The sequence below is a fragment of the Cupressus sempervirens genome, chromosome 7 (assembly GCF_028749045.1).
Source record: "Cupressus sempervirens isolate cs-2001-9-10 chromosome 7, ASM2874904v1, whole genome shotgun sequence".
NCBI lineage: Eukaryota > Viridiplantae > Streptophyta > Pinopsida > Cupressales > Cupressaceae > Cupressus > Cupressus sempervirens.
The window spans coordinates 52,811,625-52,883,713 of NC_143124.1; the positions used below are offsets into that span (position 1 = coordinate 52,811,625).

The 72,089-nt window shown below is 35.4% G+C and overlaps 1 pseudogene; it reads left to right on the top strand.

The window, feature by feature from the left end:
- Positions 1 to 4,054: 4,054 nt before the first annotated feature.
- On the top strand, positions 4,055 to 34,604 carry LOC149545442 (disease resistance protein Roq1-like; annotated as a pseudogene).
- The last annotated feature ends 37,485 nt before the right edge of the window (positions 34,605 to 72,089 follow it).

Here is a 72,089-nt window from a genome sequence, read left to right on the forward strand (position 1 = left end):
GCATTTCTTTTTATTTTATTGTATTATTTGAATAGGTTTCAATTAGAAATCATGGAGAAAGATGATGCAAATATACTCTCATGATGACAATATTACTATAAATTCTACATTTTATATTAAGCTAGACATTTATGTAATGGAGATTTCAAAACTTTTAAGGGCTCTTTAATGTACACAAACTAAACATTGGCTCAATTAAATTATCCAAATTAAAGGTGATACAATATACAATGAAACTATCATGAAATGAAACTTTCTTCTTACATTATTTTTTTCTCTTTAGTTCCTTAATGAGCACCATAAGATATGATTTTGATTCTTTAGAATCTTCTTGTTCCTTTCAAAGTAATTACTTGGGTTGAAGCAATGGTGCAACTAAAAAGTATAGGTCATTGTTTATCTATCCCAAGTGATTGAAGCCACATGCGATGGTTTGCAACACAAATAAATCTAGATAATATTTGAAAAAATGATGATAACTTTCCAAAGACAAAATAAATGAAGGAGTTTGGGGTCTCTTTGAAACCTTTGTTCCATAATAAAACAACAAATTAATATTCTGTATTCTATTCATGTTTATAGTGTCTATATGCAAAAATAAAGTATGGAATGGTCATAGAATACTATCATTCTAGTACTATCAACTTGCACTAAATTCCCACTAATACTCAACATTTTTTCTATTTATTGGTTCTTCTAGATACTCACCATAATTATATTTGTAGTTTTTATACTTCACCCTTTGCTACTCTTTTTATTTTTACATGAATCCCTTCTATTTTTAATTAGTATCTAACAATTTGACTCTTTTGATACCCAATTAGTATCTAACAATTTGACTCTTTTGATACCCATGCTTTGAATAAGTCCTCTCCTCCATCCTAATATGATCACTTTACTTCATACCAATATTCCATTCCAACACCAAAAAGGCTTAGTGCTTAAATATTGTGGGGCCTACATTATAAATATGTACTTTTAAAATATTATTTGGTTTGGATCCTAATAAGCCTCTAAAAGCAAGAGGTCGGTGGTGTTTAGCAACTAGTCATACCACTTTATCAAAAAAAATGGTTTAGATCCTAATAAACCTCTAAGAAGGAGGTTGATGTTGTTTGGTATTCTTTTTCATGAATTTATCAACCATTATTTCCCCTCATGTCAATTAATGAGAGTATAGAGTCATATAACCACTTCTAAAATACTCTAGGGGCAATACCGTCCTTAGAGTTGAGCCAAAAGAATATTTCTAGTGGAAATACCCCTATAGGGGATATTAGGGAAAGCTCCCCTAACATAGGGTTGAGGGAAATTTCCCAATAGAAAATAAAAATGCCCATTATTTGATAAAAGTGTCAACTATTATTTTCACATGTGGGATGACCTTTGTAAGTCACCAGAAAAGGCTAAAATACCTTATAAATAAGTTTATTTGTAATTTTAAATCATTATCTTTTAATTTTCTCTTTATTTGATAAGAAGGAAAGTGAATAACTATTTTCCCCATGGATTTAGCTTGTAGTGGGAAAACCACATTGCATTTATGTGTTATTGTAAATATTTTTTGCTACTTTAAATTTACATTTTATTTTAATATTTTTTGTTGTTCTAATCTAGCTAAACCCACCCATTATCATGATGTAATTTCAAGACATTATATTTAATATCCTTAAGATGACATTTTTCATAATATGTGATAATATACTCTCTTTCTACTTTGGTATTCACTTAGATTGTGTATTGGTACCTCATATGTGTTATCTTTCTACTACCTTCCCCCTAAGTTTCATATAGTTAGGGTGTTGATATATTTATATGCAAATCTTATTTTTTAAAATTGAATATTTTATTATACTTTACTTGTCTAAAACAAACATGTCTAATCTCCTTGTCTAATAAAATCATATTATTCCAATATATGTCATTCTCTCCTTGATTAATAATAGTTAAGGTACAACATCACCACATTAAACTAATACTTCGTACATTTCTTGTATATGTTGAGTTAGTCCACTAGTTCTTTATAGTGCTTACCAAACTTCTTTAAAACACTTGTATCTAATGTGGTGTCCAATACCCCAACCATGTAGTCAAACTCCTTAAATAATCATTATAATAAATATAATTATTGATAAATTAGATTATTTTATTAAATTTACATCAAAATTGTATTATCAATATTACATGTTCATACGATATAATCAATTGTTGATTGCAACATTTCAATGAATTTAAAAGCATTTTAGTCTTCTATGGCTTCAACAAATAGAAGCGACTTGACAAGAATAAATAACTCTACTATTCATAGAGCTTGTATTTTTCAATCCTTCAACCTTTTCCTCATAGCGATTCCTAGCCCATATAAAAAATGGATTCTTTTTCCTTCACAATAACATACACTTCCTTCTTCCATTTCTTTGAGTCTAGACCACTTTTGCATTAGGTCCAACAACATCCTCGATCCAACTATACTATCTACTACTTAGCTAGCGTAGAGTAAGAATATGACATTCCTAGAAAGAACAATAGATAATCAATTATATTAAGAAAATGAATGAGGATGAATGTGCCCACCAAAATAGGCATCTATATCAGTTTTTGCAAATAATTACCTAGTAGGGAACTTCTTATTAATGGACAAACTGAAGCAATCTTGTTAGCTAGAGACAAGTGCGCTACTATTGCACATGATAGCTATGTTAAAGAAGGAAAACAAATTGTCATAATATAGAATATCTACTATTGTAGAACCTCCTCTTTGTGCTAGATGAGAAGACATTGAGAACCTATTTGCATGAAAGAATTCAAATGTCAATCCTAACAAACTATCAAATGATGTTTAGAATAGCTAAATAACTCTCTTAATTGAATTACATACGTACAATCAATAAATCAGTAATTGCATTCTTATGTATATACGATCAATTCAATTTTGTATGGATAAGTAATATATCACTAACCATGTTCTTGTTTAGACATGATCAACAAAACTATTCTCATGTGCTTTCATGTCAAAAATAAGAACTATTTGATTGCAATATTAATGATTGAGATTTGAAAGAGATGCTAAAATTTAAACAAAAAAAATTAATAGAAAATTACATACCTACAATATCATTATAAAAAAATTCAGTATATTGAAAACCATTTTGCCTAACAAATATAATTCTAAATAAAACTCACTTCTATTTTGTCTTCTTATACAAAACTAAAAATTGTTACTTTTAACTATTTTCTTATCCAAAAATTCATCCGCGTACCAATTGGAGACAAATTAAGGTGCGATCCTAGTTTTATATAAACAAAACGAATCTGGTGCGTGCTTGTTCTTAATGCGTCATCTCTCTCAATACATGTTGAATATAGAAAATTTCAAATGAAATATAAAACACGGCCTCCCTCAATGGTGTGGAAAAATAAAACACGGCCTCGTTCAATGGTGAAACATATGAAGTGCGTAATTGAATTGCTCTTTTTTACAGGTGAAGATTAAAAAACTAAATAAGGTATATTTTTTGGTAAGGTAAGCTTCTTTGAAATAAACGAAGGACAAATTAATTGTATGACTTTGTGATTTGAGCAGAACATTTAAATCAATATGATAGGAACATAAGGAATCTGCCATATTTAAATATGTTATTTATAAATACATCATCATTAAATCATTTATTTGAAAGTAGATATTTAAAATTAAATATACAGTAAAAAGTTTTTATAATAGTTGGCACCAGAAGGGACCTAAACGAAGTTTCGGTGCTACGTGTCTTGCTTTTTGCTTTTCAACTGAATGGGACATTTTCATCCATGTAGTGGGGCGTCTAGTTGGAAAATAATCCCCTGCTCCCCGTCCCCCTCTCGCCTCTAGGATGTTCTAATAGATGGGCGTTTATCTAATTTCTAAGCGTTTTCCTTACTCTCAAAAAGTAATGGTTAAAGGAACGTATTGAATTCGCCCATGGAATAATCTGTTAAGTCACTCTATTTCTTTCCGCATACTGCAATCAAATCGCCCTGCTTTTCTTTCTTTCAATTTTTTACCAGCAGTCTGTTAACGATGGAATCAATGGCGTTTTCTTCATCATCTCAACAGAAAAACCTGGAGTCTAATGCTTTCTCCTGAATTGAACCTTGTGGCAAAAGTGTTGGAAAATTTAATACGGTGGTTGTCTTGCCCCTGGAGCCAAACGCCCACCTACCACATGAGGACCAACAGAATAGATAGAAAAATATGAATATAGTAGGTGAGATTTTCAAATTTGGAAATGAGAGGGAAAAATATTTTAGGTCAGAAGACAAAAGGAATGTTTCTACATTCATTCATTAAGAGAGTTTGTAGATCAAGCAGATCAGAGAGAAGTTGCAGAGCTGAGCAGAGAAGGAAGAAAGAAAGAAGTTTGTGCCTGCAGTTGCACGTGTTTCCCCTCCTCACTCAGTAAGTTTGTTGTTGTTTGAATTTGTCTTGTTGAAGCAGTGATTGCTTCAGGCATTCATGTATGCAGCCATTAGAGCAGCAAGTTATTAAAGTTGTTTGAAATATTATCAATTTAGGGTTATTTTAGGATTTTCTGTTGAAGCCGAATGCTCCCAGATTTTGTATTAGTTTAATGAAAGATTGAATAGAAAGCAAGCAAGCATACAAATTTGGTTGAAAGCTTAAAGCTTTGGCTCTCTGGTTTTAATGATGAATGCATTCATGTTGGAATTTTCTAAGTTATAAACTTTAGTTGGCGCCGAGCCCACTCGGCATCCATTGTCTTCTTTGTGTGCCGAGCTAACTCGGCACCTACTGTATCCTCCTTCAAGTGCCGAGCTTTGTCCTTTGTGTGACAAGCTCACTCGGCACCTGTTGCCTGTCACTCAGCACCATCAAGTGCCAAGCAAGTGCCAAGTATAACTGGCACGGCGCCTTCATGTGCTGAGTAATATTGGCACTCGGCACCTTATGTGCTGAGCACTTTTTAAGTGCCGAGCAGATTTTTTAAGTTTAAAGTTGTGAGTATTGAGTTTAAATTTAAATTTATATTTCTCACAAAAAGAAGGAGGGTTTCTGAATCTTCGAGATTGTTCGATGTTTTCATCAACCACAGAGGCCCTGATGTCAAACAAACTTTGGCCACTCAGCTTTACAACTCTCTTCACCAGTCGGGAATCCGGGCGTTTCTTGATTTGCAAGAGAAGGAACTTGGAAATTCATTTCCATCTATTATACAGATAGCGATCCTCTCTGCTAAGGTACACATTGTCATTTTTAACAAAGGATATGCAGAGTCGCCTGGCTGCCTGGCTGAGCTGGTTCTCATGTTGGAAAGTAAGGCCAAAATCATTCCTATGTTTTATCAAGTGAGTCCTAGCGACCTCTGCCACATTGAGAAGGGAGTGTACGCTGCTGCATTCAAGAGATATGCAGAAAAGGGTAGGTACCTCGAGAAGCTTACCCAGTGGAAGGAAGCCCTGCAGTCTCTCTCATTTATAGCCGGGGAAGAATTTGACAGGTAATCTTTCTCTAAAATTATTAGATTTCTACAATCCATTTGGTTTGAGTTTTATTTATGATTCAACATTATCAGACTTCCATAATTTATTTCATGTGAATTTTTTATTTCTGAATTCAATTGTATATTTTTTTAACATCAACATTATCATATTCCCACAATCTATTTGATGTGAGTTTTTTGTTTTTGAATTCAATTGTATGTATTTTTTTAACATCTGATTTTGATAGTCCTTCAAATCTGGTTAACAATTTTCTCATGGGGATCTACGTTTTATTTTATATAGCTCCAGTGACTATGAAAATATTGTAGCAGCAGTGCAAGAAGAAGTAAAAACGAAGACATGTTTACATGTTGCTGAATATCCAGTGGGGCTAAAGACTGTGACTAATTATAAGGTTGTGGTAGCTGGAATTTTCAGCATAGGCAGATCCTGCAAGACAACTCTTGCCAAAGAATTATTTAACCGAAAGATGTCTAATTATTTTAAAACAAGTTTTCTATTTGATGTGTGAGAAGCATCTCTCAGAGGAGACTTACATTCTTTACAAATTAGGCTTCTCAAAGATCTATTTGACTTTCGTCATCTGAGTTTTACAAGCACAGAAGAAGGAAGATGCTATCTCAAAGATAGCCTACAAAGGAGCCCTCGGCATTTAAGCTTCCTGATTGTTGTAGACGATATTGATCATGTGCAGCAGTTAAATGATCTACTGGTCATGGATATCTTAAATAAATCTACCATAAATAAAGCTCTGGTGATTGTCACGACCCGAGATGTCAGGGTGGTTGTAACCACGGGGATCACTGTTGGTTATCATTTAAGGAGAATGGATAAAACCCATGGGAGGAAACTCTTTAGTTGGCATGCCTTTGGCCAATCCCATCCACCTGCTGGGTACAGGACACTGGTTGATGAATTCGTAGAGGTATGTGGAGGGCTATCTCTATCTCTTCAAGTTCTCAGCCGACATGTTCATGGTAGAGCTTACAGTTACTGGAAGCCACCATTGATTAAAGCTAGAATGATGCTGCCTCGAGATGTAAAGCAAAGATTGAGAATAAGCTTTGACGCATTAGATGATGAACAAAAACAGGTTTTCATGGATATTGCCGATTTTTTTGTGGGCAAATTGAAGAGTACAGCGGAAAAAGTATGGGAGGCATACGATGGAATGCTCAACATGCACTGGAGACACTCAAAGATAAATGTCTTGTCGAAGAAATCAGCGAAATTCGGGGAGATATAATTCTTTTGAGAATGAATGACCACCTGAGAGACTTGGGAAGAGAGATGGCACTTGAGCTCAGCTCTTCTCATCGTCTATGGCGTCCTCAAGATCTAAATTTTTTGGTATGTTAGTAAACCTCTCAGATTTCTTCGTATTACTCGCATGTCACAAATCTTTAACTCATGCCTGACTAAAGTAATGGAGGTTTTAGATGCATCTATGGCTGCAGGCTTCAACGAGATTCAAAAATGTCCTCACCAAAACCAATATTAGGTGTTTCCACACCATTTATGACAAGGCCATGGATTCTCAAGTTACATTCTTTTTAACCCAATCACATAATTGTGATGAGATGTTAGCTTCCTTGCTATGGCTCAAGCTTGAGGGCAATTCCAAAGAACACTCAAGTATTCCTTCGTGGATTCCTCTTCAAAATTTGCATTATTTAGAAATCCGCTCTGGCCAGCTCAAAACATTGTGGGGGAATAACAAAGAGGTATTTTCATATTCTAACTTCGAAGTCCAATTCCCTCAAAACTTTATTGCGGGTCCTTACGTTATGGTTGCCTGGGATTTTTTCTTTTCATTCATTGAAATCTTTATATAAATTTTATTCTTATCTAGAATTTCAGGCACCATCCTGCTTGAAAGAGCTGCAGATTCTTGAAAACTCTTTCAGAGAGTTTCACGATTTAACAGAAATATAAGATGATCCAGAAAATGGATTTTTAGAAAGCCTTGAAAATCTAGTCATCAGTGGTGAGCATTTTGTATCTAGGATATCAATTAGTGGAGCTTACTATCCCAGCCTTGAGTCGATTACACTTGAGTACATGGGAAGTCTTATGGCAGTGAATTTGAGAGGTGTAAAGAGCTTAAATTCACTTACCATGACCTATTGTAATAAACTCACAAGATTGATAAATAGTTTCCATCTTACAAATTTTGTGCTTTTTGTTGAAATATTAAAGGCATATAGTCATTTGCTCTTGGATCCAAATGCCCACTTACCATCTTTGACGACCTACACAATAGATAGAAAATTGAATGCAGTAGGTCAGTTTTCAAATTTAGAAATGAGGGGGAAAAATATTTGGAAGAGAGACAAAAGGAATGACTCACTCTTTCATTTACGCAAGTTCAACATATCAAAGAGAGAAGAAGAGCAGAAGAGTTGCATAGTAGAGCTGTGGAAGAAGTTGATCAGTAGAGCAAGTCAGGTTCATAAGATAGAAGCAATTGTTGTCGTGTCTACAGTTGTAAGTGTTTTCCTTGTTGGTTATTTTGTAAGTTTGTCATTGTTTGATTCAACCTGTGAAACAGTGATTGCTCCAGGTGTTATTGTATGGCCATTAGAGTTGCAAGTTTGAAGTTTAAAGGTTGAAGTTTCATTAGCTTGAAATTTTAGAGTTATTTTAGGATTTTCTAGTTGTAGCCAAATGCTCTTAGATTTTGTAATAGTTTAAATCAAAGTTGAATAGAAAGCAAGCAGGCATAGATGAATCCATTGCTCTTCCTAATTCATTACATTTGTGAAGTTTATTGTTGAATATTTTAAGCTTTGGCTCTCTAGTTTTAATGGTGGTAACATTTGTGTTATAATCTTGTTTACTCGGCTTGGTCTTTGTTTGAGTTGAAACTTTGCACTTTAAGCTGAGCTCACTCAGCATCTTCTTCTATCGAGCTCCACCCTACAGTGGTGATCGAGCTCACTTGGCATCCACACTGCCGAGCTCACTTGACATCCATTGGTGCTGAGTTGCCCTTCACGTGCCGAGTTCACTCGGCTCATACATGTGCTGAGCTCACTCGACACCCTCCTGCAACTCAGCTCCTTAACATGTTGAGCAAAACTGACACTCAACAATAGTTAGTGCCGAGTGAAAAAATTTTAAGTTGTGATTTTATGTTTCACATGGTATCAAAGCTCTGAGGCCCCACATCCATAGTGAGTTAGGGCATTTTTTCTAAGATATTTGACATGGTAGGAGATGTAGGAAAAATATGGCAGCAACCACTATCCTTTAATAGACAAAATTATGATACATGGGCAAAGAAAATGAAAACTATAATGGTTGTAAATGATTTATGAAATTTTTTGATTAATGGGTTCAATGATGTGACAAAACCAACTCAGTATGCTACCCTCACAAATCCACAAAAGACTCAGTTGAAAGAGTCAAGGAGAAAAGATACTAAGGCATTAAGTTTGATTGAGGCAACAATGATAGAGATAGTTTTTCCAAATATTGCAATAGAAAATTATGCAAAGGAAGCATGGGATATCTTTTAGATGAACTTCAAGGGAACTTATAAAGTCAAAGTAGTGAAGCTATAGATGATCAGAAAAGAGATTGAGAACCTTCAGATGAGGGACCATGAACCTATTGCAGAGTTCAGCTCACGAATCTCCACTTTGATAAACCAGCTCAAATCAAATAGAGAAGAATATGATGAGTAGAGAATAGTAGAGAAAATATTGAGGAGTTTACCTCAGAAATATGACAATCTTGTCATGGCCATAAAGGAAGCAAAGGACCTCACCATATTGACCATGGATGAGTTAATGGGAACTCTTCAAACCCATGAACACCGGATAAATAGGTTAGCTACTACTTCTCAAGAGCAATCTTTCAAGGCTCAAGAGAATTCAAGAGGTAGGGGGAGAGGTAGAAATGGCTCTGGTAGAGGCTCAAGAAGTAGAGATTGTGGAAGGAATGGTCAAAGGAATGCTGGTGCAGAAAGCTCAAGAAGAGCAAGCAACCAAGAGGGAGCAAGCACCTCTCAAAAAAACTCTAGAGGAGGTAAGAAGAATTACAACTCTAATAAGAATAATATTGAATGCTACTACTGTCATAAGTATAGACATTATGCAAGTGAATGCTAGGAGAAACAGAGTGATTAGTCAAAGCAAAATGCTAATGTGGCAGATGTGAACATGAGAAATGCAATCAATCCCATTGTCTTCATCATGTGTAACATTAGTGAAGAAGGAAGCCTCGAGGTATGGTACTTGGACAACGGATGTAGCAACCACATGAGTGGTAATGAAAGTTTATTCTCTTTCATTGATAAGACTTTTAAGTTTAAAATTAAAATGGGAAATAATGGAACCATTCCCATAGAGGGCAAAGGATCTATTATGGTCCACACCAAGCAAGGTGAGAAGAGGGAAATACAAAATGTAGATATTGCCCCTGGTATGAAGCACAATTTGATAAGTGTTGGACAACTCATTCAAAATGGATACAAGGTGCTGATGAAAATGACAAGTGTGTCATTCATGAGAAGGATGGGAGTAATAGATTACTTACAGCAGTCCAAATGACAAAGAACCAGATGTTTCCATTGAGAATAGAGACATGTTTCTCTTCTCAAGTCACTGTTGCATCTCCCAAGCATGCCTGTACAATAGTACACCAGCAATCAGCTCTTAGGAGTGTGATTGAGGACCCCTCCAAGCTTTGGCATCTCAGTTATGGACATCTTGGCTTTGCTGGTTTAAATTTGTTGTCCAAGAAGAGAATGGTAGAAGGTTTGTCAAATATTGTAAATTCATATGACAAGTGTGAGGCTTGCATATTGGGTAATATATATAGGCTTCCCTTTAATTCTGAAAATTCTAGAAGGGCTAGAGCACCATTAAAATTGGTGCATTCAGATTTAGTAGGCCCTATGCAAACTTCTTCTATTGGGAGGAGTACTTATTTTATGACATTCATAGATGATTTCAGTCATAGGACATGTGTGTATATCTTGAAGAATAAATTTGAAGCATTTGATAAATTTGTTGAATTTAAAGCCCTGGCTCAAAAGGAATGTGTACACTATATTAAAGTCCTTAGATCAAATAGAGGAGGGTAATATACCTCCAATATATTTGTAAATTTTTGCAGAAAAAATGACATCAAGAAAGAACTTACAACCGATTATACCCTATAGCAAAATGGAGTGGTTGAGAGAAAGGATAGGACCATTGTTGAAATGGAAAGGAGCATGATGAAAGTAAAAGGGCTCTCAACTGAATATTGGGGAGAAGCTGTAGCAATAGCAGTATACTTGATCAACAAGTGTCCTACAAAATTAGTTTGTGATAAGATACCTCTTGCATCTTGGTTAAGGGGCAAATGGATAGTTGAGCACTTGAGAGTGTTTGGATGTGTAGCATATGTATATGTGCATAAGGAACAAAGGCAAAAGCTGGATGACAAAGGTGTGAAGTGCATCTTCATAGGGTACAACTCAGAATCAAAGGCTTGTAGGCTATATGATCCAATTGACAAGAAGATCATCATTTCAAGAGATGTGGAGTTTCTTGAAAATCAATCACAGGATGGCTTGGTAGATGAATCCTCAAGCACTTCAAGTAAAGTGCCTACCATTGAAGAAGAAGAAGATGCCATTGGTGATCATTAAGAAGATGGAGTAGCAAATGTAGATTGTAGACAAAGGCAAAAAGGCAAGCAACCCTTAATATGCCGAGCAATAGCTCCAAGCACTTCAAGATAGCCCCGAGCTAGTATGCAAACCAATAGCAGCAACAATACTAAAAATTTAGATCCCACTCTCGCCTCACTATTTCCTAGAAAGACCAAGAGTCTAAGGGAGATATACTAAGATGAAAGATATGAAGAAGATTATGATAAGAGTGTAAATTTTGCACTATTTTCTCATAGTGACCCAATATATTTTGAGGAAGCTGTGAAAGAGGAGAAATGGTGTAATGCCATGGATGAGGAAATAGATGCCATTGAAAGGAATGAGATATGGGAGTTAACTACATTGCCTCCCAAGAAATAAGTAATTGGAGTGAAAAGGGTTTATAAGACCAAGTGCAATGCTTAAGGAAAAATAGATAGGCATAAGGCATGTTTGGTGGTCAAGGGGTACAAGTAGCAGTATGATAGAGATTATGATGAGACATATGCCCCAGTTGCAAGAATGGAAATCATGTGTGGTATCATGGCAATTGTAGCCCAACACAAATGGAAGGTATATCAAATGGATGTGATGTCCACCTTCCTAAATAGTGTATTGAAGGAAGAAGTGTATGTGGAGCAACCACCTAGTTATGAAATTTCAGGAAAAGAGAACAAGATATATAGACTAAAAAGAGCTCTATATGGGCTCAATCATGCTCCATGGGCATGGTACATTAGGATTGACTCATATTTGATGAGAAATGGCTTTAGAAAAAGTGATGGTGAGCCCACACTATACATCAAGGAAACAAATAGTAATGTGTTGATTGTTTTCTTCTATGTTGATAATCTAATTTTTACTAAAAATGATAATTTCCTAATTGGTGAGTTCAAAGAGGCCATGAAAAATGAGTTTGAAATGATAGACCTAGGTCTCTTGAAGTATTTTTTAGGCATAGAAGTAAAACAAATGCATGATGGCATTTTCATCTCTCAACAAAAGTATGCAAGGTAGTTCTTGGAGAGATTCAAAATGTAGAACAGTAAGGCAGCCCCAACACCAATAGCCGTAGGCCTGAAGTTGAGCAACGAAGATTGCAGCAAAAGTTTCAATCCAACACTTTACAAGAGTGTAATATCCCCGACAGGATATTTGCCTCTTAAACACCAAAATACTTAAAAACTTCAATGGTTAGGCATTTTGTCAAACAGTTCACTCGCAGACTTTGATAACACTATGATGACCCTCACAAAGAGTTATTAAAATATCAATAAAAATACTAACAGCCTTGCCTATACGTGGTCTCTCTTTAACTTTTGCAAGAATATGTGATACAACTCCCAACATACAGACCACTAAAGTATGCATACATGAACGACTGTAATACTGATCATAAACAACAATATGGCACATTAGATTGGCTTGACATGAAGCCACCAATTTAAGCACAATTGAGTCTTCACAAATTCTTAGGGAAATTATCAGCGAAGTGATCGGTGAAGGCTTTCAGACCTGCTCACGATATTTCCACATCGCATTCCTGTCTTTCTCTGCGCCACGAGTCTTGGATTTGTAAATGCTCTCCATCTAGACTCTCACATTACCCTTGACTTTCATGTACATATCATGGTACATATGCTTGTCAATTTTCTTTGACTCCCTGTACTTGCGAAGTAATCGACGCAGAACTCGCATACGCCTCATCCACAAAATCTTTGTGGGCAATCTTGCCTCTCGTGTACCCTTCTGTTTACCATAACCAGAATGACGCCCTTTCTCTCTGCTTCCAAAGCTCGAGCTCGAGCACGAGAGTAAATTTTCATAGTCCTCCCGATAACAAAGCCATCCTTGACAAGTTTGCGGATATTCTGCCCTCACATTTTTAATCTGCAGAATGGCGCTCGCCTAATATCCGGGTCATGTCAAATCGCGCAGTCGTCTCCCTTCCTGATCGGGATCTTCATTAAATTGCTACCGAAAAATAGAGGGTTTCCGGACTGCCAATCTTCTTAATAATTCGATGGGTGTAATGAACTAGCCATCGGACAAAACAAATGATGCAATTTCCCAAATGCGTGAGGAGAAAGGATATGAAACCTTGGCGCCCGTTAATCACTACTGAGCCCGCCCAAATGTTATAGTTCCCCGCTGTGATCCAGGTGAAAACGCGTTGCCGAATATGGGAGTGGAAGTAGAGTGCGTTGTGTGCAGAGCGCTTGACTGGAAATGTGCTGTCTATGCTATCCTTCGGCAGTCCAAGATGAATGTGGGTGGTCTAGAGTGATTCTACTCCAGCTCGAGTTCCACCTTTAACCTCTGCCCGGAATAATACAACCACCCGCCGAACTTCCAACTTGTGGTACCATGCTGGTCTCAATGTTATAATGAGGGAGGCCGCCTTGCCGGATGTCAAAGCTCTTACATGCTTTGCAACTGAATTGGATTATTAATCACCTTCGAATCTTCCTCCATGTATACGGAAATGCTGGCTGGGAGGATTGTCTAGGAAACTTGCCTTCTTCCCTATTCTGTCCAAAACTGCCACTGATCCTGTGAACCTTGTAAATAGATTATATCTTCGAATCTCAATACTCAAAGTGATCCTCAAAACTCAATCTTTCCAAATTTGGTCCTAAGCCACAAATAGTCGCCCTGATGAAATGACTGAATGTCACCTCCAATCTGCAATAATTCAAATGATATTTCACACCCTCAAAATTGCGTACCAATTGAGAGTTTTCGTTCTCAATGGCCAACTGTGACAATTGTAGAAACCCTAGGTTTCACAATGCACCCATGATTGAATCACAATCTGAAAACAAGAGAGATAACACAACTGCTTGATTCGAATGGAGCCCCGGGGTGCCTATTTATTCTTTTCTCTCCATCCTCTCCAGAGACTTCTAGAACTTTTTTGATCTTATCTCTTAAGTGACTTTATTAAATACTCCAAGTCACTTTATTAAATATAAAGTTATTTATTTATTTAATTAAAATAATTAATTAGTCGTCCTTGGACAACCAGTATTAATTAAATTAATTAAATCGAACTGTCACCAAAAATTGGGGACATGACAGTCCGCCCTTCCTGAAATTGCTTGTCCCCAAGCAATGGCTGAACCATGACCCAATCAGTCTGCCTGGATCCCAAATGTAAATCTGTGTATCATCCCAATCCGCATCATACTCCCGTGGAGAAATCATCAATACCAGTAACTGAGAAACTGTACTCATCATCCAAGCAACTGACACTTCTGATGAAATCATCTGAAAACCAACTGTAGATGCCGGTAGAAGAAAACATTCTGCGGAACTCAGGCCAACTGAAACATCAACTCTATCAAAACTCAAGCCCCTGTCAAAAAGACACCTGCACCCAACTGCATTGTAGATATGACAACAGCCATAGGTACCTGAATCACTGCCATCAAATCCGATCTCTGAAAAATTGCTCTGGGTGTGTCGATGCTGCAGGCTGAGTAACTTGCTACTACCAACTTTATTTTCAAAAGATGGTGCCAAGCTATCCCCAATTGGATGGTAAGAAACTGGAGCCAATCTACATCTGCGTGAAATAAAATCTTCTATCTCTGTGTCAAAAGAAAAATGATGAGCGTACCCTACCATATAATGCCGGTAAGAACCTCCAAACTCTGTTGCTGGCTCATCATCACTGAACTGGGAATCAATAGATGGCTCCATTTTCTGACTCCAAGTGACTGTAGGCTGGCTAGGATCCCGTGCATTCTGCTCAACAAACCCCTCCTCAAGATCCCTGTGAGGTAGCATAGTAGAAAGGACCCTTATAATCTTCTCAACCAATCTGCAAATAACACTAGTATCTTGGATGAGAACACCTTCTGTCACTTTATGCGAGTCTGAATGAACACATGCATTATTCAGCAAATACTTCATGAACGGTTCAGTGCAGTAAAAATTATATGAGGAAACATTAACATACTCCCCATTACACCACAACTGGTCCTCCTGTAAGGGTGGCATACTCAATTGTACCATACTATCAACTATCTGAGAAGAATCAACCTGGAGACTTGACTCTACCGGTATCCCAAACTCATTAAGACCAACTTCTTCCAAACCCTGAACATGTGTGTCAGTCTCAACAATATGCTCCTTAGTAGCAACTGCGAAAGTGTACTTACCATCATCCACCTCAATAGTCAAATGAACTGGGTCTGGAGCTGGTTTTGACCGCAAATGCTCCAACTCCACGGTCACCTCCTTCAACTGAAACTGCGACTTCTGTAGATCCTGCCGTGTGTCCTCTAAAGCCTTAGTAGTCGCTATGAGCTCCTGGGAAAGCTCACTCACCTCCTCTTCACGATCCAAGAGTGCCTCATATGCTGTACTCCCCCACTCAACCAAGTGATCACGGTCGGCTAGCAATCGTAAATAATCCTACTTCAAAATCCGAATAGCTTCATGCAAGGCATGAATCTCTGCCAAAGAAAAGTAACCACCACTGGACTCATCTGTCATAGAAGAACCCCAACCAGTAACAGCCAACAACTGGCGAGCAGTATCAAAATGCTCACAAGCGATAGCAATGTCTCGCTCACTAACTTTCAACTGGCTAGTCACACGATGGCTCTGGCTGAACTGTCTCCTACAAGCTTCTTCTGGAGTTCTTAAAGGAGTATCCTCAATATTAACATCCATATCTCACGAATCATCTCCAAGGTCCATATCAATATCCAAATTGTCAAAAATTGTAGTACTGCTGTCAAGCTCTTCTGTACCTAAAGAATCTATCAAGGAAGTTGAATCTTCAAAACTGTTCACTTCATTCTCCCGGATGTCATCAAGGTCAAAACGATCCTGGGACTCATCTGTACATGCTTCCAAATATGAAAAATCTTCAACACCCTTCAGCAAGAATGGTCATCTACATATATAAACCAGACCCAATACCGGTGTATAAAAACTAATACCAACATCGGATGTTCTGCTGGCACAAGGAAAGACAACACCGTATACTCTGCTGATCAAATCCATGATAGCATCCAAATAATCACGGCTACCATAAAGTTCTTTCCAGTCAACTAAATCCCAAATGCCCCTGAAACATTCTCGAGTCCATATCCGTAAACAAGGAACAGCTGGTAACTCAAGCAAACTCCTTACCTGAGTAATGCGACCAATACCAACTAACTCCACATAACTGTCTGCCATTGTCCTTGTATCCTGGATGTGAAAGCAAGATGAACTCGTAGCATTATCAGCAACCTCACATGATCCCTCTTCCGTCAAAAACTGAGTGCAAGATGAACTTAAGCTCAGCTCCATGTCGTGCTCATTCCCATGTCTCTCCCAGTCCTGTAATGCCAAAGTTGCTCGAGTGTCCTCAAGCTCGCAAGAAAGCTTGACAACTTCCTCCTCCTTCCTCCTCAAGGCATCTGAATAGTCTTTGGCAAGGCTTAGAAGATGGTCACGATCTGATAGAAGATGTAAATAACTCAACTTCGTCGTTCCCATTCCTTCACCAATTGCATGTAAGTCACAACAAGGAGAATTTGCCTGAACTCCCTTATGTCTTCCTTGTAACTGAATCATCTGGATGTGCTCTTCTAACATCTCCCGCATCCTGTCATGATGAGATAAAGAAGCCACAATACTATCTTTGCTTACCTTCAGCTGGCTGGACAAATCATGTGAAGTACTGCCATTCTCATCCTCATGTGACGAAGCATCTAACTGAGCCTGGTACTCTCTGTCAGCAAAATCATAAATGCTCGATGTCTGCTCATTTCCACTAGGTATCTCATCATCATGCACAATGACATCTTCATCGTCATCTGAACTCACTTCACTAAAATCATTGCTTGTCGAAACCAAACTACCCTGAGTACATGAGACATCACCTTTGGGAAACTCATATTCAACTGTCTCAACTTGAGTGTCAAGTTGACAGTTACTATCCATCAGCGTAATATCCTTCACCACTTCTTCCTGTGACCGAACTGAAGCCTCTGACTGGTTGTACACTTGTTTCTCAAACTCCTCATTAAGGTTCCTAGTAGCATCTCTCATTGTATCAGTCAACGCTTTGTGAGAAGATTTGTCAAAACGAAATCTAGTTGATTTATTCACCTTAGCTGGGACGGACAGCCTGTCAAGCATACGGTGGTGTTTAACCAACAGTTCAGACATGTTATGTTTGATTTTTCTGAGCTCATCCTGAATACCTGAATAGTCCTCCTTTCCACAATTCCGACTTTGAATACTCTGTCTATTACTTGTCCGAGATTGTGTCCTTGGAGACTTTGTGCTGTACCTGTCCATCTTGTTTGAAGTAAAGCACTGATCACTCATGTAAGTCGGTTCTCACCCCACAGGATGGCAAGAAAACCGCTCTGATACCACTGTAATATCCCCGACAGGATATTTGCCTCTTAAACACCAAAATACTTAAAAACTTCAATGGTTAGGCATTTTGTCAAACAGTTCACTGGCAGACTTTGATAACACTATGATGACCCTCACAAAGAGTTATTAAAATATCAATAAAAATACTAACAGCCTTGCCTATACGTGGTCTCTCTTTAACTTTTGCAAGAATATGTGATACAACTCCCAACATACAGACCACTACAGTATGCATACATGAACGACTGTAATACTGATCATAAACAACAATATGGCACATTAGATTGGCTTGACATGAAGCCACCAATTTAAGCACAATTGAGTCTTCACAAATTCTTAGGGAAATTATCAGCGAAGTGATCGGTGAAGGCTTTCAGACCTGCTCACGATATTTCCACATCGCATTCCTGTCTTTCTCTGCGCCACGAGTCTTGGATTTGTAAATGCTCTCCATCTAGACTCTCACATTACCCTTGACTTTCATGTACATATCATGGTACATATGCTTGTCAATTTTCTTTGACTCCCTGTACTTGCGAAGTAATCGACGCAGAACTCGCATACGCCTCATCCACAAAATCTTTGTGGGCAATCTTGCCTCTCGTGTACCCTTCTGTTTACCATAACCAGAATGACGCCCTTTCTCTCTGCTTCCAAAGCTCGAGCTCGAGCACGAGAGTAAATTTTCATAGTCCTCCCGATAACAAAGCCATCCTTGACAAGTTTGCGGATATTCTGCCCTCACATTTTTAATCTGCAGAATGGGGCTCGCCTAATATCCGGGTCATGTCAAATCGTGCAGTCGTCTCCCTTCCTGATCGGGATCTTCATTAAATTGCTACCGAAAAACAGAGGGTTTTCGGACTGCCAATCTTCTTAATAATTCGATGGGTGTAATGAACTAGCCGTCGGACAAAACAAATGATGCAATTTCCCAAATGCGTGAGGAGAAAGGATATGAAACCTTGGCGCCCGTTAATCACTACTGAGCCCGCCCAAATGTTATAGTTCCCCGCTGTGATCCAGGTGAAAACGCGTTGCCGAATATGGGAGTGGAAGTAGAGTGCGTTGTGTGCAGAGCGCTTGACTGGAAATGTGCTGTCTATGCTATCCTTCGGCAGTCCAAGATGAATGTGGGTGGTCTAGAGTGATTCTACTCCAGCTCGAGTTCCACCTTTAACCTCTGCCCGGAATAATACAACCACCCGCCGAACTTCCAACTTGCGGTACCATGCTGGTCTCAATGTTATAATGAGGGAGGCCGCCTTGCCGGATGTCAAAGCTCTTACATGCTTTGCAACTGAATTGGATTATTAATCACCTTCGAATCTTCCTCCATGTATACGAAAATGCTGGCTGGGAGGATTGTCTAGGAAACTTGCCTTCTTCCCTATTCTGTCCAAAACTGCCACTGATCCTGTGAACCTTGTAAATAGATTATATCTTCGAATCTCAATACTCAAAGTGATCCTCAAAACTCAATCTTTCCAAATTTGGCCCTAAGCCACAAATAGTCGCCCTAATGAAATGACTGAATGTCACCTCCAATCTGCAATAATTCAGATGATATTTCACACCCTCAAAATTGCGTACCAATTGAGAGTTTTCGTTCTCAATGGCCAACTGTGACAATTGTAGAAACCCTAGGTTTCACAATGCACCCATGATTGAATCACAATCTGAAAACAAGAGAGATAACACAACTGCTTGATTCGAATGGAGCCCCGGGGTGCCTATTTATTCTTTTCTCTCCATCCTCTCCAGAGACTTCTAGAACTTTTTTGATCTTATCTCTTAAGTGACTTTATTAAATACTCCAAGTCACTTTATTAAATATAAAGTTATTTATTTATTTAATTAAAATAATTAATTAGTCGTCCTTGGACAACCAGTATTAATTAAATTAATTAAATCGAACTGTCACCAAAAATTGGGGACATGACAAAGAGCATGGTTGGAAGTTTGATGTATTTGACTACAACTCAGCTAGACATAATGATGCAGGGGCATCCAGAGATTCCAATTATTTCCTAGCTCCAGGATTCTATATGCCTTTAATTTGAGTATTTTAATAATATAATGGTTGGGTTGAGTCTTGGTTTTAAATGGTTAATTTTAATAATTTAGGGTTGTGTCTTAGTGGAGTAGAATTATGTGTTTTTATTAAATGAATGTTATGTATCATTGTGAAGTTGACATTGTCAACTCCAAGATCTATTTCCTGGTTTGTTTAATGAGATTAAAGCTTACTCTAATTGGTGATGACAACCGTTAGAGAAGCTGAGATATTGTAGTTTTCAATTATGGGAAGTTATTGGGATTTAAGATCTTTATATTTACAATTCATGAACCCGAGAGGGAGGCAATAGAATGGTAGTAGTTGAGAGATGATTGGAAAAGAGAACAACAATGTAATTGAAGGAAGAGAATGAATGCAAGAGTTAAATTTTCTATTAAAAGAACTTTGGTTCTTCAATTCCTTATTGACACTTCTCTATTTGTAAATTATTGATTGTCTCTTTGTATTGTTTATTGAATTGGTTTTGATCTCTTTGAGGAAGAACATGACAGTTGTTTCTATTGGGTTTATTGAAGAAGTTTAATGTTATTTGTAATTGGCTTTGTGATGTTTGAATGGATTGGCGGAATGGTTGGATGTCGATGGAGGAATGTTAATGTTTTAATGTTCTATTTTTTTCAAAAAATTCTCCTATGATTCATGTTGATGGCAGATCAATCCACTCATAGATTTGGGATAGATCTATTTTTATTTTGGTTGAGTGCAATAATTGTGAACGGCTTTCATGACTGTTAATTAATATTATTTTGTTTTGGAGATTGTTAAGATCATTGGAATCGGGTTCAACTATTTTGAACCGATATGAAGAATATTCTATTTTGATGGATATAAAGTGCTAAGTTTTAATTAGGTTGTGGAACTATGCTTTACGAAATGTAAATGGTTTGATTGTTATACACCATTTTAAAGTTGAAAATGTATTGGTGTGGTAGAACCATGAGCACTGTATTTATCACAAGGAAGGGTTCAAGGATTAACAACAATGTTATGATTTCTATTCAGCATTTGCAATGTGAAAAAGGTGGTGAAAGCCGATAGTAGAGAAAGGATGCGTCCACTTCAAGATTGCAATGCAGGAAGTAATAAGGGCTCTCAAAGATCCTTATGAGTGAATTCGACATTTGAAATAATTGGAGGAAGGTGGCAGATGATTTGAGTATTAGGTATCAAGTTTCTTTTGAATTGAATAATGATTAAATCTTGATTGTGTTCGAATTCATTACATTTCTAAACAGCCAAAGGTGTTAAAACTGAAATAATTCCAAGAAAATGTTCTATGCATTGTTTGAATTAATTACGATAAACTTAATAAGATTGGTCATTAAATTTGTTCATACTACGAAGGAACCTTAAGATAGGGAACAATCATCAAATGTTGGTGACTTTGTATTGTGGGTATTATCATTATAGAGATATTGCAAAAGTATGAATTTCTTTGAATGAATAGAATTGTTTGCACAATGAATCATGTTTGGTTACTTGAGATCTGATAGAAGATATCAAATTATATTATTGATTTGGGTTCATTAACCATCTATGCTATGCGCTCTGCATTAGGTGGTATCAAAACAGGAAGCTCTTGAGTGTGTGACAATGGAATCACACTAGGACCTAACAAAGAAGAAATACATTTGATTTTTCAGTATGTTTTCATGATTTTACAAATATATTTTCAGACTTTCTTTGATGTTTGATTATTTTTGCAGCGAGTTTGTGTAGATGAATTAAAAGAATATTTTCTAGGTGCTATGTACCCATTTGTGAATGATTGTTGGGGGAGACCTAATTCAACTTGGCTAATTGGATTTGACTCCTTTGCAAGCATTTAGAAGTTCTAGAATAGAAACAAGTTATAATATGGAAGATAAAGAAAAGATTTCAAAATTGTTGTTGAAATGAGATGCCTAGATTGCCTATGAGGAAGCACAGGAGAAAAAGAGAAAAGAAGAAGCAAGAAGAAAGAAGATGGAAGATGATTTAACAGCATATGAACTAAAGTTAGATATGATGGAGAAAAGAGATCAAAGGATACTAGAATTGATTGAAGCCCAAATAGCATTTGAAGAAGCAAAAATAAAGGAGAAGTTTTGTCCATTGAAAGGACAAGAGGAGAAAACTGACACTAATGAAGGGCAAAAGGTTTTGGATGAGCCTTGTGTGGAAAAGGTTCTAGTTGAAGAGAAAGATGCTGAAATAATTATTGATTTGGGTGGCAATAATATGATTCCAGAAACGTTTGAAGATAGTAACACGGTTCACTCTGATCAAATGGAGGATGACATGAAAATTGTTCACAATGCAAGATATTTTTCAATGGCTGTAAATGATGATGAAGATATTTGCTTGGAGGATCAATTCAGTTTTCATCTTGCTGGAGGTGAAATATTGGTTTATTCTGACATATTTTATGTAGGTAATGAAGACACCTATTTGGTGAATCTTTTTGCTGGTGTATGCCTAGACTTTGAAGATTTGGTTTTGAGCAATATTTTTCCTTTGGGAGAATATGTACACAAGATATTGACAACAAATTTTCTTGCTAGAGGCCTCATACCACCCTAGAACTGGAAGTCTCGAAAGAAGTCAATTCAAAGGGACTTGAATTCTTTTGTCTTGGGGAGTATGATGTAGGGTCATCCGGAGATTCCAATTATTTCCTAGCTCTAGGATTCTATATGCCTTTCATTTGATTATTTTAATAATATAATGGTTGGCTTGAGTCTCCATTTTAAATGGTTAATTTTAATAATTTAGGGTTGTGTCTTAGTGGAGTAGAATTAAGTGTTTTTATTAAATGAATGTTATGTATCATCATGTAGTTGACATTGTCAACTCCACGATCTATTTCCTAGTTTGTTTAATGAGATTAAAGCTTACTCTAATCGGTGATGACAACCATTAGAGAAGCTGAAATATTGTGGTTTTTGATTATGAGATGTTATTGGGTTTTAAGATCTTTATATTTATAATTCATGAACCCAAGAGGGAGGCAATAGAATGGTAGTGGTTGAGAGATGATTGAAAAAGAGAACAATGTAATCAAAGGAGGAGAATGAATACAAGAGTTAAATTTTCTGTTAAAACAACTTCAGTTCTTTAATTCCTTATTGACACTTCTCTATTTGTAAATTACTTATTGTCTCTTTTGTATTGTTTATTGAATTAGTTTTGATCTCTTTGAAGAATAATATGACAATGGTTTCTATTGGGTTTATCAAAGAAGTTTAATATTATTTGTAATTGGCATTGTGATGTTTGAATGGACTAGTGGAATGGTTGGATGTTGATGGAGAAATGTTAATGTTTTAACATTCTCTATTTTTTTAAAAATTTCTCCTATGGCTCATGTTGATGGGAAATCAATCCACTGATAGATTTAGGATAGATAGATTGTTATTTTGATTGAGTGCAATAATTGTGAACAGTTTTCATGACTATTAATTAATATTATTTTCTTTTGGAGATTGTTGAGATCATTGGAATCAGGTTCAGATGTTTTGAACTGATATGAAGAATATTCTATTTTGATGGATATAAATTGCTAAGTTGTAATCAGGTTGTGGAACTATGCTTCATGAAATGTAAATGGCTTGATTGTTATACATCATTTTTAAGTTGAAACTGTATTGGTGTGGTAGAACCATGAGCACTGTATTTATCATAAGGAAGGATTTGAGGATTAACGACAATGTTATGATTTCTATTTAGCATTTGCAATGTGAAAAAGGTGGTGAAAGACAATAGCAAAGAAAGGATGCGCCCACTTGATGATTGCAATGCAGTAAGTAATAAGAGCTCTTAAAGATCCTTATGAGTGAATTTGACATTTGAAATACTTGGAGGAAGGTGGCAGATGATTTGAGTATTAGGCATCGAGTTTCTTTTGAATTGAATAATGATTAAATCTTGATTATGTTCAGATTCATTACATTACTAAATAGCCAAAGGTGTTAAAACTGAAATAATTCCAAGAAAATGTTCTATGCATTGCTTGAATTAATTACAATCAAGTTAATAGGATTGGTCATTAAATTTTTTCATACTATGAAGGAACCTTAAGACAGGGAATGTCCATCAAATGTTGGTGACTTTGTATTGTGGGTATTATCATTAGGGAGATATTGCAAAAGTATGAATTTCTTTGAATGAATAGAATTGTTTGCACAATGAATGATGTTTGGTTACTTGAGATCTGATAGAAGATATCAGATTATATTATTGATTTGGGTTCATTAACCTTCTATGCTATGTGCTCTGCATCACATAATGCATGCAGTAAGTTTGATTTCTCGATTTATGGAAACACCAAAGGATTCCCATTGGCAAGTAGGAAAGAGGATCCTAAGGTATGTGAATGGTACCAAGGGATTTGGAATTTTGTATACTACAACAAATGATTTCAAGTTGGTGGGTCATACAGATAGTGATTGGGCTAGAAGTTTAGATGATAGGAGGAGCACTTCTAGATACACGTATCATATAGGGATTGGGTGCAATTTCATGGGCATCCAAGAAACAATCTGTTGTTGCTCAATCTACAAAAAAGGCTAAATACATAGCAGCAAATGCAACAGCATGTTAGGCTATTTGGTTAAGGAGGATCTTTACAAATTTGAATGAAATACATGATGATGGAACCACAATTTATTATGAGATCATCTCTTCAATTGCATTGTCCAAGAATCTAGTATTCCATGGTAGAAGAAAACACATAAAGATTAGATATCACTTCATCAGAGAGTTGGTGGAGAATGGAGATATCATGATGGAATTTTGTAAGTCTGAGCAGTAGCTAGTAGAGATTTTTACCAAGCCATTAGAGATTGGAACTTTTGTACACCTAAGAGAGTATCTTGGTGTAGTTGATTTGGATTAGTAATGATCCTTGTTTTTTTGGCTTGGGACAAAGAGGGAGTGTTGAAATATTAAAGACATATAGTTGTTTGCCCCTGGATCTAAATGCCCACCTACCATCTCTAACGACCTACACAATAGATAGAAAATTGAATGCGGTAGGTGAATTTTTTAATTGGGAAATGAAGGGGGAAAATATTTGGAAGAGAGACAAAAGGAATGTCTCACTCTCTCATTCGGGTGAGTTCAGCAGATCAAAGAGAGAAGAAGAGTAGTAGAGTTGCATAGTAGAGCTATGGAAGAAGTTGATCAGTAGATCAAGTCAGGTTTAGAAGATGGAAGGAATTGTTGTTGTGTCTACAGTTGCAAGTGTTTTCCTTTCTGGTTATTTTGTAAGTTTGTCATTGTTTGATTTGACCTATGAAGCAATGATTTCTCCAGGTGTTATTGTATGCAGCCATTAGAGCTGCAAGTTTGAATTTTAAAGGTTGAAGTTTCATCAATTTGAAATTTTAGCATTATTTTAGGGTTTTCTAGTTTTAGCCAAATGCTCCCAAATTTTGTAATAGTTTGAATCGAAGTTGAATAGAAAGAAAGCAGGCATATGTGAATCCATTGCTCTTCCTTATTCATTGCATTTGTGAAGTTTATTGTTGAATATTTTAAGATTTGGATCTTTGGTTTTAATGGTGGTAGCATTTATGTTATAATCTTGGTTACTCAGCTTGGTCTTTGTCTGAGTTGAAACTTTGCACTTTAAGGCGAGCTCACTCGACATCTTCTTCTATCGAGCTCCACCCTGCAGTGTTGATCGAGCTCACTCGACATCCACACTACTGAGCTCACTTGGCATCCATTGGTGCCAAGTTGCCCTTCACGTGTCAAGATCACTCGGCTCCTACATGTGCCAAGCTCACTTGGCACCCTCCTGCCACTCGGCTCCTTAATGTGCCAAGCAAAATTAGCACTCAGCAATAGTTAGTGCCGAGTGAAAATTTTCAAAGTTGTGATTTTATTTTTGATAGTTTTAAAGATTAATCAATGCCCAAGCCTTGAGGAGCTAATGCTTGCTTGTCCTTGCTATCTTGAAAGAATCACAATCAGTAATTATCAAAAATTGAAAAGTGTGTTGGGGTTATCTAATCTAACAAAGCTTGTAGAACTAGATATTTCTTATTGTGAGAAGCTCGGGTTCAATTAGTTTTGTCTTGGTGATATGAAGTTTCTTGAGAGGATGAAATTTGATAGACTTGTAAAGGTTAAATGTTTAGAATTAGATGTTTGTCAAAATTTTAGAATATTATAGTTTGGATGTGAAGAGCTTGTAGAACTTAGCATTCACGGGTGTCCAAAGCTTGAGCAATTGCAAGGTTTTAGAGGCCCAAGCCCCCTAAAGAGGATTGTAATTGATGGATGCAAAAAGTTCAAATATATTCAGCTGGATGGTTGTCAACATTTGAAAATAATACAATTTGGCTGTGAAGAGATTGTAGAGTTAAATTTCTTATTGTGAGAAGCTCAGGTTCAATTAGTTTTGTCTTGGTGGTATGAAGTTTCTCGAGAGGATGAAATTTGATAGACTTGTAAAGGTTAAATGTTTAGAATTAGATGTTTGTCAAAATTTTAGAATATTATAGTTTGGATGTGAAGAGCTTGTAGAACTTAGCATTCACGGGTGTCCAAAGCTTGAGCAATTGCAAGGTTTTAGAGGCCCAAGCCCCCTAAAGAGGATTGTAATTGATGGATGCAGAAAGTTCAAATATATTCAGCTGGATGGTTGTCAACATTTGAAAACAATACAATTTGGCTGTGAAGAGATTGTAGAGTTAAACATTCAAAGTTGTGCAAAGGTTGAAGAAGTAACATGTTTTAGAAGCCCAAATTGCATACAGAGGATAATAATTAATGGATGTGGAAAGCTCAAATGTCTTCAAGTGGATAGTTCTCAAAATTTAAAGAGCGTGTTAGGAATAGCTAATGTTGCAAAGCTTTTAGAATTGGAAATTTGTGGTTGTGTTATGTAAATAATATAAAATTCAATTTAAAACTCACAACTCTAAATCAATTTTTTTTTGCTCAGCACTAAAAACTGCTCGACACATGAAGGTGGCGAGTGTGAGTTTTACTTGACACTTGAAGGTGCCAAGTGCCAGGCAATAGGTGCCGAGTGGCAGGATGCTCGACACTTGAAGAAGAATGCAGTAGGTGCCAAGTTAGCTCGACACTCAAAGAAAAAATGTTTGGCAAAAATGGATGCCAAGTAAGCTTGGCTCCAACTGAGAAAATTTATAACTTAAAAAAATTCTAACGTGAATTCTTTCTCCATTAAAACCAGAGAGCCAAGTTTTAACCTTTCAAACAAGTTTCTCAAATGTAATGAATAGAAGAGGAAGAACAATAGATTCAAGTATGCCTGCTTGCTATTCTATTCAACTAAGATTTAAACTATTACAAAATATGGGAGCATTCAGCTTCAACCAAAAAACTCTAAAATAACCCTAAACTGGTAAAACTTCAAACTTCAATAAACTTTAAACTTACATCTCTATTGGCTACATACAATGGTGCCTGGAGCAATCACTGCTTCAACAGGACAAATCCAACAAACAATAAACTTATAGAATGACAAGAAGAAGCATGTGCAACTACAAGCATGACAACGATTCCTTCTGTCTCTGCAATGACTGATCTACTGATCAACTTTTTCCTTCTTTCTTTGCTCTACAACTTTGGAGCTCTTCAACTTCTTCTCCTTCTACTAGTCGAATGGAATAGAACATTTCGTTTGTCTTCTGACCTAAAACATTTTTCCCTCTCATTTTCAAATTTGAAAATCTCACCTACTGCATTCATGTTTTCTGTCTGTTCTGATGGTCATCAAGTGGTAGCTGGACATTTGGCTTCAGGGGCAAGACAACCACTGCATTAAATATTCCAACACTCCCCTTTTGTCCCAAGCCAAACAAAGACAAGGATCACAACAAATCCACATCAACTACACCAAGACACTTTCTTAGTTGGAAAAAAGTTCCAATGCCTAATGGCTTTGTAAGTATGTCTGCTAGCTGCTGCTTAGACTCACAAAATTCTATTTTGATATCCCCATTCTCCACCAACTCTCTGATGATGTGATATCTGATCTCAATATGTTTGCTTCTCCCATTGAAGACTGGATTCTTGGACAATGCAATTGATGAGATGTTGTCACAATAAATTGTGGTTCCATCCTTTTTCCTTTCATTCAAATATGTCAAGATTCTCCTGAACCAAATAGCTTGACATCTTACTACATTTGCTGCTATGTATTCAGCCTTTGTTGTAGATTGAGCAACAATAGGTTGCTTCTTGGATGCCCATGTAATTGCACCCGATCCCATATGAAACATGTATTCGGAAGTGCTCTTCCTATCATCTAAACTTCCAGCCCAATCATTATCAATATAACCTACCAACTTGAATTTATTTTATTTAGTATAAAAAATTTCAAATCCCTTGGTACCTTTCACATACCTTAGGATCCTCTTTTCCGCTTGCCAATGGAAATTCTATGGTGTTTCTATAAATCTAGAAATCAAACTTACTACATGCATTAGGCCTGGCCGAGTTGCAGTTAAGTACATTAAACTTCCAAACATACTCTTGTATAATGTTGGATCCACTCTTTTGCTGTTGTCTTCTTTGCTCAACTTCAAACCTATTGCTATTGGTGTGGGGGCTACCTTACTGTTCTACATTTTAAATCTCTCCAAGATCTACCCTGCATATTTTTCTTAAGAGATGAAGATGCCATTATGCATTTGTTTTACTTCTATGCCTAGAAAGTATTTCAAGAGACCTAGGTCTGTCATCTCAAATTCATTTTTTATGACCTCTTTGAACTCACCAATTAGAGCCTTGTCATTACCAGTAAAAATCAAATCATCTACATACAAGACAATAATTAACACATTTCCATTTGCTGCCTTGATGTAGAGAGCAGGCTCACCATTGCTTTTGTTAAAACCATTGCTCATTAAATATGAGTCAATCTTACTGTACCATGCCCTTGGAGCTTGCTTGAGCCCATAAAGAGCTCTATTTGATCTATATACTTTGTTATCTTCACCTGCAACTTCATAACCAAGTGGTTACTCCACATATACTTCTTCTTTCAATACACCATTTAGGAAGGTCGACTTCACATCCATTAGAAATACCTTCCACTTGTGCTGAGCTACAATTGCTATGACAGCACACACAGTTTTCATTCTTGCAACAGGGGCATATGTCTCATCATAGTCTCTTCCATTCTACTATTTGTAGCCCTTGACTACTAGCCTTGCCTTATGCCTATCAATCTTTCTTTCAACATTGCATTTAGTCTTATAGACCCATTTCACTCCAATCACTTGCTTCTTGGGAGGCAATTCAGTTAGCTCCCATGTCTCATTCCTTTCTATAGCATCTATTTCCTCATCCATGGCCTTACACCATTTCTTCTCCTTAATAGCTTCTTGAAAATATATTGGATCACTATGAGAAAATAATGCAAAATTAACACTCTCATCATAATCTTCATACCTTTCATCTTGGTATATCTTCTTAAGACTCTTGGTCTTTCTTGGTAACAAGGAGGAGAGTGTGGGATCAGAATATTTACTGCTGCTACTTTGCCGACTAGCTCAATTTTCACTATTAGTCGGCATTAACACTCAATCATGCCTAGAGGAGCTCGGCAAGAACTGAAGTTGCTTTCCTTTTCTTCTATTTTCTCCTTCTTCTTGCTATTCATCAATATTCTCTTCATTCATAATTGGCATTTTACTTGAAGTGCTTGGTGATTCATCAGTTGGACCATACCAAGACTAATTTTCAAGAAATTCCACATCTCTTGAAAGAGTCATCTTGTTTTTCAATGGGTCATACAATCTGTATGTCTTTGATTCTGAGCTGTACCCTGTAAAGATGCACTTCACACCTTTCTCATCCAATTTCTGCCTTTTCTCTTTAGGCACATGTGCATATGAAACACATGCAAACACCCTTAGGTGTTCAACTATCCATCTTCCTCGTGACCATGCTTCCATTGAAATTTTATCACGAATTGCCTTTTTAGGACAACTATTAATTATGTAAACTGTTGTTGCCATAGCCTCTCCCCAAAATTCAGTTGGGAGACTTTTCTCTTTCATCATGCTTCTTGCCATTTCAACAATGGTCTTGTTCTTTCTTTCAGCCACTTCATTTTGCTGTGGTGTATAGCTGGATGTGAGCTCTTTCTTTATGCCATGTTTCATATAAAAGTTTACAAAAGAATTGGAGGTATACCCCCCTCTTCTATTTAATCTTAGGACTTTGATATAGTGTCCACATTCTCTTTCAGCCTGGGCTTTAAATTCTATAAATTTATCAAATGCTTCATATTTATTTTTTAAGAAATACACCCATGTCCTATGACTAAAATCATTAATAAATGTTATAAAATAAGTACTCCCTCAAATGGAAGTAACTTGCATAGGACCGACTAGGTCAGTATGTACTAACTCTAATGGATATCTAGTCCTCTTAAAATTTCCAAAATTAAAGGGAAGCCTATGTTGCTTACCCAAAATACAAGCCTCACACTTGTCACATGAATTTCTTATATGTGGAAAACCTTCTACCATTCTTTTATTTGACAACAAATTTAAACCAGCATAGCCTAGATGACCATACCTGAGGTGTCATAGCCATGAGCGGTCTTCAATCACACTCTTTAGCGCTGATTTTGTGGGAGGTGCAACACCAACTTGAGATGAGAAACATGTCTCTATTTTCAAGAGAAACATTCTATTTTTTGTCATTTGAACTGCTGCAAGTAAGTTCTTGCTCCCATCATTTTCATGAATGACACACATGTCATTCTCCATTAGTACTTTGTATCCATTTTGAATGAGCTAACCAATTCTCATCAAATTTTGCTTCATACCAGGGGCAAAATACACGTTTTTTATTTCCTTCTTCTCACCTTTCTTGGTGCGGACCATAATAGATCCTTTGCCCACAACTGGTAGGGTTCCATTGTTACCTATTTTAATCTCAGATTTGAAACTCTTGCCAATGAATGAAAACAAGATTTCATTACTACTCATGTGGTTGCTACATCCATTGTCGAGGTACCAAACCTCAGGGCTTCCTTCTTCACCAACATTACACATGATGAAGGCAGTGGTATTGTTTCCATTTCCCATGTTTACATCAGCCACATTTGCATGTCCTGACTAATCATTTTCTTTCTTCCAGCATTCACTTGCACAATGCTCATATTTATGATAGTAGTAGTATTCTACATTACTCTTATTTGAGTTATAGTTTTTTTACCTCCCGTTGAAGTATTTTGTGAGTTAGTTGCTCCATCTGCTCTTCTTGAGCTTTCTGCTGTAGCATTTCTTTATCCTCCATTACCTCGGCCTCTACCTCTAGAGTTTCTACCTAAGCCATTTCTTCCTCTCCCCCTTCCTCTTGGATTTGACTAAGCCTTGAATGCTTGCTCTTGGGAAGAAGAAGATGTAGATATGTTGATCCTATGCTCATGGGTTTGAAGAGTACTCATCAATTCATCCATTGTCAAAACAGTGAGGTCTTTTTCCTCTTCTATGGTTATGACCAAATTGTCATACTTATGAGGTAAACTCGTCAATATCCTTTCCACTATCCTTTGCTCTTGATAGTCTTTTCTATTTGACTTTAGTTGGTTAATCACATTGGAGGTCCTTGAATTGAAGTCTGCAACTGATTCATTTTCCTTCATTTGAAGGTTGTCAAACTCCCTCCTTATATTTTGCAGCTTTACTGTACAGACTTTATTAGTCCCCTTGAAGTTTGTCTCAAAGATATCTCATGCTTCCTTTACATAATTTGTTGCTGCAATCTTTGAGAATACTATTTCTATCATTATTGCTTCTATAAGACTTAATGTCTTTGCATCTTTCCTCCTTGACTCTTTCAAATGAGTCTTTTGTGCATTTGTGAGGGTAGCATATTGAGTTGCATTAGTCACATCATTGAATTCATTAACCACAAACTCCCATAAATCATTTGCAACCATAATGGTTTTCATCTTCTTTGCCCATGTATCATATTTTTGCCCATTGAATGGTGGTGGCTATTGCCATATCTTTCTTGTATCTACTGCAATGTCAAATATCCCAATAAAACAAATGCCCAAACTCACTGTGGATGTGGGGTCTCAAAGCTTTGATACTATGTGAGAAATATAAAATTCAATTTAAAACTCACAACTCTAAACCTAAAATTTTTTGCTCGGTACTTGAAGGTGCTGAGTGATAGATTGCTCGACACTTGAAGGTGCTGAGTGCCAGGTAATAGGTGCTGAGTGACAGGATGCTCGACACTTGAAGAAGAATGTAGTAGGTGCTGAGTTAGCTCGGCACTCAAAGAAAAAATGCTCAGCAACAATGGATGCCAAGTAAGCTCGACTCCAACTGAAAAAATTTATAACTTAAAAAAATTCTAATGTGAATGCTTTCACCATTAAAACCAGAGAGCCAAGCTTTAACCTTTCAAACAAGTTTCTCAAATGCAATGAATAGAAGAGGAAGAACAATAGATTCAAGTATGCCTGCTTGCTATTCTATTCAACTGAGATTTAAACTATTAAAAAATCTAGGAGCATTCAGCTTCAACCAAAAAACTCTAAAATAACCCTAAACTAGTAAAACTTCAAACTTCAATAAACTTTAAACTTACAGCTCTAATGGTTGCATACAATGGTGCCTGGAGCAATCACTACTTCAATAGGACAGATCCAACAAATAATAAACTTACAAAACGACAGGAAGAAGCACGTGCAACTGCAAGCATGACAACGATTCCTTCTGTCTCTGCAACGACTAATCTATTGATCAACTTTTTCCTTCTTTCTCTGCTCTACAACTTCTGAGCTTTTCAACTTTTTCTCCTTCTACTGGTCAAATAGAACAGAGCATTCATTTTGTCTTCTGACCTAAAATATTTTCCCCTCTCATTTCCAAATTTGAAAATCTCACCTACCGCATTCATGTTATCTGTCTTTTCTACTAGTGGTCAGGTGGTAGGTGGGCATTTGGCTCTAGGGGCAAGACAACCACCGCATTAAATATTCCAACATGTTAACCAGGAGTTTGATCACTTGTGTCTTAGTGGTCTGAAGTCTCTTGCGAGAATTAAATTTGATCGACTAATAAAGTTTAAATATTTTGATTTGGATGGTTATAAAAATTTATAAACAATACAGTTTGGCTGTGAAGAGCTTGTAGAATTCAGCATACGAGGCTCTCCGGAGCTTGAAGAATTGCCAGTTTTCAAAGGCCGAAGTTTCTTGGAGAGAATCAGAATTGATGGATGTGAAAAGTTGAAATGCCTTCAAGTGCATGATTGTCGATTTTTGCAAACAATACAGCTTGGTTGCGAACAGCTTGCAGAAATAAGCATTTTTGGCTGTCCCGAGCTTGAAAAAATAGCAGTTTTTAGAAGCCCAAATTTTTCGAAGAGGATTAAAATTAATGGATGAGGAAAGCTCAAAAGTCTTCAAGTAGATAGCTATCAAAATCTAAAACGTGTGTTAGGAATATCTAATCTTGCAAAGCTTGTAGAATTGGAAATTTGTGGTTGTGAGAAACAAGAGTTCAATCACTTGTGTCTTCGTGGTATGAGGTGTCTCGAGAGGATGACATTTGACAGAAATGTAAAGGCAAAATATTTGGAATTTGATGGTTGTCAAATTCTGAAAACAATACAGTTTGACTGTGAAGAGCTTGTAGAATTAAGTATTCAGGGCTGTTCAGAGCTCGAGAAATTGCCAATTGTTAGAGGCCCAAGTCTCTTAGAGAAGATTATAATTGATGGATGTGGAAAGCTTAAAAATGTTCAATTGGATGGTTGTCAAAATTTGAAAAAGTGTGTTAGGAATATCTAATCTTGCAATGCTTATAGATTTGAAAATTTGTGGTTGTGGGAAGCTAGAATTTGATCACTTGTGTCTCAGTGATATGAAGTGTCTCGAGAGCATGATATTTGATAGGCATGTAAAGGTGAAACATTTTGAATATGATGGTTTTCAAAATTTGAAAATAATACAGTTTAGCTGTAAAGAACTTGTAGAATTAAGGATTCGAGGCAGTCCAGAGCTTAAGAAGTTGCCGATTTTCGAGGGCCCAAGTTGCCTGGAAAGGATTACAATTAACGAATGCGGAAAGCTCAGATGTTTTCAGTTGAGTGGTTGTGAAAATCTGAAAAGTGTGTCAGGTAACTTTGAGCTTAGACATTTCCATATTATAAATTGTCCTGAGCTTGAGTAGGTGCGTTCTGGCGGATTAAACCAGTTGAGGGTAGTTGAAATTCAAGGCTGTGAGAAGCTGCAGGCGATTACAGGTAGCGAAGAATGGTATGTATCAGATTACATGAGACTCTGTGATTGCAAAAATGAAGTAATACGGAGTTGCATTCGTAAATTTAAGGTAATGATTTCAATGCTCCGCTTTAACAGACAATCGTCAGTTTTGCTTTGAAGTGAATGCTCTTTGAATTATTGGTCGTTATGTAACATTTTTGCCTTTTTTGCAACGTTATTTTCGTGAGTAATGTTTCTGGTGAATTGTAAATGAAAAGAAGTTACTTTATTTTAACTTAGTATTTGGTCTTTTATCTCAGAATGTATGGTTCCGTTCTCCTACTGTTTTTATTGGAAGGGCAGTGGACGGAGCTGAGTCAACGTTAAACCAAGATCTGTTTTCTGATTGTCATTGTGCTGCTGATAGAGATTCAATTATTCGCATCTGGGGCAACCTAAGTTTCAAATGGTGTCGAATAATTGTATGCTTTGTGGTCCAAGTAGATAGCTTTGCTTTGGTAGAGAATATAAATGGATCACTTTCATGTCTTACAAAAATTACCTCGCCTGGCCAAATTTCCAGCTTTAACTTGGGACTTAATGTGCGCCAAGGAGAATGGATAATCACAATGGTTTGTAACTCCGGGTATTCCCATACGAAAATTGAACACGATATAAGAGAGAATGGAATATTGAAGAAGGTATTTTGGGTGTTGTTGGAGAGTGGCGAAGAAGGGAAAGCTGCGCGTATCTTACGAACAATTGTCGATGGATTGTATCATTTTTGAATGGAATGTGTAGATTGTTATGTGTTTTTTTGTTTTTTTTTTAATATGCCTTCCTAACATAGTCTAATAGTGGAGACCCATCTTGTATTGTGAGATCATTCTTGACTTCAAAAAAGACGTTAAAACTCATGTTGGAGAATTGTGACCACATAATTTTGGTTAATATACTTGATGTATTTGAGGATTAGATATTAAATAACTTCTATAGAATCAATCTATGAAAGGTAATGCTTATTTAGCTATACTCAAGAATTATGGTAAAATGACACGTATACATGTTGGACACAATTTGTATTAGCATTATGACACTAATATATGTGATAAATACAAAAATATGGAATTTGGTGAACTTGTTATTGTTAGTACATTGTATGGTTCATTACAATCCCATCAACTCTTTTTTGAATAAGATCCATGTCCATGGAAAGCTTTTTAAATGACCCATTACTTGGAATAATAAGTTCAAAAGGTAATAAGATTTTGAGTAGAGCTATAAGAAGAAGGGTATAGGTTAATGAAATTGTCAAGCTCAAAGAATTCAAGGAAATTGGGAGAATCAAAAGGTGAAACTATGCATGTAGTTGATGAAAGTGCAAAAAATTTCACTAGTGCTACAATACGGGTTGAGTTATACAAAGGAAAAGTCTAGTAGAAATTTACAATTCCATGATAGGAGTCATTGGCTTGTTACCTTTAATGATAAAACTTGTTATGAATCTTGATTATCTTTCTAATCGACCTCCAAGAGAGATATTGTTTGTTCCAAAGTTGAATCCTCTTAATTTTGGATTTCATTTCATTTTGAGGAAGCACAAGCTCTACAATTAACAACGTCTTCAATATTCATGATTTTGTTATCTAAGATATCTTGTCTTTGGTGACATGGGTACATATACCCCTTAGTATTGTGTCCTTGTATACATTGATACTATAAGTAGGCTTTCATATCATATATTCTTTGTGGAGTTAGAAAAATATCCAATAGTGAAATAAGATAGACACCTGAGATTGTTAGTAGGAATCTACTAGAAGACCAAGAGAAGAGAATTTGCATTTGAGTTCATGATTTAGATTTGTTTGGTTTGTAAATACTAAATAGCAAGAATGAGCTACAAGAAGTTTTGCTACATCTAATCGATTAACACATATTTAATCTTTAGTTTAATTAATGGTATATTGTTATTTTCTTTTGTTTCCATGATATACTTTGAAAAATAAGAAGGATGAGGAGCAAGAGAAGATAAAATATAGGAAACAACATGTGAAAAGTAGATAAAAGCTTATCTCAGCCTTTTGCATTCTCATAATCACATTAAGTGCCACAAAGGTGGATGGAATGAAGTATATTTTATGAGGATGACCTAGCAAATATTTGTTAGATCTCATATAAATAAATATGTACCATTTGTTGCCATCAATGAAAGGGATTTTTTTCAAAAAATAATACCTTGGAACAAAATATAAAATCAATGATTTAATGCTTAGAATCTTATTTACAACTTGTATGTCCGTATTATTAAAAACTATTTTTTTTTTGGAAATGTCGGACAAAGGCTTGGGAACTCTCATCTTACAAATGCTCAAGGGTTAATAAATAGAAGAGAATCACATTAACATTAAATGATATTTTAGAATGTGGGAAGATAGTTTAGTTTGCAAGTTATCTTCAAAAGTGAAATCTGAATTCAAACAAAATAGACTAATTGGACTTGTAATTCAGAATCCCATTGTTACTCTACATCTTGAATTAAGGGGCAATAGATGAAGGATGAAAATAAAAGGACTTAAAATATACAGAAAGGGGTTTATGGAGAAGTGTTGTGGCTTTCTTAATGCAAGAAGAAGGCATTTAGTTTTGTATAATTCCATATTATGGGATAATTGACTAATGAGAAGGTTAGAGGAAGAGGCGATGCCTTAATAATACAAGCACAAGTATAGTTAGCTATGATGGAAGTGTGAACTACAAGGTAAATTGGGATGGTAAAAGAAAGAGTAGCATTGGAGAAGAGGATATAGGAAATACTTACAAAGAATGATGCATGGGCTAGACCTAAGGTTGATTTCTAGGTTTAGGAGATTGAAAACAATTTAAAATGAAAGAATAAACACCAAAACTTTTTTATTTACATGGAAGTAGAAATTTTGGACAAGAAATTATAACTACCTAATTATGATAAAAAAGTAGGACTAATGAAAGCATGCTTGGCTAAGGTATGAATAGGAAGAACAACTAAATTTTGGGATGTGCAAGATAAGAAAAAAAATAAAGAGGTGGGAATAGGGAAGTTGTGTAGGGAAAATGTAGAAAGAAGGGATTTGTTTGAATTTAATTTTAGTCCAATACTTTGACTGTATGTATTAGGAGAGGTGATGCTCCAAATAGTATAATATTAGGGCCTATGAATAATAGAAGTCTAAATTCAATTGAAGTAGATATATAACCAGATTCTATAACTAGGACAATGGGAAAGATGAGACAACTTGAAAGTTTATCTTTTAAATTATTTATTAGTATGTGTCACTTCTAGCTACAATCTAAAGATATTGGAACTTTTTTTTTTTTGAAATATTCTTTGTGATAGAAATGTAACAATTATTGTAATATTATGCCTCATATTTTAGAGTGTAGGTGGTGACCAAAGTAATCTGAATTGAAATAAGTATATACGTAATGAAATTTTTATATCTAGGACATAACAAATGATTGAGATTATATGGAAATCATTCAAATTACATCATTGTTTTCAAAGTGTACTTTTATGCTAGACAATGAAAATTCATTTATGGATATAATGCAAAAGGATCTAGAAACTTACTGTGTGAGAAATGTTCTACTGTGTGATAATGTTCTATTTTGAAAGGGGAAGGGATTAGCGAAGATATATAAGATAAGAAAAAGTAATGAAAAAGAAATAGTAGCACTGACAACCATAGATAATTAGATAAGAAATAGTTTTGAGTTTGTATGGAAGAATAATTTGAATGCCAATGTTTTATATTGTTTATAATGAAGGAAAATAATAATTAAAGGTCCAAAATATAAGAAAGTAAAGGTGAACAAATACGAGGAAGGATTGTGACATTGTTCCTATATGGTCAACATGATTGAATTAAAAAAGATCTTAGAAAATGGAACATGAATAATTATGCTAAATAAGTTTTATTTATAGCGGTTTAAGATTTGAAATTTATTTTCCATCTAAATGATAATTATGATTATGTTGTCGTGATTTTTTTTTTCCAGGGATGAAGGAAGGTTGTTGAAGAGTATTGTAAATTATGTATTGAAGAAGTTGAATGAAATTTCGTCGATAAATGTCAATCATTCTATGGGGCTTGATAAAGTCGTAAAAGACTTTAAAGAGAATTCTCTTGAAGATTCCAAGAACATAAATTTTTTTTGTATTGTTTGCATTTAGGGTATTTTAGGGGATTGGGAAAGCTACTATTGCAAAATAATATAATAGGAAACTATCCTCCTATAAATTTAGTTTACTTTCTGATATAAGAGAAATAGTAGCTAACAAAAATTTGCATGATTAGAAAAAAAATTCTGATGGAAGACCTTGGTTCAAGGAATATAATGATTTGTCATTTGATAATGCAGAGATGGGGAAGGCAGTTCTAAAATGAAAATTGAGATCTCTTTAGGTACTTATTGTGTTGGATGACATAGATCATCAAGATCAACTAATAAGAGGGATTAAAATGACATTAGATGATTTTTATGAAGAGTCCTCATATGATGATGGTACACCTTATGAAAGGTGCATGGAGCTTCTGAGAGGTTGTCCTACAAAGTTCAAGAGGCTATTGACAACTTATATACATGTTGTCAAGGGTGTGAGAAATATATTACCAACCCTAAAAATTAATTTCACAACCCTAAATAATGCTTGGAAAAATCTATTGTAGAGTGATAGTCTTGCTCGGCATCTAAAGGAGCTAAGTGGTAGGAGAGTGCCGAGTGAGCTCGGTAGATGAAAAACAACTCGACGAAAATGGATGTCGAGTGAGCTCGGTAAATGAAGAACAACTCAACAATAATGGATGCCGAGTGATCTTGGTAGTATGGATGCTGAGTGAACTTGGTAGTAATTGGAGGGTGGAGCTCGATAGAAGAAGGTACCAAGTGAACTCGGTAGCCACTGTAGAAAATGACTTGCACCAAAGACAATACTGAGTGACAGAATTATAATGTAAACTTTTCCACCACTAAAACTAGAGAACCAAAAACTTGAAACTTCCAAACAAACTTCTCAAATGCAATGAATAGAAGAAGAACAATGTATTCTAGTATGCCTCCTTGTTTTCTATTCAACTTTGATTAAACCATTACAAAACTTGGGAGGATTTGGCTTCAACTAGAAAAACCCTAAAATAATGCTAAAACTTTAAACAACTTCAATACTTCAAAACTTTAAACTTGCGGCTCTAATGGCTACATAGAATAATGTCTAGAACAATCACTGCTTCAACAGGACAAACTCAACAAACAATAAATTTATAGAATGACCAAAGAAGAAATACATGCATCTACAGGCACGAAATGAACTTCTTTCTGTCTTTGCACTCTGATGACTGGATCTGTTGATCACTTCTCTCTAGAATTTCTAATCTCTTCAACTTCAAATGCTTCTACTAGTCGAATGGAATAGAACATTCCTTTTTTTCTTTGCCAAAATTTTTCCCCCTCTTTTTAGAATTAAAAAAAACTTACCTACTGCATTCATGTTTTCTGTCTGTTTTGCAATCTGTTAGGGGTGGTAGGTGGGCATTTGGGTCCAGGGGAAAATGTCAACTGCATTTAATATTCCAACACTTCCCCTTTGTCCCAAGCCAAACAAGCAAGGATCACTGCTGATCCACATCAACTACACCAAGACACTCTCTTAGGTGTACAAAAGTTCCTATGTCTAATGACTTTGTGTGAAAATGTCTGCTAGCTGCTGCTTAGACTTACACAGTTCCATTTTGATATCTCCATTTTCCACCAACTCTCTGATGAAATGATATCTAATTTCTATATGTTTGCTTCTCCCATGGAAGACTGGATTCTTGGACAATGCAATAGATGAGATGTTGTCACAATAAATTGTGGTTCCATCCACTTGCCTTTCATTCAAATCTGTCAAGATCCTTCTTAACCAAATAGCTTGACATGCTGCTACATTTGCTAATATATACTCAGCCTCTACTATAGATTGAGCAACAATAGTTTGCTTCTTGGTTGCCCATGAAATTGCACCCAATCCCATATGAAACATGTATCGAGAAGTGCTCTTCCTATCATCTATACTTCCAACCCAATCACTATCTGTATAACCTACCAACTTGAATTCATTTGTTGTAGTATACAAAATTCAAAATCCCTTGGTACCTTTCACATACCTTAGGATCCTCTTTCCCGCTTGCCAATGGGAATCCTTTGGTGTTTCCATAAATCTGGAAATCAAACTTACTGCATGCATCAAGTCTAGCCAAGTTATAGTCAAATACATTAAACTTCCAACCACACTCTTGTACAGTGTTGGATCCACTTTCTTGCTAGAGTCTTCCTTGCTCATCTTCAAACCTATTATTGTCGGTGTTGGAAATGCCTTACTGTTCTACATTTTAAATCTCTCCAAGATCTACCTTGCATATTTTTCTTGAGAGATGAAGATGCCATCATGCATCTGTTTTACTTCTATGCCTAGAAAGTACTTCAAGAGACCAAGGTCTGTCATCTCAAATTAATTTTTCATGACCTCTTTGAACTCACCAATTAGAGCCTTGTCATTACTAGTAAAAATTAAATCATCTACATATAAGACAATAATCAACACATTTCTATTTTTTGCCTTGATGTAAAGTGTGGGCTCACTGTTGCTTTTGCTAAAGCCATTGCTCATCAAATATGAGTCAATTCTACTGTACCATACCCGTGGAGCTTGCTTGAGCCCATAAAGAGCTCTCTTCAATCTATACACCTTGTGTTCTTGACCTGTAATTTCATAACTAGATGACTACTCCACATAGACTTCTTCTTTCAATACACCATTCAAGAAAGCAGACTTCACATCCATTTGAAATACCTTCCATTTGTGCTAAGCTGCAATTGCTATTACAGCACACATGATTTTCTGATGGGGACACAACCCAACAACAGAATGGACACAATAGAAAAGGGAAATTATATTAACTGAGAAAATAAGCTAGTACAAATAGTTCAGAGAAAATAAACTTCAAAACATGCCCTAAGGGCTTACAATAGCATAAATCTGGAGAATATTTCTCCTTTTAGCACCTCCTCTCAAACTCCACTCCGAACTGCCTTTTACAATGCCAGAAATCTCCTTAAATAGACCCCGGAGGGTTAAGGACTAGGAGTACATTCTAGAAAGTTCTAGTAGGCATCCACCGACAAAATAGAAGGTTCCAAAAGCTGCGTTAGAAGTCGGTGCAAATCTAGAAGAATCCAGAAACGGTAGCCGAACTTTCGGGAGGCATAACTTTTGAACCATAGCTTCGATTGACGAATTGTTTACATTTTCAGAAAGCTCTCGAAGCGCTCTATAGCCCTATGGACAAGCTTTGCTCGTCCCCCATTTTTGACCCTTTTCGAGGTCATTTAATGCCCCAAACCTGATTTTGAAGCATTCTTAGGAGGTCTCCAAAACCCAAAAAACTGCAATAACTTTCAAACCGTGGGGCCTATTTACTTGATTCTTTTTTTGGAATGCTCTAAATCATGATTACATTCATCTGGCCAATTCACACCTTCTAATTTACCGAAATGATGGCCCAAATACATGCTCCTATTTTTTTGGGATTTTCAAACGCACTGATAGTTAAACTATGAGAGATGGAACCTTTATTTGAGCCAAATGGGTATCCAAAAATGTAAAGACATGAAGTAGAAACTAAGTCTAAGTACATTTTTTTGGGTGACACAGGATTGCCCTTATACCTCTGGATGCTCCTGCATCAGACAGCTAGGGTAGATTGAAAAGTGACCCTGTCACTTTATGAATGGTAGAGGAAATCCCAAATGGGAAACCTCAGCTTCTGAAATCCAAGTTGAGTCCTCGATCGGCCGTCCTTTCCATTTGACCAAATACTCTTCATACTGCCTATATCTGGTACTCCTACCCACACGATGATCTAGAATGTCTTCTATCTCCTCCTTCTTAGAAGCAGGAATTGGACATGGCTCTAAAACCAGCTCCTCATCTGCACCATCATCATGATACTCTGTTAAATCTGTAATGTTGAAAATGGGAGAAATGTGAATACCATCTGGCAGCTCCACCTCATATGCATTTCCTGAGTTATGTTTTTTCAAAAGTTTGCAGGGGCCAAATTTCTTCATTTTTAGCTTGTTGTAAGTACCAGCTAGAAATCTTTCTTTTCGTAAGTGCACCATGACTAGATCCCCTACTTGGAATTCCTTATGTCTTCTCCTTTGATCAGCCCTAGCTTTATACTCTTGATTCATCTTGATAATGTGTGCTTGAACCTCCTCATGTAGACGCTTGATGTGTTTAGCAAATTCCTCAGCTTCAACACTTGTCCTCTCCCCTTGTTCTATCTTCCTCAATTCTGGTGCAGTCCTTGGGCTATTCCCATATACAATTTGAAATGGTGATTTTCCAGTACTCCTATTTACAGAGTTGTTATAAGAAAACTCTGCCTATGGTAGAATCAAATCCCATCCCTTGGGCTTATCTCCAACTAAACATCTCAGCAAATTGCCCAGACTTCTATTTACCACTTCTGTTTGGCCATCAGTCTGTGGGTGATGCGTGGAACTGAATTTCAAGTCTGTTCTCAACTTCTTCCACAATGTCCTCCAAAAATACCCCACAAATTTAGTATCTCTGTCAGAAACTATACTCCTTGGAAGACCATGTAGTCTTACCACCTCTTTGAAAAACAAGTCTACAATATGGACAACATCATGAGTTTTGTGGCATGGAATGAAATGTGCCATTTTGGAGAACCTATCAACCACCACAAATATTGAGTCATTACCCCTTTGTGTCCTTGGCAATCCAAGAACAAAATCCATACTTATGTCCTCCCATGGCCTTGATGGAACAGGCAATGGCTGATATAGGCCAGTATTTTGACTAAACCCCTTGGAAACTTGACAAACCTGACAACTCTATACAAACTTCTTCACATCCTGTGTAATTTGAGGCCAAAAACAATGTTCTCTAAGAATGGCAATGGTCTTATCCCGACCAAAATGTCCTGCCATCCCTCCACTGTGTTTCTCCTTAATCAGATTTTCCCTCATGGAACTCCTTGGAATGCACAATTGACTACCTTTGAACAACATGCCATCCTAAATCAAATAGTCTAACCACTTGGTTCTATCTACAGCAACAGGTTCTTTACAAGCTTTCCATCCTTCAGCAAAATTAGGATCCTCGGGGTACAAATTCTTGAGTTCATCAAACCCAACTACTTTAACCTGCATTGTTGTAAGCAACAACTGTCTCCTACTTAATGCATCTACAACCCTGTTAGATTTTCCACTTCTATGCTTCAACACAAATGTATAACTCTTCAAGAATTCTACCCACTTCATATGCCTCTGATTCAATTTACCTTGGCTATTTAGGTACTGTAATGCATGATGATCAGTATACAAAACAAATTCCTTTGGCAATAAATAATGCCTCCATTTCTTTAAGGCTTGAACTATTGCATAGAACTCTTGATCATAAACAGAATACTTCTTCTTTGCATCATTCAATTTTTCACTAAAACATGCAATAGGCTTACCTTCTTGGCTTAATACAGCCCCAATAGCACTACCACTAGCATCACAATCCACCTGGAATACTTTTCTAAAATATGGAAGTGCCAACACAGGCTATTCAATCACCTTCTTCTTCAGCAATTCAAAACTTCTCGCAGCTGCTGCAGTCCATTTGAACTCTTTTCTATCCCCTCTTATTGTATCAGTTAGAGGTGCACATATGCCACTGAAATTCTTAATAAACTTCCTGTAAAAACTAACCAGACCATGAAATGATCTTACCTCAGTAGCAGACCTTGGAGTAGGCCATTCCAAGATGGCTTTTACCTTCTCTGGATCCATTTTGAGACCTTCAAGTGATATAACAAATCCGAAATAGACTAACTCCCTTTTTGCAAAGACACATTTCTTTAGATTAATTAACAGTTTCTCTTCCCTTAGCCTTTCAAGGACACTACGAATATGTAGTAAATGTTCTTCCAAAGTCTTGCTGAAAATTAAAATATCATCCAAATAGACAATAACAAATTTTCCCAAGAACTTCTTAAGTAACTCATTCATGAGCTGCATGAAGGTGCTTGGGGCATTCGTCAATCCAAAGGGCACGACTAACCACTCATAAAGAGCCTCCTTGGTCTTGAAGGCTGTTTTCCACTCATCTCCTTCTCGAATCCGTATCTGATGATAGCCACTCTTCAGATCTATCTTTGTGAAGTACTAAGCTCCACTCAAGCAGTCCATAAGATCATCCATCCTTGGTAAAGGAAACTGATACTTGATGGTTATCCTATTTATAGCTCAAAAATCTGTACACATCCTCCACTCTCCGTCCTTCTTTGGTGCAAGTACTACAGGTACTGCACATGGACTCAGGCTCTCTCGAATCAAGCCCTTCCTCAATAGCTCCTGAACCTGTCTATTTAGCTCCTCTGTTTCAGTAGGAGTCATCCTGTGAGCAGCCTTGTTAGGCAAACTAGCTCCTGGAATCAGATCTATCTGATGACTGATTTTCCTTACTGGTGGTAATCCATCTAGAACATTATCAAAGATAATATCTCCAAATTCCCCTAGTAAATCTGAAACTTCAAAAGGTATTTCACTACTACCTTCTTTATCTTTCCTAGGAATCAAAGCATAGCACATACGATGATTTTTCACGCCATCTAAAATCTTCCTTCCATCAACAAGACAAATCCTAACACTGCTACATACCTTTTCACCTTCCTTTTTCATGGGCTTCAATTTGTGGCAAACTCCATCCTTTGTCAGAGAGTATGTGTTTGCATGTCCATCATGTATTGCATGTCTATCAAACTGCCATGGTCTACCCAACAATAGATGGCAAACATCCATTGAAATAACATCACAGAGAACTTCATCATGGTAACTCCCAATTTTGAATTTTACTAAACATTGTTCACTTACCAGGACCTTATGATCATCTTTTACCCAAGAAATCTGATAGGGCTGGGGATGTTTCTCCCTCTTGAGCTTCAGCTTAGAGACCATCTCTTCTGATACCAAGTTATCAGTACTACCACCATCAATGATCACATCACAACATTTATCCTCACACTTGCATCTGGTACGGAACAAACTCCTCTGTTGTCCTGGTTCATTCTCACCACTTAGTACGACTCTTTCATTTACCAAGGTCTCTCCTCTTTCTGCATCCTCTGAATGTGATGATTGTGCATCCTCATCCACATGAGCAACCCTAGCTTGGCCCTCAGCTCTCCTATCTGTCCTTCCTTGTCATTGAGGGCATTCAAAGGCATGATGACCTTCTTCATTGCAATGGAAATAGGTACCATGGAAACCTCCTCTTCCTTGTCCACGTCCTCTACCTCTTCCTCTTTGATTTCCAAAGTCTTGATCATGGGAGCGGTTGAAACCCTCATTCCTCTAGTTCCTGCTAGTACCCTCATCTTCATTTTTCTTTTGAGTTTCATTGCGGCCTCTAGATGATCTACCGCTTCCCCTTCCTCCTTGACCGTGCCCTCTTTGTCTTCCTTCAAACCTTTTACTCAGCTTCTCTTCAACTCATAGGGCAAACTGGTATGCTTCTTCAACGCTGGTCAATCTTACTAGACTTAATTCCTCCTGGATGCTAGGTCGCAACCCACTGATATAACGAGAAACCTTCTCCTTACTTGCTTCTGCATGCCCCGCTCTAATCAAGAGTCAATGAAACTCCTGTGTATATTCTTGGACTGATCTTCCTACTTGCTTTAACCCATGCATCTTCTTAAACAGATCAAGCTCGTAATCCACAGGAATGAACTGCTTCTTCAATTTGTCCACCATGCGATCTCATCTTGTGATCTTCTCCTTTCCTCTTCTAAGTCTTCCCAGTTGAATCTCTTGCCACCAGATTTTGGCATGGCCTTTCAGTTTGGCTTTTGCAAACTTAACCCTATCTAGGTCCCTTATATCCTCATAGTCAAAGTATTCTTCCAGTTCATTGATCCAATCGATCAACTCATCTGGTTTCAAATTTCCTGAAAATATACCCACTTCAATTGTAGACCTTTTCCCAAACTTAGTAATGGCCCTAAAAAGCCTTTCCTCTATAGGATTCAGAACTTCCCCGTCAACTTTCATTACTTCCTCTTCATTGTCATCCTCACTATTGTCATCTGCGGCAACATTTGCTCCTCTATGAAGCTCCTCTTGCAATGCTTGTACCTGTCTCGGAGGGCTCTAACCTCATCAGGATCAATAGCTCTTGCCCTTCCACCACGCTCTCTTTGTGGAGGCATCTTCTAACTCGAACCCACAACCACACAGTCCTGGTGCAACCTACCTCACAGTCGGCGCTCTGTCTACACACTCAGGAAAACTCGCTCTGATACCACTTAATGGGGACACAACCCAACAACAAAATGGACACATTAGAAAAGGGAAATTATATTAACTGAGAAAATAAGCTAGTACAAATAGTGCAGAGAAAATAAACTTCAAAACATGCCCTAAGGGCTTACAATAGCATAAATCTGGAGAATATTTCTCCTTTTAGCACCTCCTCTCAAACTCCACTCCGAACTGCCTTTTACAACGCCAAAAATCTCCTTAAATAGACCCTGGAGGGTTAAGGACTAGGAGTAGATTCTAGAAAGTGCTAGTAGGCATCCACCGACAAAAAAGAAGGTTCCAGAAGCTGCGTTAGAAGTCGGTGCAAATCTAGAAGAATCCAGAAATGGTAGCCGAACTTTCGGGAGGCATAACTTTTGAACCGTAGCTTCGATTGACGAACCGTTTACATTTTCAGAAAGATCTCGAAGCGCTCTATAGCCCTATGGACAAGCTTTGCTCGTCCCCCATTTTTTGACCCTTTTTGAGGTCATTTAATGCCCCAAACCTGACTTTGAAGCATTCTTAGGAGGTCTACAAAACTCAAAAAACTGCAATAACTTTCAAACCGTGGGGCCTATTGACCTGATTCTTTTTCTAGAATGCTCTAAATCATGATTACATTCATCTGGCCAATTCACACCTTCTAGTTTACCGAAATGATGGCCCAAATACATGCTCCTATTTTTTTGGGATTTTAAAATGCACTGATAGTTGAACTATGAGAGTTGGAACCTTTATTTGAGCCGAATGGGTATCCAAAAATGTAAAGACATGAAGCAGAAACTAAGTCTAAGTACATTTTTTTGGGTGACACAGGATTGCCCTTATACCTCTGGATGCTCCTGCATCATTTTCATTCTTGCAACTAGAGCATATGTTTCATCATAATCTCTTCCATACTACTATTTGTAGCCCTTGACTACTAGCCTTACCTTATGCCTATCAATCTTGCCTTCAGCATTGCATTTGTTCTTGTAGACCCATTTCACTCCAATCACTTTTCTTTTTGGAGGTAATTCAGTTAGCTCCCATATCTCATTCATTTTTATAGCATCTATCTCCTCATCCATGGCCTTACACCATTTTTTCTTCATAACAAATTCTTTAAAATATATTGGATCAATATGAGAAGATAATGCAAAATTAACACTCTCGTCATAATCTTCATACCTTTCATCTTGATATATCTCCCTAAGACTTTTGCTCTTTCTTGGTAACAGGAAGGAGAGTGTGGGATCAAAATCTTCACTATTGTTGGTTTGCTGACCAACTCGGTCTACACTGTTACTTGGCACTAACACTCGCTCATGCTTAGAGGAGCTCAACAATGACTGAGGCTGCTTTCCTTTTCTTCTATCTGCTCCTTCTTCTTGTTGTTTATCAGCATCTCCTTCATTCATAAATGGCACTTTACTTGAGGTGCTCGGTGATTCATCAGTTGGTCCATACCATGACTGATTTTCACATCTCTTGAGAGAATCATCTTATTATTCAATGGGTCATACAATCTATATGCCTTTGATTCTATGCTGTACCTTGTGAAGATGCACTTCACACCTTTGTCATCCAATTTCTACCTCTTCTCTTTAGGCACATGTGCATATGCAACACATCCAAACACCCTTAGGTGTTCAACTATCCATCTTCCTCATGACCATGCTTCCATTGGAATTCTATCGCAGACTGCCTTTGTAGGACACCTATTTATTAAGTAAACTACTGTTGCCACAACCTCTCCCTAAAATTCAGTTGGGAGACCTTTCTCTTTCATCATGCTCCTTGCCATTTTAACAATGGTCCTAGTCTTTCTTTCACCACTCCATTTTGATGTGGTGCATAGCTGGCTGTGAGCTCTTTCTTTATGCCTTGTTTCTTGCAAAAATTTACAAAAGAATTGGAGGTATACTCCCCTCCTCTATCTGATCTTAGGAACTTGATATAGTGTCTACATTCTCTTTTAGCCTGGGCTTTGAACTCAAGAAACTTATCAAATGCTTTAGATTTAGATTTCAAAAAATAAACCCACGTCTTACGACTGAAATCATCAATAAATTTCATGAAATAAGTACTCCCCCTAATGGAAGTAACTTGCATAGGACTGACTACGTCAGTATGCACTAACTCTAATGGATATCTGGCCCTCCTAGAATTTCAAGAATTAAAGGGAAGCCTATGTTGCTTACCCAAAAATACAAGCCTCACACTCGTCACATGAATTTCCTATTCTTGGAAAACCTTCTACCATTCTTTTATTTGACAACAAATTTAAACCAGCATAGCCAAGATGACCATGCTTGAGGTGCCATAGCTGTGAAGGGTCTTCAATCAAACTCCTTAAAGCTGATTGTGTGGGAGGTGCAATATCAACTTGAGATGAGAAACATCTCTCTATTATCAAGAGAAACATTCTATTCTTTGTCATTTGAACTACTGGAAATAAGTTCTTGCTCCTATCCTTTTCATGAATGACACACTTATCATTCTCTATCAGCACTTTGTATCCATTTTGAATGAGCTAACCGATGCTCATCAGATTGTGCTTCATACCAGGAGAAAAATACACATTCTGTATTTCCTTCTTCTCACCTTGCTCGGTGCAGATCATAATAGATCCTTTGCCTACTACTGGTAGGGTTCCATTGATATCCATTTTAATCTTAGATTTGAAACTATTGTCAATAAATGAAAACAAAGTTTTGTTACCACTCATCTGTTTGCTACATCCACTATCGAGGTACTAAACCTCGGGGCTTTCTTCTTCACCAACATTACACATGATGAAGGCAGTGACATTGTTTCCACTTCCCATGTTCACATCAGCGACATTTGCTTGTCCTGACTGATCATTTTGCTTCTTCTAGCATTCACTTGCATGATGCCCATATTTATGACAATAGTAGCATTCTACATTACTCCTATTTGAGTTGTAGTTTTTCTTACCTCTTGGAGTATTTTATGAGCTACTTGCTCCATCTGCTCTTCTTGAACTTTTTACTACAGCATTTCTTTGTCCTCTATTACCTCGGCCTCTGCCTGTAGACTTTCTGCCTGAGCCATTTCTTCCTCTCCCCCTTCCTCTTTAATTTGACTGAGCCTTGAATGCTTGCTCTTGGGAAGAAGAAGATGTAGATCTGTTGATCCTATGCTCATGGGTTTTAAGAATACCCATCAACTCATCCATTGTCAAAACAGTGAGGTCTTTTGCCTCTTTTATGGTCATGACCAAATTGTCATATTTATGAGGTAAACTCCTCAATATCTTCTCCACTATCGTCTGCTCCTAATAGTTTTCTCCATTTAATTTTAGTTGGTTAATTACATTGGAGGTCCTTGAACTGAAATCTACAACTGATTCATTTTCCTTCGTATGAAGGTTCTCAAACTAGCTCATTATATTTTGTAGCTTTACTGTATAGACTTTATCTGTCCCCTTGAAGTTTGTCTCAAGGATATCCCATGCTTCCTTTGCATAATTTCCTGCTGCAATTTTGGAAAAAATTGTCTTTGTCATTGCGGCCTCAATCAAACATGCCTTAGCATCCTTCCTCCTTGACTTCTTCAACTGAGTCTTCTGTGCATTTGTGAGAGCAACATATTATGTTGGGTCTGTCACATCATTGAACCCATTAACTAAAAACTCCCATAAATCATTTGCAACCATTATGGTTTTTATTTTCTTTGCCCATGTACCATAGTTTTGTCCATTGAAGGGTGGTAGTTGCTGCCATATCTTTCTTGCATCTCCTACCATGTCAAATATCCCAAGAAAAACTTGCCCTAACTCACTTTGGATGTGGGGCCTCAAAGCTCTGATACCATGTGAGAAATATATTACCAACCCTAAAAAAATAATTTCTCAACCCTAAATAATGCTTGGCAAAAACTATTGCCGAGTGCTAGTTTTGCTCGGCACCTAAAGGAGCTGAGTCACAGGAGAGTGCCGAGTGAGCTCGGTAGGTGAAAACAACTCGGCAACAATGGATACTGAGTGAGCTCAGTAGATGAAGAACAACTCGACAACAATGGATGCCGAGTGATCTCGGTAGTGTGGATGCCAAGTGAACTTGGTAGCCACTCGAGGGTGGAGCTCGATAGAAGAAGGTACCGAGTGAACTTGGTAGCCACTGCAGAAAATGACTTCTACCAAAGACAATACTGAGTGATAGAACTATAACATGAACTTTTCCACCATTAAAACTAGAGAACCAAAATCTTGAAACTTCCAAACAAACTTCTCAAATGCAATGAATAGAAGAAGAACAATGTATTCTAGTATGCCTCCTTGTTTTCTATTCAACTTTGATTAAACCATTACAAAATCTAGGAGCATTCGGCTTCAACCAGAGAAACCCTAAAATAATGCTAAAACTTTAAACAACTTCAATACTTCAAAACTTTAAACTTGCAGCTCTAATGGCTGCATACAATAGTGCCTGGAGCAATCATTGCTTCAACAGGATGAACTCAACAAACAATAAATTTACAGAATGACCAGAGAAGAAACACATGCATATGTAGGCATGAAATGAACTTCCTTCTGTCTCTACGCTCTAATGACTAGATCTGTTGATCACTTCTCTCTGTAATTTCTAATCTCTTCAACTTCAACTGCTTCTACTAGTCAAATGGAATAGAACATTCCTTTTTGTCTTTGCCAAAAAAATTTCCGCTCTTTTCAAAATTTCAAAAAACTCACCTACCGCATTCATGTTTTCTGTCTGTTCTGCAATCTATTAGGGGTGGTAGGTGGACATTTGGCTCTAAGGGCAAACATCAATTGCAATTAATATTCCAACAAAGAGGAATTATTTTACAAAGGAATTAGCAACATAGTTCTCAATGCTTCTCTAGCTGTGATGGATCAACTTCCCAGACGTAGCTCTTCCCTCATGGTTAAGGTTGAATAATTTAGGAGTTTTAGAGCTTCTAGATGGTCCTTACGTGGAAGAATTGTGGTAAAATACTGTTAATGTGAGTACTTTCCTTGCCTTCTATCGATACTTAATAAATCATATATCTAGTTAGGTGATTCATAATTGTTTTAGGGTTTTCTTTGAATTGAAATGTAACGTGGTTGTAGCCTCCTTTGCAATTAAGAGAGCTGAATCTTAAAATGCCATCAAATTCTTCATGTTTTTGATTTCAATAGGATGTCTTAAACATTTGAAAAAGATATCCTTGACCTGCACAGAAAGGATATATCCTTTTCTATCAGAGTATCCCATAGAAAGTCTTCCAAAAGGGTTTTTTCAATAGTTGGAGTACCTCCAGCTAAGTAGGTGTGGTCAGCTAACATCACTTCCCAGCAACTTTGGCAATTTGACAAATCTGCGACATCTAGACTTGAGTTTATGCCGAAAGCTAACATCACTGCCTGGTAACTTCGGCAATTTGTCAAACCTACAACACCTAGACTGGAAGCTGAGGATTTTTCCCAATTCATTTAAGCAACTTAGAAATCTAGAGTATGTCAATTTCCATGATTGCAAGGAGTTCACCTTAATGTCAGAGAATGAGTACATTCTGGAAAATGTGACAAAGTTGGACACTTAGGATTTTTATGGGTGTAAAATATTGCATAAGCTACCTCAGCATATCACAAATCAGTTGTCGCTGAGACATTTGAATATGAAAGAGACGAGGTTAAGGGAATTGCCAATTAACATTAGGGAACTAAGTAAATTGTAGGAGCTAAGAACAGGGAGCGAGTTCTTGGAAAGCTTGCCGACATTTATTAGGAATTTGTCCTCCTTGACTATTTTATACATCGACAATTGCAAAGAGTTGCAAACATTACCCGAGGCTATAAGGAATTTGTTCTCCATAACAAAGTTCATTCTTTTCCAATGTACAAAATTTAAATTTTTACCTGAGTCTACTGGGACTTTTTCTTCCTAACTTATTTCAGTATTTCTGACGATTTCTAATTGTACAGAGTTGGAATTTTTACTAGAACCTATAGGTAATTTGTTCACCTTGTCAAGTCTTTTGATTAATAACTGTGCAGAGTTGAGAACATTACCCGAGTCTATTGTGAATTTGACTTTCTTAACTTGATTTTTATTTGCGATTGTGCAGAGATAATTTTTTTACCTGATTTGATAGGGAATTTATCCTCTTTGACCTATCTTCAAATTTTTGATTTGATCGTGCAGAGATCTATCCTCTTTGACCAATCTTCGATCTTCTTAACTGAATTGTTTATATCACATGGTGAATTCATATATTTACCTGAGTCTATTGGTAATTTTTCCTCTTTAAGTAGTCTTAACATTTCCAATTGTCATGAGTTAAATAGTTTAGATGATTGTATAGGTAATTTGTTTTCTTGGAACAATCTTCTCATTTTAAGGTGCAATAGATTAAAAACTTTACCTAAGTCCATGAGTAGTTTGTCCTCTTTGACTAGTCTTTATATTTCTGACTGTCATGACACTTTAGCTGCATCTTTGGATAAATTATCTTCTTTTACTAATCATTTCTAATTGTCATTGATTAAAAGTTTTTCTTGAAACTATACGTTGTTTGTTCTCTTTAACAAATGTTGACATTTATATGTCATGGACTACAAATTTTATTATGTCATGAGGCATATACAATGGAAGCAACAATTCCTAGCACAAAAACATTCCAAAGAATAATCCGTGTAAGGAAAAATGGTTTGGTGAGAGTTACAAATGAAATTTACTTTTAAAAATAAATTTAAATAACAAATGTCATTTGAAATTCACAAAAAAAAAATCAAATTAAAATATGGAATGCCATTTGGCAATCATAATTATTAACAAATAGAAATAGAAAATAAATTTGATGGGAGTTACAAATGAAATTTAGTTTTAAAAATCAATTTAAAATAAAAATGCCATTTGGCATTCGAAAAAATGTTAATAGCCAAATTAAAATGTGTAATGCCATTTGACAATCATTATACAATGGGAGCAAGAATTCTTAGCACAAGAATATTATAAGGAATAATCAGTGTAAGGAAAAAATATTTGGTGAGATTTACAAATGAAATTCACTTTTAAAAATAAATTTAAATAAAAAATGCCATTTGGCATTCACAAAAAGAAAACCAAATTAAAATATGGAATGTCATTTGGCAATCATAATTATTAACAAATAGAAATAGAAAATAAATTTGATGGGAGTTACAAATGAAATTTAATTTTGAAAATTGGTTTAAAATAGAAAATGTTATTTGGCATTCACAAAAATGTTAAAAATCAAATTCAAATGTGTAATACAATTTGACGATCATAATTATTAACAAATAGAAATAAAAAATAAATTTGATGGGAGTTACAAATGAAATTTATATGTCGAAATCAATTTAAGAAAGAAAATGGAGTGGTTACAAAGCATTCCTAAAATAATAGCTAGATGAAATAATAGGAAGCCAAATGGAGGCTAAAATATTAGGCCCTAAAAAATAGGGGTCAAAAAAATAGGGCTTAAATAATTTTATTTAAAATTTAAATATTAGTTTATTTATTTTAAATTATTTTTTGCATGCACATTCATGCTTCTTTTTTTTGGAGAGTGGTAAAATTTTAAACAAATTCATGGAATGTGAAGAGACATCCATTGGGGGATATGAGAAGCCGCTCACAAGTTATAAAAAAGGCTCATCACTTCACTTTCATTTTGTGTTTGGAGGGAGAAAAATGTGGAGATTATTGGAGGAGTAGATTGAAGTTTTTGAAGAGGAATTGATTGAAGTTTTTGAAGAACCTTTTTAGCAAGTGAGATTTCTACTTTTATTTTTTTTAAATTTTTAATTTAGTTTTGCATTTAGTTTTAGATTTAGTTATGTATTTAAATTTAGATGTAGGTTTATTTTTAAAATTAGTTGTAGTATTCTACTTTGATTTAGATTTCAATTTCAATTAGTTTCATTTAGATTTGGAATTGCTTTCAAGATTGTTTAGATTTGCATATAATAGTTTAGCCTTGAATGTTTGATTTAGATTTATAATTGCATTCAAAATCTATTTGATTTATATATTTTATAATACTTTTCATTTGCATATTTTTAATTTACATATTTCAAATTAGTTTTAGATTTTCATGTTTGATATTAGTTTTAGATTTACATATTTTGAAATGGTTTTGGTTTGCATGTTTTAGATTTTTATCTTTCATGGTAGTTTTACATTTGCATGTTTCAAAAAATTTATATTTTCATGTTTCATAATTAAATGATATCATTAATGTGGATGGCAATGTCGCCATATCAATGAAATTTATATTTAAAATAGATAAAATCATATATTTAAATTTTATTTTGTCATTATTAAACTAGATTATATATGTATTTTATTTAAGTATTTTTTACTAAAAAAATTGTATATAATGTTTGAAAACTTGAAGGCAATGTCACCTTATTTCTAATATTACAATCTAAATGTTTCATTCAAAATAGTTCTGAGTTTTATTTACCTTGTTTTGAACATTATTCATTTGAAATAATTTATGTTAATTTCTATTACTTTTTTATTTTAATTTTTTTTTATGTTGATGTTTGTTTATAAATTTGTAGGTTAATATTTGAGATATGGATGCCTTGAACAGAGAATCAAACATTATTGATACTAGCCTAAGTACTTCAGTGGCGTCAAATAATTTATTGGATACAAAGTTTAATAAATGCTGACAAATAATTAAAGAGACACACTAAAATATAATTAAAGTTGTGGAGAATGCAATATTTTCAATTGACTATGTTGAGGAAATGGAAGTAATGCAGATGAAAGATGCAGAAAAAATCATGTGTGGCACATATACAAAAGTGGATGACAAAAGAAGTCTTTCACAATCATTATTCAAATAAATACTGCAATACACTCCTAATCATTGAAGAATGTGGCATTTATTTACACACTAAATTCAAATTATAAAGATGAATGCTATAAAAAGAAATGTACTCTCTGTGGTCCTTAATAAGATACTGAGAATGTGGAATTAAACTAATTTCTTAAATAATGTAAATCTAGATGTTAGGTAAAGACAATTAGCCCAATTAAGATGTAAATCTAGGGTAAAGATATGAAAGGAAATAAAATAGAAATGACACCTTGAAATGTGTAGATGGAGATGTATTTTTTGTCCAAAACTCGCACATCTAAACTGTATCTAAATATCCATCTACAATTCTTGAAATAAAATGAAAAAAGGAATGAAACCTAGAAGTCTCCTAAAAAATGGAGACTAGAGGACTAGGTCAACTTGGGAAGATGTCTTACAATTAGTTTAATGTTGTTTGGCGACCTAAAACTAATGACTCCAGAAAGATTGTGAATAATACATTCTAGATGTGTAATCCTTTTCGCTCCTAACCTACAAATCCACACAAAAAATAAAGGTTTTAGGGTTGGGGTTTGATGAGGGCTTTCCTCGATCAAGTCCTAGGTTAAGGAATTAACAATAATTGAAAAATGTAAATGTAAAGAAAATTCTTGCATGTAGTAGATTTGAATAATATCAAGTGGAAGATACATTTAAATTGATAGATGCAACTAATTTGATATGTGATCAAGTATGTAAGTGTAATAACCTTAATTCAAAGAAACCATAAAGAAATCAAAGAATCCAAAACCTCATGTATGGAAATGTATGTGACATGCCATAGATGAATAATAGAAGATCTTAAATGGATTAGAATGATGAATCTTCTCCTTAGAGCCAAACTCCACTACTACCTTGAAGGAAAAAGTTTGATGAAAGAAGTAGATGCTTAAACTTCAATACTTGAAGTTGCTTGCTTGAAGAAGAATGCCTTGAATTCTTTCTTTCTTTTGGATGTCTTAGGAATATGTGATATTTCAAATGAAGCCCCCAAGCCTCCTTTTATACTTGCTAGGAAAATAACCCAGGTCGATTGGAGAGGTAATTAAATTAATTGGAAAACTCAAGGATTATTGGGTGCCAAACTACATCATCACCAAAGACTAGATCAACATGGGCTGACCTAGTCCTAGTGGATAGGTTAGAAAGGCTATAGAAATTTTCAAGAGGTAGTAAAAGTGAAATTAGAAGATAATGAACAAAACATAAGATACAATCAATAGGGTATCAAAATAACACCTAGAAGACCATTTCAGAAAATAGGAGATGAAGAAGAAGGATGAAATGAAAGAATAGAGGATAAAAAGATATCAAAACCAAACTAAGGAGGGCTAAAAGGTCTCAAAATTAAGTGCTTTACTTTTAAGATGGTATATTTAGCGTCCACTTTAGGGGACTATGAGGCAAGTCATACTCTAGGTAAAGGAAGGAAGAGAAGAAAGACAATGACACATTGAGGTAGAACATCACCATGCTTAAGTACATAATCCATCAAACCTAGGATCCTAACTCTATCCCTATGCATAAGAGTTCAAAATAAAAAGATAAAGAAAAAAAAGATAAAAGACACAAAAATGGTTAGTAGAAAATCCCAAATCAACTAGTGAAAGAGACCTTAGCTAAGAAGACATATTAGTTTTGTTAACTAATATCATTTTCAGAAGGCTATTAAAAAACACAAGAGATTATATAGTAAAGGCTCCAACACCACAAAGCATTGCATCCCTCATGATTCTATCCCACCAACATGAAAGCATAAAATTAAAGTGATTATCTTTCCTAGTGAGGTTTGTGTCCCTTACAATGAATCAAAATGAGGTAAGATTGAATGTTCTAAAAGGTTTGTGTCTCTAATAGGACCAATCTTGAAAAAACCCCAAAGAAAACCAAGATCAAATGGTCTAGTAGTTTTGTGTTCCCCATAGTCAATCATGTATGCCTGTCGGTGGCTTATGCATGCAATGTTTCCACCGGTAGATCAATTTATTGGTATCACTGTAGAGTGAAAATGTGTGTGAGTTACCCTAGGAGGGTTTTATCAAAAAATGAAAAGGTGTGTTTCTTTGGGATGGATAAGTGGCATTTATGTTGTAGAGGATTTAGAAAATGTGCACATGTTACCTATAAGTATGAGATTTAGCATATGTGCTTGTGTGTGTCAAAGAGACATGAAGAAACAATGCATAGATTTGAGGGTGAACTAGAAATCTTACCAAGTGCTTGAGACTAAAGTACTCCAAATCAAACTTAGAATCCATATTTGTGTTTCATGGAAACTATGTACAAAGAGGGCATATCAATGCCCCCTTCCTTAAGATGACTATGTAGCCTTAGACATGGCAAGGAAGAGAATCAAGGATAACTACATATATCAACAAGAAGATATCCTTTATAAAAAATGTATATCATAAACGTAATAAAGATTATGAACTCTTATAAGCTACAAAATAGATAAATTATGAATGGATATGTTGCAAAATGAGAAGAGATCCATGAAAGGAAGAGATTTTCTGTACAAGACATCTACCATCAAGAGGAGTGTCATGAAAAAACACATAACTTTAGGAAAAATATGAAGAGGAACAAGAATGTACCTATTTAGCCTATTGTGTAGGTGAAAATAGAGATCCTCAAAATATTCCTCAAAATGTATCTTTGTAAGGGCAATGATAGAATAAGAAATCTGATTTTGAAAGTCGTAGCAAGGGAAAATGTTTCCAAGTGGCCTTTTGGTGGTGGTCCACTTGTTTTCATGTCAAGTCCTCAATCAACTAATGGCGCACACAAAATGTATAATGCATAGAATTATATAAGTATCCCCTAAAATCAATAAGCAATGAATGTGATTTTGTGGAGTATTTTCCAAGAATCACTTGCCTCTAAATAATGTATAGTAACATATTTTGAGTATGATCTTAAAATCATGCTTAATAAGTCACAACATTATGTAGAAGATCCTGTGATTCAAGAGCCTATTGTGATGGTTCTAGATGTTCTATCATGGTTTGAGTTCCTCTTGTTGTTGTTGATGGTGTCACCAGAGCTCCTTTCCTTGGTCCTTGCAATGTCATGTCCACTCTGCCTATTGTTTTTCCAATGGGGGATGTGTGTATTCCTTTCTCATCTCTTACTTGGAGGTTTCTCTTTCTCATATGGTTTTGGTTGCAACTTTTGTTGGTGTGGTTGTTCTTGTGGTTGCTAAGATTTGAACTCTACAAGCATGTGTATTCCATCTTTGAATTAGTATGTTGTGACAAGGCTCATTGAATAGAACACAAATCATTTTGGAAATATAAGATAGGCTAGCTTACTAATTGGGGAGGGGTGAATTAGGAACCAATAAAACTTAATCGTAATTCACCAATTAATCCTTCATATGTATTTTGATCTAATTGCATGCATGAGAAAATAAAATCATTAAAACATTCATAACACTTTGACACACAATATGGTAACCCAGAAACCTTCCAAATATAAAGTAAAACTTGGGTGGGCATGATACTCACAAGATTTAGTACTGCAATATAAAGTTGGCCTATTAAGGCTTACAATGATCACTTCTGATGATATGCCCTATTAAGAGCAATAAGGACTGCTAGTTCCACCTTGCAAAAGGATTTATAAACATACAATGAAGTATGTACTCAGTAAAGAGACTTACAAAAGACTATTAAGTATACCTTGTAAAAAGATTTAACTATTCCACCTGTTAGAATAAACCAAAGGTTGATCTCTGATCTGCAACTTTGATTTGCTGAATGAGATTCCTTTGTAATGATCACCTTACTGTGATAGATAAATATTTTCTACTCCTTATATTGCTTGTAGCTTTTTCACTTCACACTTCTACACCTGCTTATCATTTCATCATGCTTCTTTCTTCTTGGATGTGGTACAATATATTACATACATATCAATCCAATATACAATTCATCAAAGCTAGAGCTACAACACAAGTTTCACCAAAATACACAAAGTTGGCCCAACTGTAGGTACTCAGGATCTAAAGACAAATGTCGTGAGGTTTTGACACTCAACAACCATTGTCAGTGTTTAGCATCATCATGCACTTGATAGACATAGAAGCTTAGCTCATACTAATCACTTCCAAGTAGTTTGAACTCGATCTACACTGGTGACTCGATAAAAATTGAAAAACTCAAAATATAAACTAAAGCACTTGGTTGATATTGCATAGCTTGGTCAACACTACCAATGAAAGCTCAATATAAACTAAATTACTTGGTTGACACTATGTAGCTTGGTCAAAACTAGATTGACATTACTAAAGCTTTGAATTCGATAAACACTGGAGAACTTGACTTGCACTGAGAAACTTGGAAGACACTATGAAGCTCAGTTTACACTAATAATTACCAACTTGGTAGATACTACTTGGTGTGAATTGAATATTATTCCTAGAACTCAGTAGAGCCTGAATTACTTGGTTAATAATATAATCTACAAGGTAAGCTCTGTAGCTACTAACCATCTGATTAAGTGTGTGTTTCACTAATAAAAAAAACTTGAGGCTAATTTGAACAATATCCCCCTTTGGAATTAGTGACAAAAACACTTATTCAATCAAAACTGAATTCTTAAAACGTTCAAAAACAATCTTTAGTCTCCATCCTATGTTATCAACTTGATAACATACTCAATTTTTGAGATTTTTCAAAATTGCTTTTGGAAGAGATGTTTATCTAAATATCTATACATGTACATGGATAATATTATGATGCTCCCCTATACAATATAGTTTATATGTTATATACACATATCTCATGTCTTTATATTATATTTTCTCATCTTCTCCCCTTTCATCACATATTCTCCCCTTTTACATATTTTTCCCCTTTTTGACATAAATGCCAAAGGTGTATGGTATATGGTAATGCCAAAATGTATACTCTTTACTTAAGTTTACTTAGGAATATGCATAGTCATATGAGTTATCTTGGTGCCAAGACAAAAGTTAGCAAATTATTAGAGCACATGGGATCTACAACATCTCTTTATGAGATACACTTATATAAACTTATCCTCTCATCATCACACAAACTCCTATGCTCAATAGAGGATAATCTACCTTTGGTGGATATGTGCTGAGTTATAATCCTTATCTCTTGTGTGACTTCTAGACATATCAGTTTCCCTTATATACATGCACACTCTATGATGTATTCATCCAATTATCCAATTATCTGATATCCATTATCATTTGATCATCATTAGTCTGTCTTGTGCTATTTATTGAGCTTCTTGATCTTGGTGTTGAATTATTGCCTTAGGAAAATTCATACATGGTATTAGAGCCATAGGAGTTTTATTGCATAGAAAATGGAGAGATTTGTTTTTGTAGGTCAAGATTGGAGCTTCCTAGTGCAAATCAGATATTGGCATCAAATGTAGAAGTTCAAAGAAACTACAAATTGACTATTGTTTCATCAAAATTAGACATCTAAGGTGAAATATAGAGTTAGATGATTTTTGGAGGTGTGACAGTGAAAATTTAGAAAAATAATTACAAAGGTAATTTTCAAACAATGATATCTCCCTCATACGGACTCCATTTTTTGAGCTTTTTTTTGTTTTGGTGTAGAATTTCATAATCTACACATTAGTGTAGGTTGTTTGAGACCTTTGTTCCTGAATTTTTTTGAAAATTACCAATCCTAATTTTTAAAACTTCAAAGGCTTAATTTGGATTCATCTAGACACATATTCAGGTGCTATTTTTTTTAGAGTGCATATTTTTTTGTCTACTCCTAGACCTGGTATTAGTTTGGAGTAATTTTGAGTAGACATAGTACTTTCAAACTTTGGTCTCATTCTGGCCTATTGGCACTTGTAATTAATTAGATCCTCGAGAGGTCATCTTTCTTGCCTTGTTGTGTTTGATATAGCTTCATATTTGTTGTTGTAACCATCAAAATTAGATGTCCACTTATGCCCTAAATTGGCAAGTGGTCATTGTAATCACACTAAATATAAAGTGCCAAATCATTCATTGGGGGGGGTTTCTTTGATTTTTTTTTTTTTGAATTTTGGGGGTGTGTACATTATTTGATCTCATGGAGTCATGTCAAAAGTGTAACTTTGGTTTAAGATTCAAATTGACAAAAAGGAACTATCAGAAATGGAGTGCTTTGATGATTGATCATATAAGAGAACATAAGGAAGTGTTTCCTTATCTATATTCGAAGATATTTCTACCTAATACTAATTGGGGACATCTTTCTTTTCTTCTTCACTTTATGTATAATAGTATGAGTGAGGAATCTTTTTCTCCTCTTAGTAAGGCAAGTAGTCCTCATGAAGCTTGGATGTGTCTTTGGGAAGCATATGGAGATCCATGAGTCCCTCCATTACCAGAGGACATTCTACCTCTAGTCACTCCAGTTGTGGTACCTACAACTCTAGTTGAGATCATACCTCATGATGCTCCTATTGCTTCTACTGATCTAGTTCTAGCCGTAGATGCTCCTAATTAAGTATAGTAGGAAACACCATGTCTTCCTATTTTAGCTTTGTGGGATGACTTCCTTCAACACATTGTATTGTTGTTTTTTTAGTCTTACATTGAAGATGTGGTAGACATTATTGATGACATCCATCTTCTCTTTGTTGAGGAGAATTCTTCTTCACTTGTTGCTAGGGAAGAGTTTGACCCTCAACCACTTGCTCTTTCTTTTGAGACTGACATGATTGTGGATACTTCTTTTTAGTAGTTGGAGAAGGACTCCTTTACTTAAAAGGAGACATATAAGTCTTTGGAGATTATATTATAGTTTTCTCAAACATCATATCTTTTGAGGATTCTTTCTACTAGTTGGGGAGCATTCTCTACTAGACATATGGTACTACTTCTTCCTACAAGGATGAACATCATTTAGCTTTCATGGTGTAGCTTCTTCAGTCATCAAGGAGCTTCTTTCATGGGTGTGTATTCATCATTGAGGGGGGGCTACATTTTTTCTCTTCCATATCTTCCTATAATGATGATTTGTTGTCTTTAGAGTTTGATTCACTTTCATACATTGACATGTTACCTTTTTTTCCACCTTCTTTTGGGCATCCACCAGATTGGCTTGTGGCATCTACATTCTTCAAGGACTTGTCAACATATGAGAAGACTTTAGAGGCAACATCCATAGCATACTACATATGGATTCTTCATCAATCTTCCTATCCACAATGGGAAGTATACTTGCAACTATACTTAGTGTATCTTCTTCCTAAAGGGAGAAATGTGGTTTGTAGGCATTGGATACTTTTTTGTCTTCATGTCATCCTTGCAATATATTATTCAATATGGGGGGATACCATTATGTAATTTTTCTTATGGGGGAATATATGCTTGTACATGTATGATGTATTTCATACTAGGGGGGTCTTGATTACTCCATCCTTGTATGCATCTTGTATTTCTTCATCTCTCTTTTTAGAGGAGGTTTTTCCCACAAGGTTTCCCCTCTTTCTATGTTTTTAGAGAGATTGCATTGCATCGCATTGTATGTATTTCATTTCACTTGTACATGGGTACCTCACATGGCCTAGTAGTCGGGACACACATTGCATCTTGCATTTATCTTTGTAAGCTTAAGTGCATTCCCTAAAGTTGCACTTAAGGAGAGTGTTAGTTTAAATAATTATTTATTATTACACTTTACTTAAGTTTACTTAGGAATATGCATAGTCATATGAGTTTTCTTTGTGACAACATAGGAGTTAGCAACTTATTAGAGCACATGGTGTCTACTTGACATCTTTTTATAAGATACACCTATGTAAATTTATCCTCTCATCATCACACAAACTCTTGTTCTTAATGGAGGATAATCCACCTTTGGTGGACATGTGCTCAGTTGTAATCCTTATATCTTGTGTGACTTCTAGACATATCGATTTCCCTTGTATACAAACAACCTCTATGATGTATTCATCCAATTATCCAATCATCTGATATCCATTATCATTTGATCATCCTTAGTCTCTCTTGTGCTATCTATTGAGCTTCTTGATCTTGGTGTTGAATTATTGCCTTAGGAAATTTTTTACATGGTATTAGAGCTATAGTAGATTCTTACATTACTGAATATAGAAGTGACATTGTTGGTAGAAGTTTCCAGTGAGCTGAGAATAGTAGACAAGTCTACTTGATATATTGCAATCTTTTGTGTAGTTACTTCCAATAATTTCTTTTGAAATTTCTTCTCTTCTCTTTGCAAACAAATTTCTTGCCCATTCATATCTTCATCAAACTTCTAAACAACTTCTGCTAATTGAGCCAAAATAGGTTGTGAAGTATCAACCTCGATGTTGAGTGCATCTACAAGAATGTTCTTTGCATCTTCTAGCACTTGATTTTCTCTGTTTCTCTCCTCTCTAAGCCTCTATTTCCTAGCTTTCTTTTGCAAAATCTCACCTACTGTATACATTTGATAAGGATTCAGAGTAGATATATCCCAATTCAAGATAAATTTATCTTCATCAAGATCAATGTCTTTTTCCTTATCTTTTCTTTTGCAAGAAACCTTAGTGCTCAGTTGAGACTTGCTCTCAAGTGTCTTTATACTAACTACTTGTACACTAGGAATAGTAAAAATAGTGGAAATAGAAGGACTAGCAAAAAAAGTAGATATTGCACTGATTATAGAAATATGTAGTAGCTAAGTGGCCAAATCTAATGAAGGAGGGAGCACTAACTACTCAGTTGATGAAGTGCTGATCACTGTAGTCAATGAAATACTTAGCTGAATGGGTGCAAAGATTGGTTGAGTGCTTGGATTTGTAGTGTTTTCCACAACCAACTCTAAAGAAGCTTTCTCTAATCTTGATGGCTTTAAATCTTTGCTTAGAGAGTGAGGAAATGAGGCCATAACCATTGTTACAATCTTCTCAAGATCAATTTCCTCAATGCTCTGAATCTCAAGGAGATTCTCCTCGGTAGCTTCCTATTCTTTCTCCTCATCATCTTTATTATCATGATTTGTTTCTTCTTCATCATCATTTTCCTTTTCTTTATTGTCATCTTCATCATCATCTTTATCACTAACATGAACAAAAAAATCACTCCTCTAGTGAGGATTGTAGATATTCTTCAATTTATTAGTAGCATGCTTCACCACATGCTCAATGTCATTAATTAATATCAAGCAAGTGTTAAATCTCAAAGTGATTTTTTCTTCATTCTACTTCATAGAATCTTTTACTTCTTTGTCATTAAGACTCAGCATGAGTTTCCTTAGAGTCTACTCATATATATCCTTTGCACTTTTCTTGGCATGATCCCATCTTGGCTTGAGTCTTTCCATCAATTCATTGGGAATTTTCTATGCAAGTTTATCAACATAGTATTTCTATTTACCTATCTTAGACATAATCATGTCTTCAACTTGATTCTTCTCCTCTACATTTGTGGTCTCATATCTCAATGATTTAAAATTTTCCATGTCAGCTCTAGAATCAATCCCTTTTAATTTCTCTTGAAATGTAGGTGGAGGTCATTTGAAAACAACATCCTCTACTTCTTCACCCAATTTCAATTTCTTTCTAGATGTTCTTCTTGTGAATACTATAGTAGATGATTTGGTAGGTTTGGTTATGATAACCTTACCTTTCTTCTTGATTGGGTCTTCTTCTTCGAATTTAGTTTCATTTGCCTCATCTTCTACATCATCTTCTTCCACATCATCTCCTTTTTATTCTATTAATAGGAGAGTAGAACTAGTTTGCCTTAGTTTTTCTATCCTCTTCTTTCCTTTTTTGGCAACTTGAGGAACCTTTTTTCCATTTCAATTCTAGCTTTGGTATCATCACATTTTCTGAAATATGTAGTCTTGGGATCTAAAGGTTCATTCAAAAATGCCTCAATGATGTCTGTAGTGTCATCAATGTTAACCTCATAGACTAGAGGCTTAACCCACACCACTCTTAGTTTGACTACTTGTATGTATACCTTGTCACATTCTACCATTATACAAACATCATCCTTCTAATCTTCTACTTTTTTCTTGGGAATTATGAATCTATTGTTCATCTTTTCTTTGAATGAGTCAAAATAATTACCCATGATAGTAACATATTTCTCACCTATCTCTACTATACACTCATTGATCTAATATAGTATAGGCACAACCTTTCTACATACAACTGTACATTTTAAAGGGAACAACTTTTGCACAAAGAAGAATAAAAATGTTAAAAGTGAACCAAACTTACATAGGTTATTCTACAAATTTCTGATGCTTTCCATGTTTTTGTTGAATTTGTTCAACATTAGCTTGACAAGGTCAAGGGACATGTTGTTCTTCATCACCTTGAGAGCTAGATCAACTACCTCACATGATAGATTGTTGAGATGACTAGAGCTACATATTTTATGTGCTATCACATGAATTCTAAGCTTCAACTCCATATTAGCTACATAGCTGATATTCATACCTCTTCCATCCCTTTTAGCAAGAGTTTTCTTTTCCAGTTCTACCCAACTTAGGGTTTTGGTAGTCTTTTCCTTGGTCAACATTGGGAGCCCTATGATTAGATGAATCATTTTCTTCATTATGAGGATATGCTACTCCAACCATAACTTCCCATTGTGTACATGGCTAAGGATAAACCTTATCCATTTTATCTGAAAGTGTCAAGGCATATGTGGAATGTGGGTTAAACCCTTTCCTTCCAAGTGTTGATCCTTGGGTTTCAATGCACTATTTGGACACAAATTTTCTAGAGTTTCATCAATTTCTATGGTTCCAATGTCTTGAAACGAAAAACAAAAATGTGATTGAATATCATTAACTAGTAGTACCTTTGGTGGAATCTATTTCTGAGCTCCTATTGGATCAAGTGCTTCCACAATTAGTAGGCTTAACTTGAAGTCTGGTGTATTCCACTCAACTCCTTGAATCAACATCTCAGAGCCCTTCTTGGCTTTGCTATTGGAGGATGCCTTTGCTCGGTGGGGTTTTAAAAAATGCAAAAAATTCTAACAAAAATTCGCACAGATTGCTTAGATGCACAGAAATCGCTCTTTGAAAATTCACGATGACAAATGAATTAGATTTCATCCTTTTAACAAATTTCACTTTCTAATCACCATAAATGGTTAGTACATTCACTTTCTTGATGATAGATTCTCTTCCACTTAGTTTGATCTAATTTCTTAGAAGATTCATCCATGACTCAATGTCCACATAATGGTTTAGTTACACCCGACCTTTCTTGATAGGGTCTTTCAACCCGACTTAGTTTAGTAAGGTATATAATTTCCTTAGACACTCAGTGATCCCTTTGCATCTTGAATGCTGAAATGGATACTTCCTTCAAGCTAACTAGAATTAATGTAAGATGTCTACTTCAGAATCTTAGTTCTAGTTATCTTTATGGTAGATCAAATAGAAATACTTGAGTCATCCAATTCTTGAGCAATAGGTGCTTCATTTCTTAGACTTGCATTCTCAAAAGATTTTAGAATCTATTTTTGTCTAATCTACTTTTTGATGTTGTCAGGCTTGGCCTTCTATTCATCTTTAATTCTTCCAGTATTCATACATTTCTTGCAAGGATGTCCAAGTTCTGTATAAATAAAACATCTTCTAGTGGTGTATGTTATCCTCATGTGATGTTTCACACAATTTATTACATTGTGTCCAAATTCTCCATGGTAGTGATATCTGCACCATGTATTGTAGTCTTAACTAAATATAGCTTTTACAATCTGTTATGTTGGGTTCAATATCTTGGTTTTGCATTCAAAAGATTTGTGCCAATGCTTATTGCATTTGTGACATTTTCCTTAAAATTCAGGTTTCTCTTTACTTTCATTAGCTCTATGACCATGCTTACTACAATTGTAACATTTTCCATTGAATTTAGCTTTACCATTACTCCAACATTTTTTGTTGTATGACCTAACTTACCATAGTGATTGAAAGTAGGTCTTTGATTTTTTTGAGCTCCTTGCTTGGATGATTCACCTTCTTCTATATATCTAATTCCTACTTTTCCTTTCTATCTATATTAGTTTTTCTCATTCAATTGATTCATGACTGCTTGAGATTTCATCATCCTTTCATTGCTTTTATTTTCAATGTTTAGATTATTTTGCAATCTTTTATTCTCTAGTCTTAGATTCATGATTTATTCATTTGCATTGGTAATATGATCAATGAAGTCTTCCTATCAAAGGGATAGATGCTGAATTTCATTGTTCTTTCTTTCTATCTCTTCTTTTATCTTTTTTTTTCTCTTCCATGACTTCACACAATCTTACTGACTAGATTTCTTGCTCTCTTTTTTACTTTCTTACTTCTTTTTAAAGTGTACCATTCTTTTCTAATAGTTCTCTAATTGCTTCATTAGCTTCATATGCATTACTTTATGAATGGATATATTTAATTCTTTCTTTAGTGTAGAGTTTATCATTCATCTATAATGCAAGATCTTTTCTTCTTAATTCATCTTCTTAGATACTAATTGTTGGAAATATAATATAGGCTATGTTACTAAGAGGGGAGGGGTGAATGAAGGACCAATAAAACTTAATCTTAACTCACCAATTAATCCTTCATCTGTATTCTGATCTAATTGCATGCATGAGAAACTAAAAGCATTAAAAGATTCTAACACTTTGACACACTATATGGTAACCCATAAATGTTCCAAATAGAAAGTAAAACTAGGGTGCGGAAAATACCCACAAGCTTTAGTAGTACAGTATAAAGTTGGCTTGTTAAGGCTTACAATGATCACTTCTAATTATCTACCCTATTAGGAGCAATTAGGACTACTAGTTCCTCCTTGCAAAATGATTTATAAACATACATTGAAGTATGCACTCGGTAAGGAGATTTACAAAAGACTATTAAGTCTACATTGTAAAAGGATTTATCTGTTCCACCTATTAGAATGAATAAGGGGTTGATCTCTTATTTCCAACTTTGATTTTTTGAATGAGATTACTTTGTAATGATCACCTTACTGTGCTAGATAAATCTTTCCTACTCCTTATATGGCTTGTAGCCTTTTCACTTTGCACTTATACTTTTTCTTATCATTTCATCATGCTTTCTTCTTGGATGTGATACAATACATTACATATATATTAATCCAATTTACAATTCATCAAAGTCAACTACAACACAAATTTCACCAAAATACAAAAAGTTGGTCCAACCACAAGAACTCTAGTTCTAAAGACAAACTCGATGAGGTTCTGACACTTGGTAACCATTGTCAATGCTTGACATCATCATGCGCTTGGTAGACATAGAAGCTCAGCTCATACTTATTACTTCCAACTAGTTTGAACTTGGTCTACATTGGTGAGTTAGTAAACACTATGAAAACACATATATAAACTAAATCACTTTGTTAACACTACATAGCTCAGTGAACACTATCAATATGAACTCGATATAAAGTGAAACACTTGGTTGACACTGTGTAGTTCAGTCAACACTAGATTCACATAACTAGAGCTAGGAACTTGGTAAACACTAGAGAACTTGATTTGCACTGAGAAACTCATAAAACACTATGAAGCTTGGTTTACATTGATAATCACCAACTTGGTAGATACTACTTGGTGTGAATTGAATACTATTCTTGGAACTCGGTAGCAACTGTAGAACTCGGTAGAGCCTAAATTACTTGTTTGACATTGTAAACTACAAGATAAGATTGATAGCTACTAACCATCTGATTAATTCTATGTGTCACTAATAAACAAACTTGACTATAATGTCAATAGATCACACTAATATTCAATAGAGGTTAATTTAATTAGATTTCAAAAACTATCCAAAATGTAGTACTCTTATTTCAGTACTTAGCCAATGGATAAAGTGGTATTCCAAGGACTAAATTTTCTAAATTATCATATGGAAATGGCACAAGTACAATTTTGTGCATCTCTTCTTCAAGCTTATACATATATGTTATACTCAAGTTAAATATTTGGTAAAAATAAATCATCTGCTATAAGATATTAAAAAGACATATTAATTATATAACACATAACTAAAGCTTCTTTACATCTCATACTATTGTTATTAATTTTAATAAAAAAAATCCACGAAAGACTTTTATACCAAACATTTATAGTTTCTTAAGAAAAATGATTTTACTTCCATGCTTACCATAATCTATATGACAATTCAGTCCAAATCCTTTAAAATGCCTACAAAAATAAATGAATTTAATCTATAAAGAGAAGACATAAATACAAATACCTATGTACAAATTATTTATCAAATATAGGCCTTCCAATAGCCATGTTCTTGTGTGCCCCTATATACAAGAATGGATGTCAACATATATATATATATATATATATATATATATGTTCATAAATACAAGAATGGATTTTTATATGATAGTTGTGTGTGTGTGTGTGTGTGCATGCGTGCATGCATGTGTAGAGAGAGAGAGAGAGAGAGAGAGAGAGAGAGAGAGAGAGATAGATGAATTTTAACATGATAGCTATTTATATCTATAAATATGTTTCTTGACAAAATCCTGACAAGGAAATTTTGTTGCATTGAGTTTGATGTTCAAAATAAGTAGCCATCATTTGAGAATAACAATTATAAAAATTGATTTAGCAATAATTTGAGAATAACAATCATAGAAGTTGATTTAGAATAACCAAATTCAGAATTTGAAAGGTTGAATGGTGGTTGTTCTAGATTGTGTACACATAAATTATGGGTAATGATTAAGCAATGTTATTTCTCAATTAGATTCTGTAACAATTTAGTTTCCATGAATATATCAAATTGCATTCATTAATCCAACATTGTGATAATAATATTAATGATTTGTTCATGAATTGAAGTGTAACAACAATCTTTATATACTCAAGAAGAAGATTATTTGTAATGGACACAATGGATATATTAGTGCAATTTTCCCCATTGAGAGTGTAGGAAGAATCATGTTCAAGAAATGATGATTATGTTGTGAAAAAGAAAGATTCCTATAAATTTGGATGGACAATTATGCCCTTTATTGTGGGTAAGAAACTAGATTCTAACTTTTCTTAATGTATTTTTCTTTTGATTGTATTAAAATTGAAAAGATGCAAAAAGAATTTCAAAACCCAAATTATATCTAATTTTTTTCTCAACACATAACATGGGAATTTATAATTGAAGAGTGGTTATTGTAGTGTTGTTATTTGGTAGGAAATGGGAGTTTTGCGAACCTTGCAAAGCCCTACAAATTGACCAACAGAGAAAACATGAAATATTAAAATGAAAAGGTGAACTTGGCATTTGGAAACAATATATAAAATATAAATGTTACCTTCTTTATCCATTAAGCTTTATATTTCATATATAACACATAGTGTGAGTCCATTTTGAAGGGACTAATGTTTTCCACTATCAAAAAAATCAAACATAGGTTTAAGTACAGGTGTATTGTGATGGCCTCCTTTGCTAATTTGGCCATGTTTTGAAGACAAATCTTTGACCAGACTTTAGGATCCTCTACTTCCTCCGTGTAATATTATTCAACATATCACTACACTCAAAATAAATAATGAGAATAGTTCATGAAGGAATGTGTACTTTAGAATTTTCTAATATCATTTGTTTCTACTTTTCAAATTCATCTTCATGCACCCAATTTACAAAAAAATTATTAAATGCAATCAAACATGATTGTGGATAAATAGAAACAATATAATACCTTGGAGAGAAATAATTTGCATAAATCCCATTGAAATCCATTATTTTGAATAATTCATAAATTGTAACAAAATTTCATAAATAAATGAGTTTGACTATGGTGTTCTTCTACATTTCCTAAAACCAAGAGATTCACACAATTAATTGTCATGCAATCATAGGTTAATGTTGAGCATCACATGGTTTTGAGAATAGTTTAATATTCTCTACTACTCAATGCCAACCACATCAAGGTGGAAGCTCATTTTCACCCACCCCCACTACCACAACCACAAACCCCCCCCCCCCCCCCGAACATCTACAACCCCTACTAACTTCTAGAATTCATTTGTTCTAAATAAACTGTAACATTCATGAATTATCACATGATAAAATTCATTAACACATTAGTTTCATTAGAAGTTTAACATTAACATTAAAACATAAGATTCATTAGAATATTCACATTCACATTCAATAGAACATAAATAAAACATATATACATAAACTTCAATCATTATCAAATAAGTTACATAAGTTCACATGCAACATTTCTTTTTTTCTTTTTTTTGTCCTTCCCTATATTGTGGCAGAGGCATATCCATGTCATCATTGATACTTCTTCTCACCTCTATACATGCACTCTTTGTGCTTTGGAAATGTTGGTCCTCTGCAATAACAAATAAAAGGGTTAAATTTAAAAAAAAATTAAATATTTTAAAGAATATTGTAGCACTCTTTACCTTGTCCAACCACATCATCTTTCCTACCATCTTGGACCTCAACATTCTCATCAAGAACAACCTCTGCACCCCCAACACATATTATAGTTAAATTATGTATTAGTACACAAAATTCAATTTAAATTTTTTTCTTGTATTAATAATTTAGAAATAAAAAATTGAATAAGAAATATATACCTTGAGTACTAGGATCCACTGATCACATAACTATACATTTCATTCTTCTAATTGATAATCAAACCCTCCTCCAATGTTAGGTTATCAATCTACCCCCTTGTCATTGACATTTTTATTCATCCATCACAATGTCAAGATCATTGTCATTATCAACATTGTCACCACCACTATCGAGGTAATCGTCATCATTGTCATATTAATAATAATAATAATCATCATCATCATCATCAATAGTAGCATCATTTTCATTAGGAGCATCATAGACTAACTATTGGGCATGATCCACTTCTTTCTCTTCCTCGATATCTTCTTCTTCCATCACATTATACTTTATCGGTTTCTTTCTTGGATTATGTCTAACAAAAAATAACCAACCTATGTAGAACCTATGAGTAAAATACTTGCTCACATTATCTTGGAAGAAAATAGG